The 72,089-nt window shown below is 37.8% G+C and overlaps 1 protein-coding gene across 1 annotated transcript; it reads left to right on the top strand.

Annotated features, from left to right (window-relative positions):
- Positions 1-15,121: 15,121 nt before the first annotated feature.
- On the top strand, positions 15,122-40,809 carry LOC145978276 (uncharacterized). Its single transcript, XM_083110798.1, has 3 exons — positions 15,122-15,260; positions 31,447-31,591; positions 40,514-40,809. The coding sequence occupies exons 1-3, from the start codon at positions 15,258-15,260 to the stop codon at positions 40,675-40,677; spliced, it is 312 nt and encodes a 103-aa protein (XP_082966924.1). The 5' UTR covers positions 15,122-15,257; the 3' UTR covers positions 40,678-40,809.
- The last annotated feature ends 31,280 nt before the right edge of the window (positions 40,810-72,089 follow it).

Raw genomic sequence — 72,089 nt, forward strand, 5'->3', positions numbered from 1 at the left:
GTAGCCTATATGTGCATAAAATGGGTTTAGAACAATGATTCAATTCAATTGAATGCTCGTGCAGACAGACAATCAAAGTATTAAGTCTTCAAGAATTTTAATTTGTTAGTGAGTAAGAGAATGTATTGTATTTCGCACTATTTGTTATATTAGTTATTTTGAACACACTGTTATTATTAGTCTCTAGTACTTGTCAGAAAGAGATAAACACAACTTTGATCACAATCAAGATTATGATATTTGTTTACCAGCCCATTTGCTAAAATTGCGCATCTCTTGTATTCGTAGATCCAGCTTCTAAAATAGCAGTATCTGAGGTCCCCACTTAAATAGTCTGCTCAGGGATCCTTCTGAGTCTCTATACGCCCCTGATTTATACTACATGATTCTAAATGTTAATTAATCTATACTTTTCCAGGGTAAATTCATCATTGTCCTGTATTTCGTCGCTTTCCTAACATCGATCCTGGCTCAAGTAACATACAAAACTTGCGACTCACGGTCAACCCTTCACGCAATAAGCCATGCATGTAGCTACATACCTCAGAGAGCACATGGACGTGAAATAGGTAAAAGAGAAAAGAGCACTTGATCTCACTCTACATTAAATATCTACTTCATTTGAAATATCGATAGTACGTATTGTTACCTTGTTCCTTGACAGTGTTGGGACGTGCACATTTTTTCCTCGAAAATACTTTCCTTGCAACTAGGGCTAAAAACTTGATGACGTGAAAGAAATCTAAATAAAAAAGTGACCTAAAATAATTTCCGCCCTTGAGATGAAAGCTCGATTTTTCATAAATTCCAAGCGACTAGTTGAATAATTTGATAAAGCATCTGTTCTTTGCTGGTTTAAAATATCAAAGCAAACGGAGAACACGAATTAAGTGCGAATGTAGTTTTCGATATCTTTACATCAAGATTTACCTGTGCAAGTTTTTCACCTTCCTTCAGAGGGGGCCTTGCACGATACAATAGTCGGTCAGCTACTGAAAATACAGTTTTGTTTCTTGTGCGTATATATACGTGTATTGATTTGTATATATTTTTATGTTGTGACAAATGTTACTTAAAAAAAATTACATATTAAAGTGGAATCTCAAACCAGGCTTCACGCAAAGTGTTTGAAGTTTGCTTGAAGAAAAGTTAGTTAACTCAATTGATTTCACAAAATACATTGCCAAATGTTTCAGTTAAAAATAATATTGTAGTTTTGCATTGACCATATTTACGATTAAAAGCGTATTTGTTAAAGATCGAGTTAGTGGATTTATATTTGCAAGTTATGCTAGGAAATACATTTAAAGGTCATTAAACACCTGGTATGAAGAAAAACGAATCTTGACAAATGATAAAAATAATGCAATAAAGATGGTACAAAATACTGAAAAATGAACTAAAAATAAAGAAGGCTGGAAAATTTTAAATGAAACTATGTTTTCTGGTTGTAACTGAAGAGAAAAGGACTACTACAGATTTAGCATTGTCTACCAAGCTCAGAGGCTCAGAAAAAGAAATGATTCTTCATCAACTTACTAACCCTACTTTTAAAATTTGTAAAACCCTCCACATAACCTTGCCAGTCCTCTCCAAAGAAATACAAAGTATTTTCCTATATCTGGTTGAAAATGACTTCGTCACTAGTTCCATGCCAGTGTCCACTGGAGTATCATAAACAAGTGGTTTGGGATATCCTCGGATGAAAAAATAATTGGATGCAGGTTGGGTGACCTCGTAGGGCAGTAATGGGACCTCCCAATCCAACCCAGCGAGCAGCAAAAGTAACGTCCAAATTGTTGTGGAGATCCACACTGGTGAGGGGGTGTTCCCTGTCTTGATAATTTGGCTTCTTCGATCTCAAAGTTGCCTATCGCCAAGAGTTTAGAGGTTTGGCTTTTTGCACACTTGTACGGAATCACTCTGTATGTACATGACCAATTAAAAGAATAGGACATACTAAAACATGTAAAATTCATTATGTGCATTGTCTACCATCCATCAATTAATCATTCTACAGGGTGTCTCAAAAAGTCACTTAACACCCTCGGTACAAGGCCACTGCAGCGCGCAACGTGGAAATGGTGATGACCAATTGTTGCCAGGCCAAGAAGGAACCACATTGACGCCACCTGAGCGGTCGGCGGTCATCTTGATGTCCGCCATCTTGAATTCAACTTCAGAATTTTAAATGAGAATGGGGTGATATGATATATCAAATCAGGCTAGAATTTCACGAGAAATGCAATGGTGAAGATTTTTCTTATGTATCTTTAACCAGTAAAAACGTATGACTGAATTCTTGTACCAATTTTCTCCTTTTCGAGGTGTTAGAAAAATGCCTTAAAATTTGTTTAGCGCATCGGTAACACATCTAGATCAAAGTGACATCTAGGGAGAGAAGTTCAAATGCCATTGCACAAGATTTTAATTGGATACATCCATGAAAAGCTGCGCACTATGAATAGTTGTCGCAAACAATTACCAGTGTGACGCTTCCATTAAATGAAAAGTCCTTCACAGTGACAAGGCTAATGTTTATGTTCATAAGGAAGTTTCGATGCTCTTTATCTGATAACCCATTTTCGACAGATCAAAGCTGAATGGTTAGTGCTGGTAAGTTAATGGTGTGGCGTGCTGTGTGGAACACGATTGGTTAGTCAATTTTCCATCAACTGAACCTTAAATGCTTAGGGCTACTTGGATTTGTTAAATAAACAGGTTTTTTCATCCTTGCTTATGGAAGAAGGTACTTTTTACAGAGTTTCTTTTTAAATAGGGAGGAACACCAGAACACTATGGGAACGTTGAGAAGCAGTTGTGACCGCGCGGGTGGCGTCAATGTGGTTCCCCCTTGGCCTGATAACGATTGGTCATCGCCATTTCCATGTTGCGCGCTGCAGTGGCCTTGTACCGGGGGTGTTACGTGAATTTTTGAGCCACCCTCTATAGTAACGATGAAAATTACAAAATTTGTCATTTATACAGGGAATTCCAGATAAAACTATAATGAACAATACAAATAATGCGTACCGGTTTTATGTGACACACCATGTACAATCTGATATAATAGAAATAGTAGAGTAATTAGTTATAACTGAATAATGTTGAGATAGTAGTGTAACTTTTGAATTTAGGGTTTCTCGAACAGATGTAATTACTTCATTTACTTTTCATTTTAGAGCCAAATTCACTCAAGGAATTGAACCCAAATGCCAGAGATGAAGCTGCAGGTCAAGCACTTCGTTGGCAATGCTGTCAATATGGGTGCACACATCTCGAAATGCAACCGTTCTGCTTCTGAAGTGTCCGAGCAAGTGATGGCATTTTAATTAAGTCCTGTTGAATGCAACTTGTAGAAGATGATATTCTTTCAATATATTGTTAATAAATGCACAATGCTTTAAAAAATGGAACTAACTATCTTAACCAGTTTGCTCTAAAATACTGATTGCACACTTCAATACAGAAATCCTCCTGTGTAGAGAACAGTGGTGGCTAGTGCTTTGGAACGTTGGTGCCTGCATTGAAAGACATTATATTACTTAGTGTGTGTGTGGTTGTGTATTCTATGAGCATTTATTCGCCTCATCTTAACCCAATCCTTCACCATAGAGAAACGATAATGGGAAATTACCTTTTATCCCTCTTTAAATCCCACTATGAATATAATGATGTCATTATATACAGACATTTTTTTTTTTTCTAAAAACCTGGGAGCCAGTTGTTTCTCTTTTAGGGAAGGGTCACACTGACCCCTATTTAGCATCACTACTGTCTTCCCAGTGTCTCCACAATATTTTGGAAACTTATTTTATATATGTTAGTCGGCAGGACATTTACTACCACGTGGAAGATGAGGTTTTGACACCCAGGGAGGATGATCAAAGTCGCTATTTTTCCGACATTGTCTCTGCATAAAGTGGCCCCATGGTTCACCCAGCCTCAAATAAATGGGTACCTGGGGGTAAAGTGCAAACATTACGATATGAAAGATTTGCTTATATTATGGTGTTGTAAATTAGCAGCAGAAATTCCTGCAACTTAAAATCTGTCAATAATCAAACTTCTTCACTCACTATAAAAGGCTTCTTGAAGTGATAAAAATAAATCGAAGAACAAGAAACAGCTGTATTCAATAGTTTTCTGGGTCTCGAAGATAAATAGTGACACTTCCATTGCCGTTCAACTCGAAGACACCCCTGGAAACCTAGGGGTTGGAGTGGGAAGAGGGTGACATGTAAAAATAAACGACAAAGACCAATATTAGTGTAGAATCAATAGTTTTCGGGGTCGCTAAGAAGAATAGTGACACTCCCAATGCCTTTCAACTCCAAGTTCATAACCTATCGTCATGGGGGGTGGGGTGAGAGGGGTTGAAAAATAAAATGTAAAAAATGATTTACATTATTGTCGAATCCATATTTTTCAGAGTCGCTAAGCTAATTGGTGACATTCAAGATGACATTTACCTGTAAATAAAATTGGTTACATTGGCAGCCCTATGGGTATGGGTGGGAATAATAATCGAACTGATTGATATTAGTGTGGAATCCATAATTTTCGAGGTCGCTAAGGTGAATAGTGACACTCTCAATGCCGTTAAACTCTAAGACGCCCCTGTCACCCCTACGTATTGGAGTTGGAAGAAAGTGGCACGTACAGCGACGGTTATTACTGTAGAATCCTTAGTTTTCGGGGTCGCTAAGATGAATAGTGACACTCCAATGCCATTCAAATCCAAGACACCCCTCGCACACATACAGGTTGGGGTGGTAATAGGATGACATGTAAAACGACCGATATTAGTGTGGAAACCATAGTTTTCGGGGTCGCTCTGATGAATATTTATTTATTTATTTATTTTACCTAAAGTTTCAGATACAGTTCTGAATAACCATTTTACACTGAAACAGTAACAGGAAGAAAATAACAATAACAACAATAAAATTGAGTACAACAAAGCACTGAAAACAAATCAAAATTATACATACATCGTTAACAGTTGTCTAAAACTTTGTCCTGGCAAGAATATGTCCACATTCGGAGGCAGGTTGTTATATGAGTGAGGAAGCCTGTAGAAAAGAGACCGCTGTAGAAGGGAGAGTCTTGAGGTGGGATTGTGAAAGAGCTTAACTAACGTTGCAAGCTGGCAGTGTGGGGACGCGTAGATGAAATTTGTTAAGCAGAAATTCGCATTTAATTTTACCATTCATGATTTTGTGCTAAAATTTCATGTCTGCTAATTCGCGACGAGTGTGTGGTGGTTGGATATTGAAGACAAACATAATATCTGTTTTGTGAAGGTGCCTCAGAGAAGGTATTCTGTGGCGAGCAATTGCGAGGAAAAAGTTGAGGACAGAATCAATCAATCCGGGAAAGATTTGTTTTTGAAGGCATGGACCAGATAGGAGAGCAGTATTCAAGAATGGGGGAGATAAGGGATTTGTAAAATATACTGATGGATGATTGGTTTTGGATTTCAATGAATCTGTACAGAAGACCGAGAACACGCATTGCTCTTTTAGTAGTGTTCGTAATGTGCTAATTAAAGTTTAGTTTTTCAACGATGATAACTCCGAGTTCTTTTTTCGAGGAAACTTTTTGATTGGATTGTGTTCAAGATAATAAGCAGAATCGAGTTTGATCCTTTTTAGGGAAATGGTGAGGCAGGAGCATTTCTTAGGATTCATTTGAAGTTTCCTCTGCCGACACCACAAAAGTAGTTCTGTAAGAGCTTGCTGTGAGATTAAAGCATCGTGTTCTGAGAAGATTTCTGTGAAGAGTTTACAGTCATCGGCAAACAAAAGTATATTTATAGGGAGAGAGGACAGTCTGTCGGGGAGATCATCCATGTAAAGAAGAAACAAAAGTGGACCCAAGACGCTCCCTTGGGGAACTCCAAACTAAACAGGAAGGAAGATGGAAGAAGTGCCAGGAAGGATAACACGCTGCTCACGTGCACTCAGATAGTCTTGTAGTAAGGATAGAAATTTCCCACGGATGTTAAATCTGGATTGTAATTTATGAAGAAGGTGATGATGATTTATTTTATCGAAGGTTTTTGAAATATCCAGACATGTAACGTCTGGAAGGAAACCATGCTGAGCAGTATTTATAAGGGGAGATGTAAATTTTACCAACCTGCTCTTAATTGTTTTCTCACAGACAATAGAGAGAGGTGACAAAAGAGAGATCGGTCTATACGAATATGTGGAATTTTTGTCTCCATATTTGTAGCTAGGTACAATATTGGCACGTTTGAACAAGTCGGGAAACACACCTGTAGAGAAACACTTATTAAGTAAGAGGCACTGATGATGAGCCAAGGAGTCAGCAGTTTTAGGAAGAGAAATTGTCGCAATTCCATCTGGGGCTAATGACCGGCGCAACGGCAAAGAGGAGGGGAGAGATTTTACTTCCTCAGGGGAGGTTTTAATCGAATAGAGAGTGTGTAAACTGACAGAATTGACTATAGGAAGAGGTTCAGAAATTGTCACTGAGGAGAAATTCTCATGAAAAAACACATTAAGAAGTTGCGCTTCATCATCTCCTACAGTGGTGGTAGAATTCCCAACGGCACACGCGAGTTCTGCTTTCTTGAATTAACTAACGAAAATAACTTATTTGGATCAGTCATACATTCTGATGTAAATTTATTCATGAAAATTGAATATAAAGATGAAAAGAGGGTGAACAAAAAGGAATGGGAACAGTTTCAATTCAGCAAACTGACGCCCTGGTTTATTTAAAGACTCCAGGATAGTAAGCGCATACGCTCGAATGTATGCAGTCAGAGGCGGGTTTACGTCGGAGGTCTTCCCTTTCTTTAGTTGCATTTAATTATAATCTTAAAAAAGAATAGTTTCATGGCGCCCTTACTTTTTGAAAATCTTTCCGCAGCGCCAAAGTCATAATGTACGCACTTGCAACGCTAAATTAGTGTGGTTAGTTTGCTTGTCTTAAGTTTCAAAATAAACACATATTTCAAATTCAAAAACATTTTACATGTATCAAGTACTAAATAAGCACATATTTGGGACAATTAGATCATTTCAGTGAAAATAATGGAATATTTTCGAGGCTCCCCACGGCGCTGTGATGCGCACTTTAGGAACCACTGGTCTAGATATTCGCAATACTCTAATTAACTTACATAGTCACGACACTATTGCAAATATCTAGAGAACAACGAAAGTAAATCACACGAAGACTCACGTGAATGCTCTGGAAGGAATTTATAGCAGATATAATTTCTCAGATATTTTGTTATAGAGTCTAGCTGATCTAAAAAGGTTTTTACTTTTACCTTTGTTGGCGTCGGTAAATGATGCAACCTTAAGTCATTCTTTAAATTATCACCCATTTTTCACCATGACTTAAAGTTATGAAATTTGTCAATAAGTGTTCGGAAATCTATACTTATACCTACTGTATATAGGAGGATGGAGATTTTGTTTAGATTAAAGATTGTGAGGAGATGAGAGAAATCTCGGTTTTATATCAGTCACGAGTCGAATTTCGAGACAAGTTTTGGATGGTCTTTTAAAACTAAAGACGAAAATGATACCAAAGATTTCAAGAATTTTTGAGACCAGATCCATGAGAGCCTCCACCTCCCCTCTCTCTTCCTCTCTCCCTTTCTCTCTTTAAGGAAATCAAGAATTAATTATTATCACTAATTCGTAGTAGGCGTGGAGTCAATGCTGTTCCTGCAAACACACTTTTACGGGCATAATGGAAGTGGGAGTGTTAGGTAAACAAATAGTATTTAAGGAAGGTGTATATGCGGTGGGTCGGATCCGACTTTAAACTGTAGATTCAGTCGCGATTAGCCTAGCTGTCCACAAAGTTGACTTAAAACAACAATTAAATCAATCAATTATGGAAAGCGTTTATTTAACCTGCATTAAATTTTAAAATCATTGTAGGCGCTATAGAACCTTTAGATTCCGCCAATGGTGTGAGCAGGTATGGAGACTTCCAAGTGTACATGCTTCATTGTTGTAGCATAAAACAGTGTTCCCTTTATGTATTATAATCTTGTACCTTCATATATAAATGTATGGATCAACGTGAATATTTTCTCATACAACTATTGTTCTTTATTCATCTTCGCCAACTAATATTTACTTACTTACTTATAGTCTAGGCGCATATGTAACCCGTTGAGTTTTTGAATGAAGGGAATATATGACTACCGGTAATAGGTCGCTAGTGTGGTAGATAATCATGTTCAACTAGATGGTTTGGCCGCAATTGTGGTATATGGCTTGTGTGACGGCATAAATCCAACATTGTTGCACCTTTTTGCACTAACAAAAAAAATCGATCATAACTCCTTTAAGAATGGTTTAAGACAAAGTGTTGCTCATACAGTATTTGTTCAGAATTGAAAACGGAACAAAATCGATTCTTACAGGTTTTTTCGTATCACGCACTGTTATGGAGATATATCCAGTGAAACTATTTTGCGTCCTTTTCTGCAAGGATTCTAAGCGTATTTTACACTATACTTGATATTCTGGAATATAAATGGCAAAAAATACTGCCTGTGATATTTTGTTGATGCCTACTATTGTGGCGTATATCTTGTGTGACGTCATACATCCAAGATGTCGCCTCTGCAGAAATTAAGAAAGATAAACGACTATACCTTCTAATCTCCTTTGGGAGTCATGTTAACCATTTGTAAGTTTGTTGGGTGTTTACACGAAGGGGAGAGATGTGTAAAAAGGTTGCCTTCATTTGGAGGCATGCAATCATGTATTAGTACAGGTGTTTTGATGGAAAATGTATCAGAGATCATACATGACGTCGGAAATACAAGATGGCCTCCATGGAGGTTCTACACATAAAATACTGTCCATATCCTGATTTAGTGCTCGATTATCAGATTTATGAAGATGCATTTTCTGTTAAAAAATAACATTTTGAGTTGGTGTTTTAAGTCCACTTTATGCACAGTAAGGCTAATCGGGATTGGATCTACAGTTCCAAGTGGGATTTGAACCACCATGTGCCTCCACCGGGTATCGAACCCGGGATCGCTTGATAACAAGTTGACGACGCTACCACTGCGCAATCGCGGAGGCCCTGTTAATAGATAACAAGTGAAAGATATTCATTAATATTAATATCATTATCATTACTATTATTATAACTATTATAGTACAGGAGTAATAACACCATCTGGGACTTCCGTATTGTCTCTTGAAATTTAAGCAGTTCACCTGTTATCAAGATTAAGAGTGGCTGTAATCATTTGGGAAAAATCATGTCATCAATACAGTCACTTTAGTCAAATTCCTCGTCACTCTGATCTCAATATCTGTCCTGTAAGCCATTGTTATCACATTTTCTTCATCTGCTCTACAAAGACAGAGTTCAGTACGTCTCATGGAGTGATCACGGCATATTCATGAACATTTCCTCTTTCCGCAACTACATGCCAACTGTAATATTCTCTGGAGCTGTACACACTATCACTATGAGAGGAAAGATCATCTTGTCATCCTCATTTTGTTCTTTTTCTCTCCAACAGCCTAATGCGGTGGTTAGTTTTGGATGTCTCTTTCCTGCTTTTATTTCACTCCAATACTTGGAAGTAACTCCTTCTGGTGAAAGGTGTCAGGCGCACACTATTAATGGTGTCCAGTTTGTGCTTGTTTGGCAAAGAAGTGGGTGTTGAATGTATTTGATGGCGCATAAGATGATGTGCTTCAATCTGTTTCAAACTTTAGTTCTCTTGATATTTGATATTCTTTTTAATATCTGGTAATATAAAATTAAAAACTTATTACGGAAATTAGAGGAACCATAATTTTCCACAAGACTGAGAATCATAAGCACGAGAGACACAATTTTCTGAACTGAATATTTTTTGGGAGTGGGATCAAGAACCGAATCCAGAAGTGGAAGTGAACTGCTTGTTCATTTTACAAACATTTTCTCTTGCGGACTCCAAAATGCACGTAGGCTAAATTACAGACAATCTGCAAGATTCCCTGATTTTTCCTGACATTTCCTGTTTTCCAAGTTTTCTAGACGCATAGCAACACTGTTAAATGTTTAAATGTTTTTCTATGTACGTATTCAATATTCAGTAATTCTAAATTTATTACAATATTCACTTATTGGTATCACAATGACAGGGAGAGGAAATTGGTATGAGAACTGGTATCAATTCAAAGAGGTATGGGATCAGTTTTAATAGACAAACACACACAAATACAGATTGACACAGTGCCTCCCTGATGACAAAGTGTTTGTCATCGCCCAATAATCAAGGGATCTTGGGTTCGATACCTGGTGGAAGCACATAGCTGTGTAGATCTCACTATAAACTGTAGATATAGTTCTCATTAGCTTATCTGCGCAGAAAGTGGACTTAAAATAAATGTCTGCATATAACGCCAACAAACTATCACAATATCCATTGAGAGGGATTAGGATTTACAATTTCCGTTGGTAACGTTTTGCTCATTAAGGTCTGTTCAATCTAAAGAAAACAGAATTTTCTATCCTACATGTATATGAAGTCACGTAGCTGAGATTTGCAGTTGTCACTAGATTTATCTCTTGGTTGGATAACACGTTAAAATAAACAACATATTGAGTTGGTGCAGATGAAATGTCTTCAGAGGTAATATCTTCAACATTAATAACAATAAGTATAGTACATATCCTATCAAAATAGTCCCCCTTGACATAATCATCTGGTGAAGTTGATGTTTCATGTTTCCATTCATTGTTTCATCTTGTCTAAAAAAGACATGTGAATATTTTACGAATTTTATCTTACAACTTTTCATCCTAATCTTCGCGATTAGCCAAAAGTGGCAGAAAAGCGAGTAAAATAGGACAAATATATAAATCAATCATCAACATGATATTTTCTACTATTTCTGATAAAATAACACCAGGTATCCGTGTCAGAGCAGTTTGAGTAAGGTACAACCAAATCAGAATTATACTATTAGTAGGGTTTTCTGAGTACTAGGTTTGATATTTGAGAAGGAATGCATATTGTATGTTTTATATCTTTGCCTCCTCATTCCCTTCAACATAAACCAGTTTATCTCAGTTGCAATAATTATAGTTTTACTAAAAATGCGAAAGTAATTTAGTGTTTTCTTTTAATAATGGAAGTATCATTGACAAGGTGTGTATCCTTTGCTCGTAACGGGGAGTAGTAGGAATTGCTGGCAGGGGAACTAGCCCTCCGATCCCCACCAGTACAATCGTCATTGTCAATAATGTTAAATTTGTAAATTCTGAGCATAAAGTGAGTGAAAATAGGTGGCAAAATAATGGCTTACTTAGGTAGGCATCGTAGTGAAAAACACAAGCTTTAGTCACTAGCAAGAAACTATCTCTACTCAGTCAGCCGCCTCTTCGCTATAATTCGTACTCCTAAAAGTCGAATAGTATTGCAATTTTGTTCTAAACGAAATGTTCATAATTTGAAATCTCATTCACACAAGTCTCGAAATAGGACATTATGTTTCATTCCCTTCTCGACACGTTCCGGTTTAAGTGAGGGAGTGGTTAGCACATCGCGTTATAACGCCAGGGGTCCCGGTGTAGAATGCCGGCCAGGGCATGGGTGTTCTCTGTGAGTGTCCTTTTAATCAGTGTGTGTCATTGATTTCATAATATTATCATCATTCATCTTCATCGTCGCGATTATCCAAACGTGGAAGAAAATCGACTCAAAAATTTAGAAAAGGAAAATAAGAAAATTAAATCTTCTCAATACGTGCCTCTTGGAATCGTCGGACAAGACTTGAAGGATCTGGTCACGATTCTTGAAGTGTGGTCTCGATATTAGCCCAATTCAAACCCAATGAAATTGCCGAGTAGGTTTACTGCATACATACTAGAAAACCAAGATACTCATTACAGATCTCCTTTCTTAAGGACATTACGCAGGGCTTCTTCACTTTCCAATTGGAGGTAACTGTAAATGATTGTGCCCATGGGCGTATTTAAGGGGGGATTCAACGGTCCAAACCCCCTTATGGTTCAATAAAATTACCAGAATACCTGCTCTATCCGCTTGTCATAAACATTTCTTCGCACTTATATTATTCTCCTAAATTCGAGATGTACAGTACGGGATACCTATCGGAAGAACATTACGTAATTTCACACACTATAGATGGGACTGATAGTTTCGGAATTTCTGCGTTAAGAAACTGCATTGGGACTGTCAAATCAGTTATAATTTCTTTCCTTCGAGTTTTCTTAAAGGAATTTGTTTTTTTTAAAAAGGCAGTGCAAGAAAACCAGGGAAACGCCGTAACATTCTCAGTTGTTTGACACAACATGAACAGAAAAGTGACAATACTAAGTAGTGTGACTTGTGGAATTTTATTCACAATTTGTAGAAGCTTTACGGGCCTTACAATCAGTGGCGTGCCCAAGGGGGTTGGTGGAGGTTATTACCCCCTCTTTAGCCCAGTATTCCTAAAACGAAGATGCAAGAATAGATGGCAAAATGAAAGATGACAAATAAAAATGCACACTTAACCCACTCCTCTCGAAAATTCTGAGCATGCCACTGATTACAATATATTAGTAGAAGAGAAATATTTCAGCAAACTCTTCAGTTTCTTCACTGTGTATCCTGTGGGGAGTTTGAAACATCTTCACTTGTTCTAACCAAATAGATTTCATGCAGTGCAATGTAATGTTGAACACCTCAAAAGGTGTACTGTTCGGTACTGTGAACATTACAGTATTATAAAAGATATATTAAAAAAGTGCCCCTTCCCCCCCGAAATCATGCACGTCCCCAGATATTTTCCACTCAGGGACAAGCAAGGTACTTTTCCATGGGTCATATTATTACGATAATAGTGTTGCTCGCTCAAGAAAACACTACTTGAATTTGAAATTATCGCATTCCGCATCCTCATTATAATAATTGGGGACTAAAATTGGTAAACGATGTAAGTGCCAAATTATTCAAACACAGATTTCCACTTTAAACTGTGAAATGTGTCATGCTTTATAATGTGGTAAACGTGAAAAGTGGCTGGTAGCCTAGTTCAAATAGCGTGTAAAGAGGTCACTAGTGTGAACTTTCTTACGGGCTGATGTGCTGAACGATGCGAATTCCCAACACTTTCGCTTTTGGAACTTACAACGTTTACCACTTTTTAGTCCTCAATTGTGTAAATTGCTGTAACTGAAATCAAATTATACGTGTGAAATATATACTTTTAGATTGACATTTGTTTTCTAAGTGGAAAAGAAGTGTAGCCATCCTTGCCTCCCTTCCAGATGTCCATCCTCCTATATTAAACTTTTATCTAGAAATTTACTGTAGAGGATTCTTATTGACGTTATTAAACTCTATAATATTCTCAAAGAAAATGAAGTATATTCAAGCTGATGAAAGTTGATTGCAGCTACGGAGTAAAGGGTGCATTGTGCAGAAATCAATTGGGGGGGGCAAGGAGGGCATACATTTAAGTAAAAGAAGGCAAGGCTAGCAGAATCTAAGAGTTACAGGACAAAAAATACTCAAGAAGTTGTTAGTTTTTACGTCTTTCTTGCATTATTTCTTCCAGACGGCCAAGAGAATCTGCAGTGGGACACAGAGGGGAAATTGCCCCCCCGATTTAAAATTTTATCGAGAATTTGACCTCGGCGCCAAACAATCTAAATGAAAAGAGGTAAAGAGAATGCTATGGCGGTCTATGATTTTTTGTGCCCTATTAAATCAATAGTGTTTTCAGTTTGCTAAAATTTGGATCAGAATTTTTTCTTGGGCACTTCGCTCGCAATTTACTTCTTTTCTCTACTGCATTTTTAATTACGAGAGAGAGAAAAAATAATAAATAAGAACTTCAGACTGTTGCTGCTAAACAGTTTTACTTAAATGCAGGAACAATTGTTCGAAGAAAAAGGTACGCTTATATTTCAGAGACAATTTATATAATTTTTGCTCTTGATTTGTTATGGGGAGGATGAATTGATTATGTAATGTATTTAAATAATTTGCAAAATACACCCACCACACACACACACACACATATATGTATATATATATATAAATATATATATATATATATACACATATATATGCATACACGAGTATATTATTAGATACGCACATACCCTCAATGCAATAAAACTAAAAGAGTGAGATAAAATTAGTTTCTTCTTTCCTGACTGAACTTTCATCAAGTCTCTTGTCCCCGCTAATCACACAGTCTGCACACACCTATGTCAATGATATACTTAGAAAAAAGATTTGTATCTCTGCAAGCAGTGTGAAGAATATGAGAATGGATATGTACATACACACAATATTGTCGGGTCCTGCACCTCCCCACCCCCACAACCCGCGCTCCCCAACCAGCTTCAGGTCAGCAGTGTCCCGAATTTTCACTTATGAAATATAACAAGCCTAATAATAACAAAAGTTTAACCCCCCTTACGTGAACTATATATACGACCACGGTTTTGCCGGAAGTATTTTCCTAATTGCTGAACTGTAAGTTTTCGTGACCTTGTAAATCGGACAAAGAAATGTCTATCGATAAATAAATTGGGTATCATCCTCAGCTCAAGTAGAAGACGCTCACGTGTCTTCGTAAAAATAACGACAGATAACGCTGTTAGTTCCATTTCTAGTACAGAAAATAAAAGAAATCACATAAAATTCGTTATCGCTTCACGGTCAAATAACAAATCTCATCTTCTTAATACAAGCTTAAAAATTAAAATATGAAAAATTTGATATTATTTTTCTCGCTCGAGGAATTTTATTATTTTTGATATAACTGTCTTCAGCGCAACACTTCTATGTTCCATAATTTCAAAAGACCAAGTCCAAATAAAAAGTATCATAAAACTATTGTGTTTTAAATGATAATAATAAGAAACAGATGAAGTTCTTCACTCTGGACCGTGATATTTTTGTCACAGAACGAATATATAATATTATTTTATAAGTGAAAAAATAGTAATACGAACTATGCCAAACAAGGTGCATATCTATCTGGCTTTACGGAATATTATAGCTTCATAATAAAGCATGGACAAAATTTTCTGTATCGCTAGATTTATTACGATGCATTATAATTATTAAAGAAATTTTAAGACGTTGAAAAAATTAGAGGCCTGAATATTCTTGCACTGAATAATTATAATTTGAATTGGGCATTTTTTTAAATATAAAAGCTAAGGGAAAATAGGAGTCTGCAGTTACTTGTCCACAGGTAGTAATCAAGTCTACAGAAATGGTAAGTAGAAATTCTTCTACTGTCAGTGAAAATATTAGAAATATTGAATTGCTTGTAGGTTTGTCCGAGGTGCAGAAATGTTCTAGATCACTTCTGTACTCTGTACCCGACGTTTCGAGGAATAGATTTAGAACGTGTTTATTTAATTCCTGTGTGATGGATAATGTGGATTACGTTAAAGATAGACGATCATTGCTGACTGACATAGGCTTCGAAAGCCACAACGAATAAAGTGAGTTGCTTTCTTAATATGAGATTGTCATAGATTGCAGATGTTGAAGATCACCATGGTCGGTATATGCAACAGATAGTTGTAAATTTTTCACGATTTCTGTGTTCGTTCAATATTCTACAATAAAAATACTTTGATAGGTATACTGGTTGCCCAATTGAAGACAATTGTATTTGTGATTTAACGTTTCGCGATTGTAGCAAATTGCAAAAATTTGGATTTTGTTTGTTTGTTTTGTTAATGTATCTATAGCGGGACTTCATTTTCAGTTACGTAGGGAATTGTTGATATGAAGTATGATATGGAGCAGATTGGAACTTTATGTTTATAATGGGAATTAGAGACAGATAATATAACACAATTACCGGTACTTATTTCAATGAAAGATATTATAGAAAATTACATTTTGGCAAAAGGAATGTTTATTTTAAACTTCTATTCCGGATAATACTTGTTTAGTATATTTTTTGTTAAAATGATGGGTTACGGGAGATGATTCTATTTGAGAGGGGTGTGGTTGTTTGCATTTTATCCCATGGAAATATTTCAAAACTCGAGAAAATATTTTGAAGTTTACTTTCTACCCAGAAATGTACGACATGACAATAGTTTGTGAAATGAAATGAAACCAAATCTCTGCGCAAGTAGAGTCTAAAGAGGTCTCGACCAATAATCACGTGAGAGTGAACGGAATTGCATGGAGGGGAAAATAGACTACCGCTACCAGTATTTTACATCAACGCGTACTGATTCGCTCCGCCCATTCGCTTTCAACCCTTCTCTAACATTAACTGTAACTTTGCTCCAGAGATACCCGAGATAGGGTATAGACATTACTCAAGCCCATAAAGCACGTAAAGTTTTACTTATGAAAAACTCTCACCGGTATGGGTTGATAATAAGATAAAATTCCCTTGCATACAGGACAATGTTTCGTAGGCACATTTAGGAGATCTGTGGGTACACCCACACATTCTCGATCGAGGTCATTTTGGAGGTGATGTGATCAGCACCACACTCCAGCCGAATTTACCTTCCTCCCAGGTATTGATTTGATTTGAGGCTGGGTGAGCCCCAGAGCAAGTTTATGCGGGGACAAGGCGGGGAAAATTACCACATTAAATCGCCGACCTTGAAAATCGAACCGAGCTGTTCTGCGTGGCAGTTAGACGCACTGCGGTGTAGACCATCACGACTCTTCCGATTGATGAAAAATTCAAAAATATTTTCAAACATATTCTTCATATAAATCACAATGTTTATGATTGTGTACAAATTGATAAGTAAGTAAGAAACTAAAAACGTTAAGACTTTTTCCAATTAATTTACTTGCAACATCACATTCACAGTTGAAGTTTGTGGTTGCAAAGTGAGGCAACCGACAGTTATTTCTCCTAAAAGCAAGTGGACAAATTCACACCACTATGTTTAAATGATTAAACTTGACGTAAGGGTTTTATATAAGGGGATTTCATCACATTCACTGAAGGGTGCAAAATGGCCTGATGTACCGACGCACTCAAAAAATTTAAATCAATCAATCTTATTTATACCACATACGAAAGTAGGCTGTGGAAAGGGGGGCAGTGTCCCCGGGCACCCGGGGTAACTTGAGTCCCGAATGTGCTGAAGCCTGTAATGAATTTTCCTGACTTACGTTTTTGTTCCACTGGCCCGTTGCAGGCAGAGACCCAAAGTTGGTGTTCCGTATAGATGTACGTCTTCAGAGATTATGCCACGATTTCCCACTATCCTAAGCAAGGAATACAGGTGGGGTGAATTATGCAAGGTTTAACACAATTAAGCTAATATTAAAACGCTCGCTGGTAAATCTGTGTACATTCATGAAAGAACGCAGCAATTTGCATCTCAAGCCGCAAGCGTACGCAGGATCTTTTTTCGGTGGGGCTGGTATTGTATAAGTGCATATTACATACCTACGTTGGTGAAAAGCTCTCAAATATTTCATAATTACTACTTTTAACCTTCGTTCCAAAAGTTGTTCAAAGACAAAAATGGTAATCTGGAATCATTTTAGGGGGTTAAAATTTAGTAATTCAGTTCTTTACTCCTATCTTTTCAAATTTTGGTTTAAAATTTCAAGAGGATCTGTAGCCCATCAGCATCCCCTGCATACGCCAGTGATTCAAACTTATGAAGTACATTGCGCTATTCATAATTTAAACAGGAAGATCAGACGCTGCCATACTCTTAAAGGGAAGTTTAGAGATATTTTGAAAGTCTTGTGATGATATATATATATATAAAAAATGAAGCACCATTTTGACGAACTCTGGTTCTGACCAAAGTCTTAATAACCGAGAGAGCTAGTTCACAGTATCAATATTTTATCCGATGGTAAACAAAATTTCCTCACAACAAGGCAATTCCTTTAAACGCATGAAAGCAGTTGTAGACACATACAAAGTGATGCAACCTTCTTCTTGTGAAGTTCTACAGACACTGAACTTGAAAGAAATGTAAAAACATTTCAAACTCTTAATTCATTCACAAATATTATCAGCTAGTTCTTTCAAGTACAAGATGATGGACGTGAATTACGTGAAAAGCATGTTGATCTCCTTATGATACAACATAGTTCATTGAGTCCCGTGTTCGATACCCGGTGGAGGAACAAGTGGTTAGGATCCCTCATTAAACTGTAGGTCCAGTCGCGGTTATCCTTAATATGTATAACATGGACTTTAAACCAAAACTCAGACCAAACTAAAGATATAGTTCATTTGCTTCGTTATACTGAAGAATACTCTGCCTCTTTCATGTCCCTTGCTGCCAAAATGTATTTAGTGGGGGAGTCCAAGGGGTCCGGACCCCCGTCCCCCCTCCCCATACACTTACCAAATACTAAAATTAAATAATGAAAAATATATTCGTTTAGTCTTTGTTGTATAATTTCCTCTGAACTTATAGGAAGACAAGGATTATATAAGAATCATACGGCTTTGAAGAACAAAAACGACTTACCAAGTACTAAAATTCGATGGTTAATAATTTCCTCTGAACTTTTTAGAAGGCAAGGATTATATTGGGATCAAACGGCTTTGAATGACATTGCAAAGAAGATTTATGTACACTACTACTCAAAATAATATACATAAAATATTACTACATGTAACATCCTTCATGTAATTCGATAAATATTCAATTATTAATCTATTTGATATTAATTTCATTGCCAGGTCACTTGTTTTTATGTAAATTAATCCGATCTTAACTACAGGTAAGCTACGTAATGAATATGCGCTGTTATATCTCTATTCTTATACAGTCTTTTTACCTATTCGTGTAACAATAATATAATATCAATTTATGTATTGTAATTAGTATTAATTAGATTTAATATAATAATTTTAAATTAAATATTATTCTTATTACTACTATTATACTACTATTATTATTATTATTATTATTATTCCTGAGACACTTGGTTCGGACCCCCCACGAAACATATTTGTAGATACGTGCCTGCTTTCTGCCGCTTTCACATTAGCAAAAGCAGACAGATGGTTTTCTGAATTGAAAATTATATAAACCTATTTAAAAGTTTTGTTATTTAGAGTCACCTTTCTGCCACGTTTGGCTAATTGCGAAGCGATGATGAGAATGAGTGATGATATGATGGGATTGATGAAGGGACATTCACTAAGAACACCCATGTCCAGACCAAAATTTGAATCCGGGATCCCTGGCGTAAGGCGTAGCACGTTGTGCTAACAACTTCGACTATTTGCTCAGTTCCATGAAACAAACGCTTTAGTGGTATGACTTTACTTTCATCTGAAAATCACAGAGCCAAATGATCAATTTTATGAAAGTAATCGAAGCTTGTGCAAGCAAAATGTCACTGTAATCAAGGGGTCCCGGTTCGGTACCCGATGGAGGCACATTGCACAGTGGTTTGGATCCTACCTTAAGGAGTAGGTCCAGTTCCGAGTAGCCTATATGTGCATAAACGGGCTAAAAACAATAATTCAATTCAATTGAATGCTTGTGCAGACAGACAATCAAAGTATTAAATCTTCAAGAATTTTAATCAAGAATCATCTGCTCGAATTCCATTTTCAATACGATTCTCTCTTATTGCAGTAGGTAAACTGTTCATGTTAGTCCCCCCACACCAGTTTAGATAAGTAATCGCCACTTATTTGTGCATACATTTTTAAACAACAAAAACAACATGTAACAAACGCAAGTGAACGAACACCGCAGTATTACGTTCTCATCAATATCATAAGAATTAATGCAACACGTAAAATACAGAGAATCACATGACTCTGTATTAAACTACACATCTTCTTAATCCTTGACTCTAAAGGCACGAAACAAAAACCATTCCATGGAGGGAATCATTGTCTAAGAATTTGGTCTAGTGACTTTAAGACGTAACTCACGTAGTTTCTTACATATTTGCTGTTCTTCGTAAGTGTCCCTTCATCAATTTCATCATGCTGTCCAACTTGTCCAAATTTCTGTTGCCAAGTTCAAAACACAATGTTCATCTAACCCACGTAAAACTTTCTTGTGAACACTTTAATTAATACGTTTAAAATATCAGAATATGCCACGAAAACGTAAGTGGAAAACAGCCTGCTGTTGCCTCGGCTCGGTAAGGTTGGTCAGTTGCAGAAGTATGTCCTTCTTTAATCCACAAGGCTGCATACTTTTTGGCAGGGAAATCTTTGATGACTGGGATCGTTAATGGACACGAATGATTTGTGAATTGGGTTTGTAACACAGTTACGAAATAGTGTACTATATGCTTTCAATTTCGTTTATATGAGGGGGATAAAAACATGCCTGGCAGGGATAAACTATTTTTTTTTATTTTGTCGGTGATAATTGTGTGTGTGTGGGGGGGGGGCTCCGGCATCCCACTCGTTAATTTGCACAGTGACTGAAGTAGTACAGTGACTGAACTAGTGCAGTGACCCTCCATACAAAACTGTCACTGGCGTACGCACAGTGAGGTTGATGGGGCTACAGCCCTCTCCGAAATTTTGAGAAAAATCAACATTTCCGAATAAATGCGGTGAAGAACTCAAGGAAAAAACAAAGTGGCAAGTGAAAACCCCCCGTAAAATGACGCTGATTGCCATTTTTGACAGTGAAATGTTTTAAAATTATGAAATATCTTGTCGAGTATTTCACTCCCTCCAAGTAAAGCAATTCCAGACCCTCCCGAAAAAAAAATCCTCCATACGCCAGTGAAAACTGTCCCTGTTAGTGTAGGTGCTTACGTCATTAGTGACCTGAACTATATTTGGCTCCAAAGTTTATGAATTTCAATTTAAATATAATTGCAAAAAGAAAATATTGTTGCAATTATAGTTAGGAAAGCGACTTGTCCTGGTATGCCAATTGTGAAACCGGGCAGGTGAATCCGACCTACTTGACTGGTGTTATGAATTCTTCTGATCCACTGCTGTTGAAAGAACAGACTACCGAATGGAGCAAATCTAGCACAAAACAGAAAACATATAACAAAATATGCTTACCTCAACGAAATGCAACTCCGGAAGGACGAATGCTTGTAATAGTTCTAGTCATGGTGAGGAGTGAATGAACTTCCACATGGCAATGCAACATGGAGAGTGTGGTAGGACGGAAGTTTAAAAAGCAGTGCTCCTCAGCACTCCGTGGCAGATACAAGCCTCTCTTCAAATTTCCCGAGGGGGTTGGTTCGCCAGTGTTGCATAAGTGTGAATCTTGCAAGATAAAAAAGAGACACGGAATGGAACCAATCAATGTGCAGTTTGGAGTTTGAGTGTATTTTGTGGTTTTTATGGCCAGGAGTTTGAACTAGGAATATGCAAATACGATTTCTATTTATGCAATGGTGAGTACTGTATTATTATTTTTGTATTTTTAATGTTTTAATTTGCATTTTTGTTACTTTTGTGTAATTGCAACAGAGGACGGAATGGTGATTAGATGAACTGGTGATGGGACACTCCAAAAGAAAGAAATATCTCTGTTCAGGTAGGGTCTCGAAGCTCTGTAGGAAGACCTTGAGTGAACCACTAAACACACTCGGGTACAGCAATGGCTTTATTATTTATTATTATTATCATCATCTTCATCATCGGAATGTAATATTAGAAGTGAAATCGCGGTATCTACCGGCGTGGAGGCCGCCTTTATGGCAATGACCCTCTGTTGCCGCGTTTACCTGCCAAGGAACTCGCGGTCAAATTGCCAATCTTCGGGAAGAGCCGACAACGTTAAAATTCCCCCTCCCCAAAGCAGCAATTAGGGAAACAGGATTTTGTCAAAATAACCGTTCTGGGCTGTGATTGCACACTGGTTCCTAGCTTGACTCAGCTAGCAGTAGATGTCCGTAAGGTTGAAGGCAGGCACATTTCCCTCAAGATGGCGCTGCTCGCTCCAAGCACTGCTGAATATTTGTGACGAGCTTCAGCTTTCAGACCGGAGTGACGCCCGACACGGGAGTTTCACACCGAAGTGACAAGCGACAAGGTCCCTTTCAGTCTGTTTAAAAAATAAGAAAAAAGTATTCACTACGCATGCGCGACCAACAGGCCGAGGCGACACGATGAGGAAACGGCTCAGCGAGTTGTGTAAGAAAGAGAACACTGCAATGGTGTTGATAAAAATGTAAATGTTCTGCTTCTTTCCATAACTCCACAATGAAGTTGAACTTTGCATCGAATATATTCAAGCAACGCGTCCAGCAACGGACCCAGAAATAAAATAGTGGGGAATCAGATAAAGGAGTGAAGTATTTTCTGGAGGGGGGCAGTCACAATTAATATATATCCCAAAACACATCACACAAAAATCTGCACATGGGTTTAAAGAGCATTTATTTATCTAGTTTTTAGTATTTGGTAGGGTGGGGAGTGGACAGGTTGACTCACCATCCGCAAGCGCGTGCACACATAGCATACAATCTTCATGTTCCAGCTCACTATATATATATAGTGGAAATGATGTTGATGCAATATTAATGATAGGCGTTTCTAAAAGAAAACAATGCGATATTGGTACATAATCACACGTTAGTACATATTTATCTATATTTCCATAACGAGACCATTTATTAGTTTATATTTATATTCTGGCAAGTAAACATTTGTTTGAATGGGCAAAAAAAAAGTAAGTGTCCCTACATCACTTTCATCAACTCACGTTGCGAGGTCAGTGGCGGATAAAAGACGTTCACTCGGAGGGGGCGGATGTCTATATGACGTCCCCTCCCCAAGTTTTGGCGTCCAACACCCACCTCCCTCTCACACCCACCTATCAACGGTCCTGTCATAAAATGCTGCCACGTTTATTGTGCACACACCACTCATATTAAATTTCGTGAACCACAAAACAGTACCTATGTTACTTCAAATTATATTACCAGAAATACATTTCTCATAAAGCAAAATAAATTTGATATTTAAGTTCAACAGACGTGACTTGAGTTAGAATTTTTCATTTAAGTACACTTTATGTACAGATAGACTAATCGGGACTGAACCTACAGTTGAAAGTATGATCCGTAAAACTAACCCCTATATTTCTCCACCTTGTATCGAAGCCGTGACCCGTTGTTTACAAAGCAACGAACAAAAAGTGATTTCCCCCATACAAAATGCTTTCACTTCAAATCCTCAGGATTCAAACTATTTTTCAAATGTCGCTATAAGTGACACGTATAGGGCTTTCAAACTGTGTATGTATATTATGATATCTATTGACAGAATCACAACTTTGTGACCGAGTGATGATGATATCTTACTCTCCTGTAAACAAAACAGATTCGAAACACTACATCATAGGAAAATTTCGGAGCGAATGCAGAGAAGTTCGTTTAAAATCATACTGAACTAAAGCTTGAGCCAAAGTTAAAACCGAATGGTATTTGTAGGAAAACGGAGCGAATTGTCCCCTCTGGATGCTGTTTCTTCTCTCTTCCCTGTTTGAAAATTATTTAGTGCTTGGAGCATTTCCCTCCAAAACAACTGTTTCAGTTTGAAGTTATATGTTCTTGCAACGCTCTGTGTTAGTTTTGTAATCATCAGTATTTCTATATAATAATTCAATCCGTGAAGGCACATAGTGGTTCGGATCACTTTAAACTGTAGGTTCAGTCCCGATTAGCCTGTCTGTGCACAAAGTGGGCTTTGTTATTTGATTAAACACAAACTCAAGCAACAGATAGCACTATGAACCAATACCGATACCGATGCCGCTACTCTTACCGATTCCAACCGATACCGATATTTGAAAGTTGTAATACAGTAAAACCTCATTAATCCGGACTAATGGGGGGATAAGTTGACCGGTTTAACGAAAGTCCGCATTAATTGAAATAACCTAAAAGAACAGTAGAAAGTGCATTAAAACTCCGTTTATAGCAACAAAACACGTTTATTATGGTGTATTTAAAGGGCATAGGCCTAAATACTAAATACACTATACAGTACATTACAAAGTCTGCGGGAAAGAGAATTTCATCAGTGGTTGACTGCCTTTTATTTGGGAAGTTCTCTTTTTGACTTATCTATAGCCACATTTAAAACCTTGAATTCTGCTTTCATTTTCTTTTTTTTCTTTTTCTTTGCCTTTTGCCTTTTGCCTGTCCGGATTAAGCGATGTCCGGCATATCGTTATTCGGATTAACTAGGTTTTACGGTATTTAAAGTTTGTTCAAAATATTAATCAATATTAGTGTGTAAATATTCTTCTCCAATTGCATGCATCAATTTACCAAGAAATTTATTTTAGAATATTCAAGAATTAAATTAAGGATATGAAAATAGATGTTATGTAATCACAAAATACAGTTTTTCGTGGAAAATTGGCACAGAAGAAAAATAAAGTTTGTTTGAATCTTGCATAATTTCCAGATTTCGCGAAATTATCCCGCAGCATTTTTGTGGACCCCATGAAAGACCAACATGACGAAAAAGTATCGGCTGGTATCGTTAGATGAATTTCAACCGATACTTTTCGATTCCGATACCGATATTTATAGGACACACACAGTATATGAATTACGCAAATTATGTATTAATAACTGAAAAATATGAAATAAGGCATTTCGAAGGAAGACAATCGCACACCCCGCACCCCCAAGATCCTCAAGTTAGGGTTGTCACCCCCGTAACACTTTAACCCCCTCTGTAGATCGATAGTAATGTCTCGCTCCAACCACATAGGAAATATGCAAATGACTGGTGGGTGCAACATATGAAAAATTCCCACAAGAAGAAAATGAAAATGTTCACTGGCCCCTCTCTCCAATCTACTGCGGCCTTAGCAAGTGCCATAAAATACCAAAATGCATTTATGCAAATTTATCAATAACTAAGAAAAGAAAATAAGGCACTTGAGAATTCGATAGTCTCCTGAGTCCCCTACAAGATCCTCCCATTTAACCCGCCCTTGCAAGCTACTAAGATTGGTAGTTGTAGTTCACGTAAATAATTTTCGCCACCAAGTTTCAGCGTCCAGGGCACATGCCACCTGCTGCCCTCCCACCTACGATCTTTCCACAGTGAAATCATATGAAAAAATGAAAAAGTGAGGAGGCTGAAGTAATGGTGGGAATAATCTGGAATGAGAGTCATATTTAATATAGACCGAAATACTATACAAAATGCCCATTTGAGAACAAATAGTATGTATTTGTCTATTATTATTTACTGGTGGGGGGGAAAGAGTCAAGACTGGGATGGTTGTTAGCCCATCATTCCCATCCCCCACAGCTCACCGTTGTTGTCACTGCTTTGCCATGCGTGATGAAAAATACCCTAATATATTTTTAAAATTTGTCCCAACTGTGTAAACATCTGAAAAACAAAATAAGGTTATCACTCACCGCCTCCTATCTTTCGTCGTCTCCTATTTTTGTCACCTCTTATCTTTATTTGCTTTCACCGTTCAGTTTCCATTGTAGTTCCTCCTGCTCCTCCAAAACTACCGCCCTATGGAGCGTCGCAAAATGCCATAATAGTTACTTTATTTCATTTCAACCGTGGAAATTATTTATCAAAATCTGTAAAATGAAATATAAGGTCCTTTTAGGTTCTGTGTCCGCCAGATCCCAAAAGCCAATGTAACATCCACCCAAAAGAAAATGAAGCACCCCTCACCCATGTTCATGTCATAATCCACGTAAAGTATTTAATTAGGACAGTGTTTCCGGATATATATATTTTTAGCTTTAATGAACACTTCACTTGAGTTATTCCTTTTCTACATCTAACATGTCACTATCGCATCAAATACTCTGTAGTGCAAAGTGGAAACTCGATGATCTGTTTTGCGTCTAGTATGAGCAAGGTTTACCATTAATCAGGGGATAAGAGATGAATTGCCACATCAAACTACATGGTATGGATATAAAGATAACTCTTAACATATTTAACGTCATAAGATGAATTATCATTTATAATCTGCTTAAATTTATATGAAATAACAATGTTCGAGTTCTGTTAAGAGCAAATACACTGCATATTTGGAAATACAATAGATAATTATATGAATTTAAGTAAAGACACGTATTGACTTTTACTATTTATTTCTTATTCTCATTTATTGTAACATGTATATGAACAAAATGTACAATTGTTTTCCACTAAGAAAACTTAATATTTTGTAGAAAGAAAATAATTAATAGTAGCCTATTTATTGAACCACAGCTTACACAGTACATTTTTATGACGAAATAAGAAATCTTAAGTTCTCAGACAATCACGTGAATGGTAAGCCATGTTACTCTTTTTGCTCTGTTTTTTGATTACTCATTGAAAAAGAATATCAGAAGTAGAACGCTTGTATCGTTTTCAAATTAATGTTTATTTACAAGACAAATATATGCTAAAACAAACTTTAGTATGAAGATATTAAAGGAAGTTTTTGTTTCTGAATACTGGACCTTGCAAATTTATCATTTATCTATTATTTCATCATTTGGAATTTGTGCAAGAATGTCACTCCCACTACACAAAACAAGCAAACTTGACAATCATGAATCCCCCAAACTGGAACGCAACCTACTTTTAAAAACCTATAATCGAATATCACCCCAAGACCGTGGATTCATTACCTCCCCAAAATCGTTCATCATATCCCCCCCGATAGTTTTAATTCTTGTTTGTTTGAATACAATACCATGTTAAAATGTCCATATATTTTTAATAGTTCAGTATTCGAAATTATGGAAAGCTGGCACATTGATTGGTTATGGGTAATAAGTAAAATTATATAAATATGCCTTTAAACAGTGCGAATGGAGAATAGATTTATGAGATTTATATAACACACAATTTGAGTATTTAGCAGAAATTGTTACACAACTTAAGATAGAAAATTCAACCTGGGCAAACCAAATAACATGCTGCAGCCGTGTGACCGATTCAATTATTGTTTCATGGGACATTACAGAACCTTGGCTATTAATTCCTTCCCAAGCTAATTGCGAGAATTTAATACGGTTCCTCCTTCAAAGAATTCGCTCCCTCTGCTTGGGATAAATATAATTATTTTAGTAATTCATAGCAATAATTACGTGTATTCTATCTTCAGTGCAAATGCCACTTGTTATAGTAAAATTGTCCTGCGACAAGGTGTTAGAAATGCGAAGAAATTTGATATTATTTTTTTTCTGTTTTATCGGGTAACGTGCAAGGTGTTACTGTACAATATGTAGTACACTTAGTACAATTATTACAGCATAAAGGAAATTAATACTACAATAATACGACAAATAGAAGTGCATCATCCAAATGATGCACCTGCTTTAAATTGAGCAGAATACTAACATTATAAGCAATATATTGTAAGAAGTGATGTTATGAATCAACACCGAGAAAGTAGTTCATGTCTTGTATTGCAGTATATATATATAGTATATATATATATATATAGTATAAAACTTTACTAAATTCGAAACACGCATTATCGTAATACAATATTGCGAGCGAACCGAGAAAGAAAATTTTTGTATCCATTTCTTTGAAGTCTTTCAAGAAAATTAATTCAATGGGATGTCAATACTTTCTTATAACCCTGCGATACTTACTCTTCCCTAGCTCCTCCTTTCGCACGTTCGGCGCCAAAAACGTGTGGAAACCATACCGCTAAATATAATCCCGTAATTATAATATTCGAACTTTCCCCCACTACAGAAATCCATCGACAATCTAAGATTTAATTAACACTTTAGCTCCCCCCCTTAAATTTAATACTCACCAAAATTTCCGTGCCAATTTAGACTTATTGTTTATGTTGAAGAGTGGATGTTGCCTTCTCCAAAACAAATAATTCTCAGTCACCAGAATTTTCGCAACAGTTTAGAGTCTAGACAATAGTAATATACAAAAATTGGATACCCCCTCAATTTGACGCTCAATCCCCCCTAACTAAAATACCCTCTGTAATCTAAGACTTAACACTGATATTCAAGAAATGTATATTGCCCCCCCCCAAACGTTTAAGTCTCAATCCCCCCAGAATCTACGTGTCAATAGGTAAGAGTTGGATATCCCCTTATTATCCTTTACAATTCCCTTGGAAGTCCAGAAATTGCTATTATAAAGCAGCAATGGTAACTTGTGTCCAATGCTATATTGTTCACGTCAAATTTTCATCATAACCCCCCCCCCTCCCAATTGGCTGTACGCAACGGGCGTCCACAAACTCACCTGTGAGTACCCCTGCCCCTAAGTACTTTCTTTTCTTCATCTAATGGATTAAATATGGTGCATTTAAGGTGTAACATTTTTATATATATTTTAGAAATGTATAAAAATGTTGAATTGAATGTTATTTGAAAGGGAACAGACGCCCCCAAAAAATCTCGATGGCGGAGTCTGCGCCGTAGTCCCCCTCGTGGGCACCCCTGACGCACATTGTATAGTTTGTCAACATGTCTAGTCGGTACTACTGGTTGTTTTGTTATAAATAGTGAAATAATTCGGATAATTCGTGTTACAATGCGAAACAGAACGGAGAAAATGGATAAAATATTTGTGGGATTATACAGGTTTGATGCTGAAAAAACTGGGTGAAACAAAAACCACGGTTCAATTTCTGACGTTCGTCTTCTTGGAAACCATGCCCCATCTGAAAATGAAGATCAACACTTTCCTACAGCACTAAGGAATATTTGGTTTCCACTTTCTGGTGATACTGGCAAAGAGAAACTGATAAACTAAACTATCAACCCTCCACCATTACGTTACTCGGTAGAGAGACACGAAAAAAATTTCAAGCAGCCATCAATTGAATATTTACTCATTTGGTGATCCATCCTGAATGAAAAAATGTTTCATTTCAATGGATTTGGATTTGAAGGAACAGTAAAAGACGTAACGACAGCATTTCTTCTCTCACACATCTGAGTGGCTGCAGTTTTTTTTTTTTTGTTTTTTTTTCCTTCGTGAGAAAGGTGTCTCGTTTGCTGCCTAAGCTATTTGATGTTAGCGACCTCTGAATTCCTTGGGAAATTGTTGAGATGCCTAGCTATAATATGAGAGTGGTAAAATTACTGGGAAATCCTTCGTGCAGATGAAGAAATGAAAGTTTGAAAAAACTGTGGCCTGTGGGATTGGTCAGTTCACTTCTGGAACTAAAACATTGTGAGGTTTGCCGTATTCTCATATTTTTATTTGTTGAGTTTGTGCTTAAGTCCGATTTTTGCACAGAAAGGGTAATCGGGACTGGATCTAGAATTTAAAGTGCGATATGAACCACTATGTACCTGTACCGGGTATCGTACCCGGGACTCGTTGATTACAAAGGTACGCCGTTAACACGTATGTACTCTCATTTCAAAAACACGTTTGCATTAATAGGGATTATCTTCGCACTTGTTAGTGGTTCCATTTGTGATATAAATTTAAATACATGTTTCAAAAATATGCCTTCAAAAGTTATTTCGAAAATAAAAAATGGAAATTTAACTGTGATATTTCTGAAGGTCAGGGTATTTTTTGAGGGTGGGACACTCAAGCCTATAACATTGCTTAGTTACGAGTAGTTATATACACGTGTATGTCAAGGACATTTTTAGAGATGGTGTGCTCAAAACTACAAAGAAATAACAGCATTTCCTACTAAATAAATTTAGCCGACCTGACTGAGTTTTTCGCAAGTGTCTCTACCGTAGGCAAATACTGGGAAGGCACCTTGTACAGTACACACAACACTGACTTTTTCATATCACTTTCTTGTCCTTTTCTTCCATCATCCTCCACCCTTCCCGTCTCTGTTAACGTAATAACACAAATAAGTGGCAATATGTAAACTAAACAAAATCATGCTTTCTGCATTGTTGTTGTCTAAAAATAAAGTTTATGTCAATAGGATCCGAGCACTTCGAGTTCTGTCGGTCTTGGGGCTTCAACATGGTGCCAATCAGAGTTCGTTCCTGCCACGTATGAATCGGAACTTTGTCAGCGTCATTAGGCTCTTCAGCCTGAGTGGCAACAGACATGTTGCACCGGAAAATAACCATCTTAAATGCGATGAAACCTGTAAAACATCCACAGATATTTATTCTGGGGTGGTCCCTCTGATAAAACATCAATATTCTTAAAATTCTTCGAACGGACTCCGTAAAGCATTGTAATACTTCCAAAACTGAACCTGCTCTGAAACACAAGAAAAGTGCCTCATTAAGAAATCAATGTGCCTTTGTTAAGTTGTTAGGTTTAGTATGGCACAATATTTTCAATAATACCAGTATAATAAACCAATAAAATTTGTTAGATGACAACGACTCCTTACCACAAGGAGAATATAATTATTCCTTAGATGTTTACTTGTTTAAAAGCTTTGATCCTTTGAAAGGTTTGTTAAGGAGTTGAGACAGTTAAATCTACTTTATGCACAGTAAGGCTAATCGGGACTAGACCTACTGTTTAAAGTGGGATCCGAACCGCTATGTGCCTCCACCGGGTATCGAACCCAGGACCCCTTATTTACAAGGCAACGACGCTACCACTGCGCCATCGCGGAGGCATCGTTTGCTAAGGAGGATTCTCAAAATCGGTCTTCACGAAATCGAGAAAGATAATGGGCGATTCGAAATCGTACAGTTTGTGAAGATAATTACTTCTAACACGTTGCGTGTTTTAGGTTGTCTCAATAGTATAGTAGAATAGTTATTTGCTGCGAATAATACTACTTGCCCTGAGATATGATAATCTACATAGGCATCACGCCAGCATTATACGTACTTATTTTAGCGTGTATTGCATTCTGATTCGGGACCACTTGTAACTTTTTGCATATATGCGATTTACCGCCACACAAGCGGTCATTCTTCAATCTGGTCACAAACTACTCGAGCTGGAAGCATTGTTTTGACGCGACGGCGATACCCAACCCTGCCTGTTGATGACCTGCAAGGGGTGGAAAGGCCGCTCCCTCAAAATTTCGAGAAACATCGAAGTGCTCGGTTCCTACACTGACATCCACATTTTCGCACTCTTGAGTTAACTATGACGGTGCAGACTAAAGCAGGATGCAGGATAGAAGGAATTAGACGAAGGTTACGTTGAATGTACCCTCCCGACATTAACCAAGAAAGACTGAGGTAAAACAAAAGATAAAAATGTATCTTTCAATATCTGCGCACCCATGAAGCCTCTGCATATGATCTTCTAACGGTTAATCAGCATTGCTATATGATAGCATGCAATGTTGATTGGGCATTATCTATTGTCTAGTGCTTTAAACTTTGAACTCTCTCGAAATATAGTGTTAGAATAAGTATAGTTTAGAGCACTAGGGCTCGATAATGCATAATGTCCAATTAATTAAGCTTGCTTATGTAGAACCATTGCCACTAATATTCAGAACTAATAGCTAGTCTATATGTTCTAGAATTTTGAAAAAATGTGTTAGTACATATAATATTAATTTTATAAATTGCTGTCTCAATTTTTTTCTTCTGTTTCCTTGTTTCAGAAGAAACTTGTTCTACTGGTGTTATGTGTGGCGCTCCTGAAACCAAGCATATCTCTAACGAAGACCTGTACGGCGAGAGAATTCCGAGAGGCCGTCAAGGCTGCATGCAGTTCCGCAGGGCCTAAAGTTGATATAAATGAAATAGGTAAAAACCTATCTAGATTAGATATATACTACAACTTTGATCTAGGGCATATTACCTTTCTTTCCTCACCCTGGTCAATTAAACTTCCTACAAAAAGAAAGCTAAATGTCTTTTCAAATGCAATTTTATCCTCCATTCAGCTCTTTATGTCCTCTATGTTCCAAAATAGTGATACACTATTTTATATTATCCACCTGAAGCATAGGGTTTGCAATAAACTTGCCTATGTAAACTGAAAAGGCAATTCGTTGTGTAAATATTAACAGTCATATTTGTCGGCCATATTGAATATCTCAAATTAGCTGTGTCTTGCGTTCTTGCCATTTTGTCAGCTTTCTTGATCACGGAGCTCTCAAAATACATAGGATTTTATTTTAGTTATTCTTATCTCAGTCCACATGATTAATATTTGGGGGGATGGAAATATTTTCAAAGTATTCATTTTAAAGTTAAATATGAATGTTATGGCATTATAACTGATTCTACGAACGCGCAACTGTAGACAACACGATACATTGGATGCCCATGACGGCCGTTGACAACCATATGTCCGCCACTATTCTGGCTGCTTAGAGGGAGCTCAAATGCATAGGATTTGATACTAAATATGCTTATCTTGGTCCACCTAATACATTACTTTCGTCCATGTTCATTTATAGTGAAAAAATTATATATTAATAGGGCAGTTTAAGTTTTAATCGGTTCCATCGAATGCGGCGTTGTCAAAAATGTAGAAAGCGACATGTTGCACTCTCTCAATGTCCGTTAAAAAATTATAGGAATGTAAATTCAATATAAACCCTGTGAAGTCGAAGGTTTGATGGGATCTTTTCGTAATCCGTGCAATTTTGAATGTTTAGAGGGACTCCAAATACATAGGATTTAAAACTAAATATGTTTATCTTAGTTCACTTGATACATTATGTTTCCTAAGTATATTAAGTCCAATTTAACATGTTATGACGAACTGTCATAAGGTATTCTGGAAACTTGAGTTTCGTGTGTGTGTTGCTGGGGTAAAGTTGCCCAACTCAGGTCCTAAGACGATGAACTCGTCTAGTGCAGAGAATTCACGATAGGTGGAATGCCTATGCAATATGAAAACTTTGTTGCTTTAATACTTACGCGAAGAATCGCTAGATGGCTCTGACCGTTGTGCGCATTTGAATTGTAAATTCCTTTGTTTGAGGTCCGATTTTCTCGCGGTTTCCTTATGCACAAGGACATTTTGATGTGTCGGTCACTGCACGCATGGGCAATTCGCAGTTATGGCGCAAAATAATAAAATATACAGCGTTTTGGTCTAGATGCCATTGGTTAATTAACAGCAAAAAGTTTATCTTAATAAGCATTACAATGGGTTCTTTAACGCATGCACATATTTGATAACGTGTGAGTTCTAAATCATGTAAATTGTTGTTTGGTAAAGACAATTGTGCTCTGCGAAAGAGAATGGTAGTTATCGATAGGGGTGCGTGGTGATCGAAACGGGACTTCCGGGAGAAAAAAATGGAGTGAACAGAGTTATGTCACGACAGTGGAGGAAAGGAGAATGGTTTCAGTGCTTTCGGGAGGAATCTGACATCTGCAGTTAGGATAAAACGGCAGATGATAGCATGAAGTGAAAAGCACAACGCAGAAAAAAGCGTTGAAAATGAATCGAGCTCTCGGTTACGAGAGAGTTAAGGAGTGGACTCGTGCGTGCTGGATTCTTCGTTCCCGACACACCAGGTGAGGAAATTAAATTATCTTAAGTGACTTTGAGAGGAAGAAAATTCTCGAAAATCGTGTTTACTACGTTTAAGCAAAGTGTGTTTAAGAGATAGCTATCTCGCGTGTGTTGGATCTTACGGGAAACGGTACTAGTACACGCCACAGACCATGCGTTTTTTACAAAATGGCCATCGACGCCATGTCTGAAAAGGGCTCTGTGCACACGTAAAACGATCTATTTTCGTGCAAGAAACGCATAGCACTTGCCAAAATAAACGAGGAGCATGGTCCAAGATTGGTTCTATGTCAAATTAGGAAGTAATTAGGACTTTTGTAATTCCTTATATAGCATTAAAGGTGCACGCTAAATGACTATGATGGGTAATTTTTCGATCACGTATCGACAGTTATTTCACGTCTCTTAACTTAATGAGGACAGATTGTTGATGCTTTCATACGCTGGAAATATGTGTTAAATTCAATTCAATAAATAAGTTTACTGTTTCTTGTGTTCATATTTACGTACTACAGCATTTTCTTCCATTTGTATTTGGTTGTTTGTGAAAATGTTTAAATGAATAATTCTTCTCTTTCAGAAGGGGGAATTTCGCATGTGTAAATTGGGTTAATGCTGTTGTTATGGAAAGTGGTTATTGTTAGTTGTAAATGATTTGAAATCCTGTTTGAAATCTGAAAGTATAAAATTTCAATCTCCAGCGATCTGCATGCGTCACCAGCGTTACCAGGCAAAGTTTATCAATACAAATAATTCGAACTAATGACATTTTGAACGTTTCAGGATCGTTGAGACTCAGTTATTGAGTCGTTGTTGTCTGGTCTAAATTAATAAATTGAACGAATGTCATGTAGCCCGTCGCAAGATTACGGGACTCAAGTGCAGAGGGGCTGCGTTATTGAATTTTTTGTTGGGTTTCAAGTAGGTTAATCTTTAGTTGGTTAATTGCTGTTGTTAAAGCTAATATTAATAATGGCAACGGAGCAGGAACCGGTTACATTAGATTCCTTGTTCGCCTTTATTAAACAGAGTGAGGAAAGGAATAAGGAATGCACTGAGTCACTCAAAACAGAACTCGCAGCTCATACAAGTAAGGTAGTGGGTAAACTGCAGTCTGATCTAGAGGGCACCAGTAAATGCATATTAGAGCTGCAGCAAGATGTTATTAAAACATGTGAGGGTCTGCACGATCTCACGTTTTCAGTATCACAATACAGGGCTGAGTTGGTAGAAAAAATGCATGAGTCTTTGACGAAGGAGTTTGATTTGTCAGGGAGTAAAGTTGAACTGATGAATGGTGGTGTAACTTCTTCTGCGGTTACCAATTGCATGTGTACTTCACATTCGGTCGAACATGACCACTGCACAGGCACTCTGACTTCCTGGTCGGAAAGTTATGCACAGAGTACCAGCGAACTGAACCGAAACAGAACGTTAGAGCAAAAACACCACAAGGGTAATAAAGGAAAATATTTGATAAGCGAGGAGTGGTCTTTTGGGGTGTCGGGTAACAGAGACGAGTCTTTCCCTGTCGGCTTCTGCACAAAAGATGCATCTTTCCCAAAACCGAGCTTGCAAATTCCTTTGCTGGGTGTTGGTTGTAAACAAAGTGGTTCTCTAGGTTCATCTTCGTTGAGTAAGCGTGTCCACACGGTGCAAGTTGATACAGGGTGTCCGGAAAGTAAGGTGGATTCTCAGTGTCTACACTCAAATTCAGTATCATCTCAGAACAAATCTATCCTGTCTGTTGTGTCTGTTGGGGAAAATAGTATTGACTCACCTTTAGTGTCCATAGTTCAAGATCATTCGGTACACAACGTAGCCACACCAGTAGTTGGTTATCCATTGCAGACTGGTGTGAGGAATTCAGTAATCGAACCCAGAAGTTGCATTAGGTGTGGTCCTATGCGTGTTCTTATGCCCAAAAGAATTGCCAGTATGGCATGTGTCGTTTCTTTCATGAAATTAGGCACTGGTTATTCAGTCAGGTATGGGAGGCGCATCAGAGTTAAAATGAAGTCACCTACTGACTCACTTCCCAAGAAAACTTTGGTAGTAAGTCGAACTGTTGCTGGAGGAAGAGTGTCCCTCCATCCAAGCCATATTAGGAAGAGAAGAACAAAAAGGTCTCCTCGGAAAAGTACCAATACAAAAGTTTGGGGGAAAATTTTGAGTATTTGTCTTCTCTTGGCTTTGTCTCTTTGGTACAGGGTTAGAATGATCTGGCATCGCACTCATGTCAGAAGAAAATGGCATGGGATGCATATGGTTGAGTATGATTGCTCAAAGATGAAGCCTGTTGAGATCATCGGCGCGATCATCACTCTTTAATCAGTGAAAGTAACTTCGCTTTGTAAAAAATGTAAATATTAAAGATAATATATTTAATTTGACGGATTTAATAACGAATGTGTCTTTGGGTAGTTTAAAATAAATTTTTGAATATAATTGTCATTTGAATACTAACTTGTGTTTATTTTGAAACGTCAGTTCAGTTGGGGTCTAGTGTCAAGTTTATAGCTCAGGAAAAATATCTGATGGACAGTCTGTTGCGGAAAATTTGAAATGGGAGCATTTAACAAGTCAGGCAGTCTCACTATCATTTTGGAGCCAACAGCTTTTAAGTGGGCAGTATCATTTTGAATTTGTTGTTACATGTGCATGCAAGTTTCATTGTAAAATTTTGTGCGAATTTCTCGGGTAGAATCGTGTTGATTGGCGTTCTAAAGAAACACAAGGGAACATCAGGGACACTAGATGTTGTATTTGTTCGTCCTGGGGAAAATACGTCTCCACACATAGAAAATGTGAGAACGATAGGGTGTCGAGGGGACATTTGCCATTAGTGTCGGCTTAGTCCTGACAGAAGTTCGTCTGGAGTCTGTATTTTGGAGAGTTTAAGTAACGACATTCAATAGGTTTGATTTCTCTGTATACATGACAGGGTGATGGTAGGGGGTATCTGAGATATGCCACCCGATGGTAACCAGTATTAAAGAGGAAACAAATTAATTTCAATTAATCTTGCATAGCAGCGTGAAATTATAAGACATATAAAACGTATCTTTGGTTTGCTTAAGGCGAGTATCCTCGTTCGGTTCCAGGATTAATAACAAAAATGGTAGTGGTACATTTGGTGGCAGTGATTGCGCGCCATGTATTTACGGAGCTGTTGTCGTCATCTGTTTGATTTAGCTTCTGGTTATAGTGAATTCTCCTTGCACAGTCGCAATTAAGGTTGCTGAGTTGTCCACACATCGAATTGTGTTTGTAAGAGAAACATATTTCTGGCTATCTGACACACCAAATTTTGAGTTTTATGGGATCTATTTTGAATATAGATATTGTGTATTAGTAAGTTTAACATGTTAAAGGGTTCTGGGATGTTTCAACTAGTTAGCGAAGTATATTCCCAATTATGCCATGGTGGCATACCCGGTGGTTAATAGCAATGCTAATACCATTGTGAATAAATTGTCAAAAGTGTACTTTGTTCATTTGGGAATTCCTCAGAGGATAGTTTCTGATAATGGACCACAATTTAAGTCGAAAATTTTTCAGAATGCAATGAAAACATGGGGGGTACAACTTGTTTACACTCCGGTGTACCATCCGAGCTCAAATTGGGTAGAGCGCTATCATTCGGAGTTGAACCGTTTGATGAGAATACTCTGTAATTCCAATCATAACAAATGGCCGGAAAGAGTACCTGAAGCTCTGCGCCTTCTGAATGGTTCAATTTCGTCACAAACAGGATATTCTCCAATGGAGTTGAGATTAAACATGACAAAGAGTTTGACCGATATACCGACTCTGGGGGTCGATGCTAACAATGTCACTTGGAATGACAAGCTAGTTATGGCGAATTTGTCTAGCCTCAGTAAAAGGCAAAATAAATTGAAGCAACAAAATGCTAAGATGGATGTGAAACCTGTAGTGGGAGAGGGTATGCTAGTCTTCGTTAAGAATCAGATCTTAAGTGGCACCGGAGATAAGGTGATAAGGAAATATTGTGACCTCTTTGTCGGCCCTTATCTTTGTGTTAAGAACAGTAAAGATTCCACGCTTTCATTGATAGATTGTGTGACAGGAGAAAAATTGGATCACCAGTCGATAGAAAATTGTAAAGTTTGGAAATGTTCAGAGGACAAGGTAAAAATGTGGGTGAAGAGATTACTAGATTTGAATTTGGAAGGTGTGGATGAAATGTTACAGACGATGGGGTTTAGCTGTGAATCAGACGTTGTAGTTAAGGACAGTGTAAATAAAGATGGGGTAGGGGAAGTGCAAGGTTAAATTTTCTCGTATGGGTAAAGTGAGATTGAGCCTGCGGCGGGCGAGTTGACCAAGTAGGTGAAATTTCTGCGGCGTACTAGCATGCGAGATGAGCCTGAAATCTTCCTGATTGCTCCAAAATAAGGTGAAACATTTACAATAGTTATTTGCTCAGATAGAATGAATCCAGAAGCAAAATAAAAAGTTGTTTAGGTAGTTCCATGGGGGCTATGTTTAGTTTGCGGGTGAGGGCAGGTATGATGTGGTAAAGGTCAAGTTAGGTTATGCTTGCGGCGGGCTAATAGTCAAGTAAGTATAATGTTGCGGCGGGCCTAGGCATTTATTTGTTTCCTGCTCCAACCAAAAATATACAAGCCACTATGTTCTGCAAGACGCCAAAACACATGCGGGGTTCCTTCTTTCTGGAGAATGATGGAGTCACCAGAGTTGGTGATCCGGGATGTTTCATATTGTAAACAATAAAGTAATATGTCTGTATATATTAAATATGTATATTAGTGAATATGTAGAATATGAATGTTTATTTGATGTAAGTCTAACTTTAGTATTGCATCAAAAGTATTGTGTGAGGGTTCAGCCCTATGTTGGGCGCCATTTATGACGAACTGTCATAAGGTATTCTGGAAACTTGAGTTTCGTGTGTGTGTTGCTGGGGTAAAGTTGCCCAACTCAGGTCCTAAGACGATGAACTCGTCTAGTGCAGAGAATTCACGATAGGTGGAATGCCTATGCAATATGAAAACTTTGTTGCTTTAATACTTACGCGAAGAATCGCTAGATGGCTCTGACCGTTGTGCGCATTTGAATTGTAAATTCCTTTGTTTGAGGTCCGATTTTCTCGCGGTTTCCTTATGCACAAGGACATTTTGATGTGTCGGTCACTGCACGCATGGGCAATTCGCAGTTATGGCGCAAAATAATAAAATATACAGCGTTTTGGTCTAGATGCCATTGGTTAATTAACAGCAAAAAGTTTATCTTAATAAGCATTACAATGGGTTCTTTAACGCATGCACATATTTGATAACGTGTGAGTTCTAAATCATGTAAATTGTTGTTTGGTAAAGACAATTGTGCTCTGCGAAAGAGAATGGTAGTTATCGATAGGGGTGCGTGGTGATCGAAACGGGACTTCCGGGAGAAAAAAATGGAGTGAACAGAGTTATGTCACGACAGTGGAGGAAAGGAGAATGGTTTCAGTGCTTTCGGGAGGAATCTGACATCTGCAGTTAGGATAAAACGGCAGATAATAGCATGAAGTGAAAAGCACAACGCAGAAAAAAGCGTTGAAAATGAATCGAGCTCTCGGTTACGAGAGAGTTAAGGAGTGGACTCGTGCGTGCTGGATTCTTCGTTCCCGACACACCAGGTGAGGAAATTAAATTATCTTAAGTGACTTTGAGAGGAAGAAAATTCTCGAAAATCGTGTTTACTACGTTTAAGCAAAGTGTGTTTAAGAGATAGCTATCTCGCGTGTGTTGGATCTTACGGGAAACGGTACTAGTACACGCCACAGACCATGCGTTATTTACAAAATGGCCATCGACGCCATGTCTGAAAAGGGCTCTGTGCACACGTAAAACGATCTATTTTCGTGCAAGAAACGCATAGCACTTGCCAAAATAAACGAGGAGCATGGTCCAAGATTGGTTCTATGTCAAATTAGGAAGTAATTAGGACTTTTGTAATTCCTTATATAGCATTAAAGGTGCACGCTAAATGACTATGATGGGTAATTTTTCGATCACGTATCGACAGTTATTTCACGTCTCTTAACTTAATGAGGACAGATTGTTGATGCTTTCATACGCTGGAAATATGTGTTAAATTCAATTCAATAAATAAGTTTACTGTTTCTTGTGTTCATATTTACGTACTACAGCATTTTCTTCCATTTGTATTTGGTTGTTTGTGAAAATGTTTAAATGAATAATTCTTCTCTTTCAGAAGGGGGAATTTCGCATGTGTAAATTGGGTTAATGCTGTTGTTATGGAAAGTGGTTATTGTTAGTTGTAAATGATTTGAAATCCTGTTTGAAATCTGAAAGTATAAAATTTCAATCTCCAGCGATCTGCATGCGTCACCAGCGTTACCAGGCAAAGTTTATCAATACAAATAATTCGAACTAATGACATTTTGAACGTTTCAGGATCGTTGAGACTCAGTTATTGAGTCGTTGTTGTCTGGTCTAAATTAATAAATTGAACGAATGTCATGTAGCCCGTCGCAATGTACTTACTTTTCACACAAGCTTTCACCACATCATGTAGCTTCATCAGGAGATAAGACAAGAATAGTCAAGTTAAAACATGGGAAAGGTAAGGTAAGTTGGAGCTGAGGGTAAAGTAAGATGAAGCCATATAATGTGACGAAAGCTTGAGTAAAAAGTAAGTACATGTTAAATTAGACTTAATCTACTTAGGAAAATGATGGCATGTGGTGTAGCTACGGTGTAAACTATGCTTATCCAATATTATCTTTAGACCATTTCTTGGAAGACATATTTTTAATATTAATATTCAGTATAAGTTTAAGTAGGACCTTTTCGTAAATCCCGCGTGTGTACTTATCCCTGGTGATATATAACTTTAACGCTATATATTATGCATTGATGTTGACTCAATATCAAGACTTTGGGGTTACCTACCGAGGATCGAAATCCGCACCTTTCGCACTTGCGTTGAGACAATTAACCATTTTTCTGTTTCGTATTTATCACTTTACTTTGCTCACGTCAGTATGACAAATAAAACAGCCATGACCTAGAATTTGAATCATTATTCGGTTATTAATGTAACATATTTGCTGTTATTGCTGGCCACTCTCCATTTGATTTTAGTTCACATTGTTGTTTCCATATTTGGAAATGTAATTAGTTTTTTTTCCTTTTTTCTAGTGAAAGTATTTCCTGTGTGGGATCCCTTGCGGCCATTTCTCGAAATGGAGCAGAAATTGAAACAAGTCAAAAAAACAAATCCCCCTACAAACGCTGCCCAACTCTTCCACAGATGCTGTGTCGACGGATGCTCCCACGCGGACCTCGTTGGAGCCTGCTTATGAATATCTTCGTATCAACATACTCACACATTTACAAACAACTCAATTTTCTACCAAATATCGTCTACAATGCATCAATGTATTTAACACTTGACAATAAATTTTCAATCTAATGGTTGTGAGAATATGAAGAAATTATGCTATTTCTACTGAATTCAAGCTTCACAGGAAGAAGCACCTTGTCCCAGACATTTTTAATTTACTTTCTTTCTAAGAAATGAAAAATGCATGCAAAAAGTTTCAAAACACCGTCCAATCTATTTTGTTTCACAGTTTCACATAATAGTTAATTTTATCATAATTGAGACATAGGTATATAATTTCCCCTGGACTCTTTCTCACACAATTACACCAAGTGATTTCTTTTAAAGAGCACTTTTTTGGTAATAAAATAATTGTTATACACCAAAAAGCAACATCGATACACGTACAGTCACCATCAATAAAAATGCACAAATGCTCGCTTCCCTGCAACTTTGTTGCCCAACTCTAGGGCGATAAGTGGATTTCAATAGCAAATTTTCAATGGTAACTTCTACAACAACCGCAGATTTAGGCAACACACATAGCGCCTTGCAGGGAAGAGATTATTTCAGGATCTAGGCGTCCTCTTCTTATTGCCGGTGACTGTACGTAAGTTCCAGAATTCATAACTCCAGATGTAATTTTTTCCAACAGATTAAAGTGCACACCAATGGCGTAGGCAGGATTTTTACTGGGGGGAGGGAATTGGAATTGGATATTATGTAGCTGCGTTCTAGGAGGGGGATGGGATACACTACAAAACAGTTCATAATTACCATTTCCAACCTTAGTTTTAAAAGTGGTTCAAAGGCAAAAATGATAATCGGGGGTTATATTTAGAAGAGGAGGTGCATTTACCACTCTGATTTTCACGAGTTCTTCACAACTGCCATTTGAACTCTATTTTCTAAAAAATTCGGGAGAAGGTGTAGCCCCATCAGCCCCACGGCGTATGCCAGTGGTGCTTACTAACGAATATCTATTTGATGTTAGAGTTGTTAAATTATATATATATAAAGGTATATATATAAATAAGAAATAAATTACGAACATGTATTTCGTTAAATTGGTGTTGACCTAATCTCATCACAAATGAAAACAATGGTGCTAAATATCTATAGAGGGGAAAAAATTACTTCGAATGAAAAATTCGATTATTCGAAGTTCAAGATAATGTATTTGTCGAACCAACATGTGTCTCCACCGGGTGTCGAACACGAGACTCCCTCATTGCAAGACGACGACTATACCATCGCCCTGTACAGATCTAGAGATGACACCGAGACGAAACGAAACTTGGCACAGTCTCATCTACAGCAGTGTTGCCACATGAAGGAAAATTTCATTTTTGCAGGGAAATTCGGACCGAATTTAAACTAAAAAGGGAATTCCATGAAAGATACAAAAATTACATGGAAATATGAAACCATCAGGCTCAATATTGGAACAGATTATATGTATTAAAGATTATACTAGTTCCATTTTCATATTCATAATCCTTTGCTGTTAGTTCTTCAGTATAAGCCTAGTGTCTACTTACATATTTATAAAATATTTTCGTCTTTTTCCTACGTATTCGGTTAAAAAGACGATGAGGATGAATGAATGGGTGAAGGAACAAACACAATTGTATATTCATGCCTGGCTTTCTAGACGTCTGGTGCGGTAGCGATAACTAGGCTATTAGCAAGTACTAGTACGTGATGAATTTGTAAAACATTTTGATTCTAATATGTACGAACATGGGCCAATGAAAATATTGCTGACACTACTACTACTGATACTACTAACTACTATTATCATTATTGTGCGAGTTCTTTGTATGAAGGGAAAAATTGGACGAACAGGCGAAATTTTGACCTTTGCAAAGGGGAAATTTTGTCTGCAACACAACACAACACAGATCTAGAGTTGTAAATGTTTGTCTTTATCGGTGTCGTCTTGTCGCGACACCCGAGACACGAATGATACACAGAATTATAAAAAATACTTATTAAAACACACATATCACATATTAATCTGGGTACTAATGCTGAACGTATGCAATGGGTTTGTGGCTGATCTTGACAGCTGAGAGCGTGTACATTTCATATTTGCTTAATGACATCATGACATCAATGATCGTAGTCAGTATGACGCTTAATATATATTTCACATAAACATTTTGCAGTTACTTCCTCAAAACACCCAAATGTCAAACCCCCTTCCACGCTGTGCAGCTGGACTGAATTTTGAAGACTAACGAGGCTCTGCCGTCTTGACTCGCAGTCAGTGCCGTCTTTGCAATTAGCCAAAAGAGAAAGTGGAAGAAAAGCGAAGTAGAATGAAGCAAATAAATTAATCAATATCTATTTTCTAAAATTTCTGATAAAATAACACCGGGTATCCGTGTCGGAGCAGTTTGCATAAGGTAAAACAAAATCAGTCTCCTACTACTGTAGTAGCTTTGATATTTGAGAAGGAATACATATTTTATATTTTTATATGTTTGCCTCCTCAATCCCTTCAATTTGTCATCCCTTCTCACACTCCTATGGCATGATAACATAGACCAGATTTTCTCAGTTGGAATAATTTTAGTTTTACTGAAAAATGCGAAAGTAATGAAGTGTTTTCTCTTACTTATGGAAGTCGCCTTGACAAGGTTTGTCTGCTCTGCTCGTAAAGGGGTGTAGTAGGAGTTGCTGGCAGGGACACTAGCCCTTCTACCCCCGCCAGTGCAATTGACATTGTCAATAATGTTGAATTGGTAACCTCTGAGAATGAAGTGAGTGAAAATAGGTGGCATCAAATGGCTTATTTAGCTAGACATCGCAATGAAAAAACAAGTTTTAGTCTCTAAAAACAAACTATCTATACTCAGTCAGCCGCCTTTTCGGTATGTCTCCAATAATAATCATACCATCATGTGAAAAAAAAAGGGGGGTCCGGTTCATATTTCGCATCCCTGACGTTCCGGTATAATTTAAGGCAACGGGACAATAGAGCATACCTCCGAATGTATGAGAGTGGAGGAGGGCATTTTTCCGGGATTGTCCCGTTTGAAAAAGTGTCTACAATAAGACGAACAGCAAAACAATTTTGATCTAAACGAAATAATCATGATTTGAATCTCATTCACCGAAGTCTCGAAAGAGGACATTAAGTCTCATTCGCATCTCGATGCCGGCATCCGTGGCGGAGTGGTTAGTACCGTGGCGTAGCGTTTCGTCCGAATTCCAGGAACAGGCAGCTTACGGTTGCCTGACATAAACATTAGCCTTCTCACTGTGAAGGACTTTTAATTCAATGGAAGCGTCACACTGGTAATTGTTTGCGACAACCATTCATAGTGCGCAGCTTTTCATGGATGTATCCAATTAAAATCTTGTGCAATGGCGTTTGAACTTCTCTCCCTAGATGTCACTTTGATCTAGATGTGTTACCGATGCGCTAAACAAATTTTAAGGCATTTTTCTAACACCTTGAAAAGGAGAAAATTGGTACAAGAATTCAGTCATAAGTTTTTACTGGTTAAAGATACATAAAAAAATTCTTCACCATTGCATTTCTCGTGACATTCTAGCCTGATTTGATATATCATATCACCCCCTTCCCATTTAATATTCTGAAGTTGAATTCAAGATGGCTGACATCAAGATGGCCGCCGACCACGCGGGTGGCGTCAATGTGGTTCCCACTTGGCCTGATAATGATTGGTCATCACCATTTCCATGTTGCGCGCTGCAGTGGCCTTGTACCGGGGGTGTTAAGTGACTTTTTGAGCCACCCTGAATATTCAGCTCCATACTTACAATCTTAGCATCTGAATGTTCTGCTTCTTTCTTCAAGTACATAATCAAATATTTCACTCGGGGGCGTGGTTTACCCACGACTGAGTTCAATCGGTGGTTCCATCCTTCAACCGCGTTATTTGTCATGTGTCTCCTTTGGTGGCAGTTCCACATGTCAATTGGAACATGTGGATTTTCCAACCACTGGTCTACAAAGTAGTCGAAAAATTCAGTCAATTCTTCATTTTGTTCTGGCTGACTATGGATATGAATCCATCCTTCCTCCACTTCCGTTGCCTTTAAGAATGCTAAGGCAGCACACATCCTGATGGAGTTCCGAACTTCCTGACTGGATTTGTACACTGGGTGTTCACACCCAGCCTAAATTAAGAGAATTTCAGAAAATCAATCGTTGATCACAATCATAAAGAAGAAAACGCTAAATGTGAGTGACGATGATTAATTGAACATACAAAAAGGTTAAAAAATTGTAGAGTACAAGGAAGGAATAATAAAATAAAGTAAAACATGAAATGTGAATATAATAATGTATGTTTTATGAAGAATACGAGCCTGGGACCTTGTATTGTGCTAGCTCCTCCGCCAGAGAGCCCAGGGAAAATCCATTATTTACGAAACATAAGTCAATTTTCATTTATTTCGATTCAGTGGCGGCGATTAAGTTCCGGAACCGGGGGTGCAAGAAGCCAAAACTGGGGGGGGGGGCAAAGACAGTATATTTCCCTCTGTATACAAAGGTTTAGCATAGTGCGAGGGAAAAAGTGTAAGGCAACTGCCCCCTCGCCCCACTAATCGCCGCCACTGTTTCGATTTATGGTTTCCGCTTAACACCCCACTCGCCCGTCATTACCCAGGAAAAAAACAAGGAAAAATTACTAAGGTAAACAGTTTGAACTATTGAAATGCCTTCTTCTGTCCTCATTTAGTGTTGGAAATTATTGTACCTACTCCTAAGAATTAATCCCGCCACCAATTCAACTAACCATGATACCAACGAATTATTATTATTATTATTTCAATTTCAATAGCTATTTGTAATTTCATGATGTGAATTGCAATTTGCGACACTTAAAATTATTGTCTTAAGTTACCTGTAGGAGTTTATAACAATTGCAATTTCTTTTCAATAAAAATACAATGGATATTTATGCATACTCGCATACATGTGTACCAAGATAAATATTATTTTCCACTAGCAGTGTCTTCGACTTCTTTCTTTTTGACTCGTCTACATTATCTAAAGGTTTAAGCAACATATTTAAAGTGTCGATGTAAGTGCAAATCTGATCATTTTGGTGATATAGTGTTTGACAACAAAACCTTCTGCCATGCAACTGCAAGGCTTCGTGTGCGCGACAACTCTTTGCAATAAAGTTTTTGAGGAAGTTTTCTGCCTTAATTTTTGGCGAAATGGATGGCGAAAAGCATCGAAGATTTTAGGAATTACTATAACAATGCATGCAAACGTACTTGCATTATAATATATTAATAACTGCTTACTTTTCCCCAATACAGAAGCTAAACGAAACTAAAAATACCTTAAATACTCGTACCTCGACCGCTATCGGCATTCTCCGAACAGTTGCTGCCATCTGTTGAGTGTTCTTTCGGAAGGGCACGTGCTCCGATGTCCAGTTTTCCCCCTTGCTTTTTTTCGGCTTCTTCCGTCGAGCTAGATAAAACACGGGAAGAATACAGCAGAGGTAGTTCACTGCGCCAGATGTGCCCCGGGCTCTCGCAGCCTAACCTGGTGAGCTTCTCTATGTATATATATACATACACGAGTATAATATAAAAGATACGCACATACCCTCAATGCAATAAAATAAAAGAGTGAGATAAAATTAGTTTTTTCTTTCCTGACTGAACTTTCATCAACTGTCTTTTGTCCCCACTAATCTTGCGCGTTAGTGTACGTACGAGCAAATCGGATGAGTCGTAGCCTTTTACGGTGTATATTTTTTACATTTTTCGTACGTGAGTGTACGTGTGTCCGAACGAGTCGTAGCCTTTTACGAGCTATTTTTGCGCGTTAGTGTACGTACTAGCAAATTGGACGAGTTGTAGCCTTATACGAGCTATATTTGCGCGTTAGTCTATGTATGAGCAAATCGGACGAGCTGTAGCCTTTCACAAGCTTTTTTGCGCGTTAGTGTACGTACTAGCAAATCGGGTGAGCCGTAGCCTTTTACGGTTTATGTTAACCTCACTAGCAGTATTGCCAACTCATCGTAGCCTTTTACGGTGTATATTTTTGTATTATTTTAGGTGTATATTTTTGTATTCTTTTACGATGTATGTTAACCTCATTAGCAGTGTTGCCAACTCGTCGTAGCCTTTTACGTTGCATATTTTTAAGAGGTCGTAGATTTTTACGGTGTATGTTAACTTCACTAGCAGTGTTGTCAACTTGGCAGCCGTCGAATCGAGCCCCGTAACCCCAGGTCACGTGACCGGAAATGGACGAGCAAATCGGGCGAGTCGTTCCCTTTTACGAGGTGCTTTTTTTACGCTTTCAAGCCGCCGAATCGAGCCCCGTAGCCCCAGGTCACGTGACCGAAAGTGAACGAGAAAAATGGGTGTGTCCTTCCCTTTTACGCCCTTATTTTTTTATAATCTATTACGATCTAAACTAACATAACTCTTTTTTAGAAAAAAATTCCCAGCTAGTCGAGTAGAACCCTTGCTTATCCGTACGAGCCGAAGACTTTTACGCTCTTATTATTATTATTATTCTTTAGTTTTTGCGCATGCGTGTACGTGTGCCTCGAAGCCTTTCATGAGCCTCTGAATTCCACGCCCCGCCGGTCCAGGCACTACCTTCCTGTTAGTGCCTTCGTGGTTGTTTCCCCTTTAGAGTAAAGGGGCCACATACCTTCATGTTTTCCACAACACAAAAAAGCGCGAGAAAATAAAATTCAAGATTGGCCTCTAGCGAGGCCCAGGGGCACTTTTCGCTATCCGGTTCTTTTCTTTCATTATTAACCAAGAAAATGATAACTGAGTGCACAGAAGTAAAGGATTTTAATGTTGTTTGCTTTGCAGGAAATGCTTTTACTGCGTTATCAATAAGCTAAATATGTGAGGCGAACCGTCGCTCTTCAGGCAGGAGAATCGGTAGCTAATCGCACTAGTGAATCCAAAGTTTTTTGCTATCTAAGATGAATATTGACACTCTTGATGCTGTTTATATTTAATTTTAGTCCTATAGTCAGGAGGGTGGGAAAAAAGGTGAAATGTAAAGATAATATCCTCAATGCACATAGAGAGATTCATTTCCAGCTTCTTTGTTTACATAGCAAAGTAAAAACTTGACTATTATATGATTTATAACAAAATTCCTTTAGTCTGTCTTCCATTACTGGATATTATGCAAGAAAAGAAACACGATGACGATAGGATTTTGTAAAATTGATGGTAGACTTTGACGGAATTCAACAGGGAGAGTTTGCTGCGAGGATTGAAAGGGGAAGGGAACTCTCGATTCGGGATGCTGTACAACTCGATGACCGTTCTCGATTTCAAATTATCGAGGTTGGTGTTCAATGTGTTGATATTATTTCGAAGTTCATCCTGGACATCGTCTAGTTTGTTCTGCACGGGTCCCAGATGTTCGGTGATGTAGGTGATGATGTTGTTGTACGAAGGAATGATCTTGACATCTTGATCATGATCTTGAGCGCCTTGAGCTGCTCGTTCAGATCGCGAAGCTGAGTACTGAAACTCGTCAAGGCCGATTCTTGACTTTTTCCACGCTCCCGATTTGAAGTTTGACATTGGTAACAATCTGCTGCAGGCTTTCTACGAGTCTCAACTTTAAATTTTGCGTTGCGAGATCGTGTACTTGGTTTCTGATTTCGGCAAACAGAGCATGCAGCTGATCGATGTGTTGGTTGGTGGGCAGGGCAGCGATGTTTCCTCGAATTTGAGCAATTTCCTCTTGGATGTTTTTTATGTCCTCGGATTTGAGTATTCGGTTCACGGTTCGCTTGACACCCTTCAATTCCTGCGATGTTGGTAAAGTGGCCACGGAACCCTGTAGTGAGGCCAAGACATTCTTCACGGCTTCGAACTCTGTGGCGTCGGCCACGGTACTCAGGGCATCCTGGAGTCGCGTCATGTCATCCTGCGTGGACGTGGATTGCTGGAGGATTTCCAACTTGCTCTGTATATCATCGATCAGATGGTGGAAGTGGGAAAGTTCAGTTTGGATGTTCAGGCTTTCCAGCCTGGCAATCTGCTGCTGTACTATGCTTAGGGTATCGGTGATACCAGGCAATTTCGATTCCAACGCTTCCTGAATATTCGCGAGGTCGGTTTTCATGGTTGCCAAAGTGTCTTCGATGTATGCCACGGTGCCTTAGATCTTCCAGAAATCCTCGTATGTTTCGAGCTGGAGCTTTATATTGGTCACTGACTTCCCTATGACTTTCATTTCCTCATACGACGGAAGGTTGTTGATTGACTCTTCGACGATTTGAAGTTTTTCCCTGATGGTTTTCACCGACTTCTCCAATTCAGCGGATGATTTCAGTGAAACAAAACTATCTCTAAAGCTCCCGATTTCGTTTCGTAAGTCTGATACCGCCTGTTTGATCAGGAGAATGCCTTCAGCTGACGAGTTCGTTTCCAGTTGAATCTTGATACCTGCGATGATGCTTTCAAGCTCGCTCAATCTAGCTTGAATGTTCGCATTCTGTTCCTCAAATTTGGTTTTCAGCTGAAGGACGTCTCCAGATTTCTGAAGCTTGAACAGTTCGTCTCGAAGGTAGGTAATCGCTTCCTGAATGTCCGTCAAACTTTCCAAAGATGCTAAATCGGCATACTTGGCGACCAGGGAAACGAGTTCCGCTTCGATTTTGAGGATAGAATCCACTAGCGTTGTCTGTAGACTCGTGATTTCATCTTGTAGACTCGAGGAAAGAGTATTCTGGAGAGTCAATAAGTCGCTACGAAGTTTCTTCACTCGCTGGTCGAGTTTTAGAATTTGAGTGTTGTCGGGCGGCTCGACGTCAGTGCCGCTGCCTCTGGAGTGCCCAAATATATTGTTTGGCATCTCGATGCGCCTCACTGTTTATTTAGGTAATCTATCACTTTTACCAATGTACTGTTTACCAATGACTTTCCCCCCCAAATAAATATACCTGAAATTTGGCTTTCTGTATTCCAGAAAATGGACCCATTGCAAGAGCCATCACTTCATCTTCTGTCTACAAGACGAAAGAGCCCAGAGTCATATGTCCATATTGTAGCATTCTCCAAACCAAATCCAATTTCAACCGGCACAAAGCAAGATGTCAACAGCGCCTTCGAAACCTGAGAAAAACTCCCAACGAAAGCAAGCTTTGCGAAAAATGTGGAAAAATCATAGCATCGTCAAATTTGGCCAAACATCAAAAACTTATTCGTGTGCAAAAACACAAGCTTCCCGACGACGATGCCAGCCAAGCACCGTCTGTTCAAAAGAAAATGAAACTCCCGGAGCCTGTATGTGACGGGGATACCGAACCCATTTTACCTAAGAGAACTAACTCCCAGAGGTGATTGAAAACAAAAAAGCAGTTTTGAACATCAAGAACAACGATACACAATGTTTCAAATGGTGCATTCTTGGCCATTTGCATCCAGCGAAAAAAAAACCGTGCTGTGTGTCGAGCTATAAGCGGTATTCAGAAGAATTGAATCTATAGTTTCGGGACATCGAGTTTCCTGTCGAGCTTCACGAAATTGCAAAATTCGAGAAGGCTTACAACGAGAAGATTGCAGTCCCAATCGCCGTCAACGTTTATGGATATCGTCACGATACCAAAAAGGTGAAAGAGTTGCAAATAGATCCGCTTCGGATCAGCGACATTGACGAAGAAGGTAAAGAAGTTAAAATGATAGACTTGCTGCTAATAAAAAAATGAGGAAAATCATCATTATTGCATCATCAGTGATCTATCAAGACTGGTCCGAAGTGGAATAACAAAACATCAACATCACATCGAAATATGCCACAGATGCCTAATATTCTTCGGTGGGCATGGTTCAGATCGGCCAAAGACAAGCTGAAAGAGCACCTGAAGGATTACAGACGACAAAAAGCTGCAAGGTTCGTGTTCCCGGAAGGTTTCCACAAGTTCAAAAACCACAAGGTCCTGCTGGAAGCCCCGGTGATGATTGTTGCCGACTTCGAAGCTTTCCTGAAACCGATGGCTATTTGCGATCCCGATCCAGCAAAGTCCTCAACTACAGTGTATCAGGAACATGAACCCTGCAGCTATGCTTATTACGTCCACTGGAACGAAGGAGCAGATGCGAAGAGTAAAGGTCCCTTTATTTACCAGGAACCCGAGGCAGGTAAACAATTTCTCCAATCTCTTGTGAGAGAAGTAAAAAAAAATGCAGGAAAGTTCTCCTCACGGAGAAGATGTTGCCTCTCACGAACATCGAGAGAGAGAAACATGAATCATCAACACACTGCGAAAATTGCAATGACAAATTTACTGATATGTCCGATAGAATAGTAATGAAAACATGCCATCATGATCACATAACAGGACACGACATTGGGACGTATTGAGGGAAATGCAACTTAAAAACGCAAACAGCGAAGTTCGTGCCGATATTTATGCATGGTCTCAGTAATTACGACGTACATCATTTTGTTAAGGAACTTGGATACGATAAACATCGTATCGAAGTGATTGCTGAGACCGATGAAAAATATATGACTGTCAGCAAGTGGGTGAATGTACCACCCGATTACCACCTTGTGAATGGTAAAACAAAAATTCCCTGCCGAGATGACTGTTCCATGTGTGCCGAGGGTAAATTTCCCAAACAAGACCAAGTTGAGATGCGATTCTTGGACTCCTACCGCTTCCTCCAGGCAAGCTTGGAAAAGTGCGTCGCCAAATTGGACAGGTTGGAAGTCACCAGAGAACACTTTAAAAATGTGCCATTGGATCTTATTCGTAGGAAAGGCGTGTATCCCTACGAGTACGTCGACTGCAAGACCAAGTTCGACGAAACAACACTGCCGCCGAAAGAGGCTTTCGATTCCACCTTGACGGAAACAGTTTTATCCGACGAAGACTACGAGCACGCCAAGCTCATGGGGATGGTTTTCTGAATTGAAAATTATAAAAACATATTTAAAAGTTTTGCTATATTTGTAAAATGATGAGAAATTCAAAAACATATTCTGAAAAATTATTTTCAAAAATTACATTGAAAAATCATTTGAAAGAAGTGTTTTTTTTAAAAATTAGATAACATTTTTATTTCTTTAAATTATTAATTAAATACAATACTTAGTTGCTCTATATAATGATAATAGGGGTAATAGAACAGAAGTCATACCTATAATCTTCGGCGTGTGATACTGATAGCCTATCACCGAACCACTTTACAATATTAAAATAAAATGAAGTTTCTTTCTCGGAAATTACTGGCAGTGCACGTTAGAAGCTTGCCATACCAATATCTACCCTACCACTAAAAGAAACCACGTCACAGCCTCAATTTTCGAAGCTGTAGCCTCTCCATGTAAAGCGATTGCGTCTTAAATATATTAGATTTCGATTATAACACCATTAAGCCTTGTTTCCATGATTATGAAAAACTAAATATGCTGACCAAGGAAGTAATTTATTTTATTAAAAACATAAACTAAATGTAACGTTTCAACCTTCTAGCAAGGTCTTCATCAGACTCTGTATCAAGTACAAAAGTAACAAGATACACAAAAAGGGCATTATATATACACAAATGAAAGAATATGAAAAAGAAGGCAAAATAAATAGCCTATGGAAACATCTGGAAAAGAATGGCTATGAGAAGCAGGATAGACTGGACATAAACAGAAGAAGTAAGAAAACGGGCAGGGGAGGATTGGAAGAGAAACAGAAAGAGGAGAGAAGGTTTGGAATAAGGAGTATGGGGAAGACCACAGAAAAAATATGCAAAGTGCTTAGGAAAGAGGGAATTAAAACTTACAGGAAGGGAGGGAGAAGCATCTTAGGAATAGCGAAGAATGCAAGCAAGAAAGAGGAGAACAGAGAAGAGGAAGAGGAAGGGATTATCTACGAAGTGAAATGTAAAGAATGTCAGAGTGTCAGAGGCTGAAAGACAGGATGAAACAACATATGGATGATGTACGACTTAAGAGAGAGAGAAATGCTATATTTAAACACACGAGAGAAACAGGACATGACATACAGTGGGATGAGGCTAAGCAGATAGGAAGAGAGAAGAGAATACTAGTGAGAAAATGGAAGGAAGCCAAAGAAATAGAGAAGAAAGGTGAAGAAGACATAATGAACTGGATTGGGGACTGAAGTTAAACAAAGAATGGAAGAAGGTGTTAGAAAGAGTGGAAAGGACAAGAGAGAAAGAGGAGAGGAGAAGGGAGAAAAATAAAGGAAAGAGAGCGTGAGATAAAAAAGTCCAACCACATTCTATATCAAAGTAATTATGTTTAGCCTTTTAGGTGAAAGTACAGTTGGCAAGTGAAAGCCACCTGCTAGAAAGTTCCTGACAACTTTCTAATAGTCTGGAGGGAGTAATGTTTGTGTATATATAATGCCCTTTTTGTGTATGTTGTTACTTTTGTACTTGATACAGAGTCTGATGAAGACCTTGCTAGAAGGTTGCAACGTTACGTTTAGTTTATGTTTTTAATAAAATAAATTACTGCCTTGGTCAGCATATTTAGTTTTTCATTAGATTTCGCTTAAATATTTTGGACATTCATACACCTTTATTTCATTAGCTACAGTGAAGCGTTTGGATGTGTTGTTTATAAAGAGACGGGTGGGGATTATATTTCTAATTTACATTGAACGAATTGGTCTTAACTTATAATCATGCCGTATGAAGTATCGAACTCGTGAGCTAGTGGTTATCGCACTGGGTGTCACTCTAACGTGAGATACGAACCAGTATGTGTCTCCACATGTTATCCTGCACTGAACTTAAACAAACAGCTCCCCGCCTCCATTTCTAAAACAAATTTACATGAAATATGGTATTTATAAAATAATAATTATTGATATGATTGCTTTTATTACTGAACGTCAAATAAAACCTTCTCTACAATCACCTCTTCGTCCTCTCTCTCCCAATATCTTTCTGTTCCTCTCTTTTCCCCCTTCCCCACCCCCACACACATGTATCAAAATAAATATAACATTAAATACCCCCAAAATACAATTTATTTTCTACTTTCCGTCACCCCATTCACCCTCCCACAACCCCTCATTATTATTGGCGTTCGCCAGACCATAGTGGTAATGTATGGACGTCTTGTAATCAGTGTGTCCTTTTCCGAGTTCCATTCAGGTCGCATAATGTTTCAGATTCCAATTTAAATGTATCCAGAGTCGTGATTAGCCTATGTGTGCAAAAAGCGATGTTAAAACGAACTCCTGACCTCAATAATGCAATTTGTGTATTTTTTTCAGCTGTGGTTCCCTCTTTCCGCGAAAAATTACGAAATAACCTAATCACTAACTCAACAAATAAAAATGCATCTCTAAATTAATTAATGAAAACTGTTATTACACCCAAACCACTATTTTATCGTAAATGTAAATGAAATGTCATCTCACGTAGTGAAAACAATATGAAAATTGTTCTAATGAGTGATATATGACTAGCCAAAAGTGACAGAAAAGCGAGTAAAATAAGACAAATATATAAATCAATCATCAACATGATATTTTCTACTATTTCTGATAAAATAATATCAGGTATCCGTGTCAGAGCAGTTTGAGTAAGGTACAACCAAATCAGAATGATACTATTAGTAGGGTTTTCTGAGTACTAAGTTTGATATTTGAGAAGGAATGCATATTGTATGTTTTATATCTTTGCCTCCTCATTCCCTTCCACATAGACCAGCTTATCTCAGTTGCAATAATTATAGTTTTACTAATAATGCGAAAGTAATTTAGTGTTTTCTTCTAATAATGGAAGTATCATTGACAAGGTGTGTATGCTTTGCTCGTAACGGGGAGTAGTAGGAAATGCTGGCAGAGGAACTAGCCCTCCGATCCCCACCAGTACAATCGTCATTGTCAATAATGTTAAATTTGTAAATTCTGAGCATAAAGTGAGTGAAAATAGGTGGCAAAATAATGGCTTACTTAGGTAGGCATCGCAGTGAAAAACACAAGCTTTAGTCACTAGCAACAAACTATCTTTTCTCGGTCAGCCGCCTCTTCGGTATAATTCGTACTCCTATAAGTCGAATAGTATTGCAATTTTGTTCTAAACGAAATGTTCATAATTTGAAATCTCATTCACACAAGTCTCGAAATAGGACATTATATTTCATTCCCTTCTCGATACGTTCCGGTTTAAGTGAGGGAGTGGTTAGCACATCGCGTTATAACGCCAGGGGTCCCGGTGTAGAATGTCGGCCAGGGCATGGGTGTTCTCTGTGAGTGTCCTTTTAATCAGTGCGTGTCATTGATTTCATAATATTATCATCATTCATCTTCATCGTCGCGATTATCCAAACGTGGAAGAAAAGCGACGCAAAAATTTTAAAAAGGAAAATAAGAAAATTAAATCTTCTCAATTCGTGCCTCTTGGAATCGTCGGACAAGTCTTGAAGGATCTGGTCACGATTCTTGAAGTGTGGTCTCGATATTAGCCCAATTCAAACCCAATGAAACTGCCGAGTAGGTTTACTGCATACATACTAGAAAACCAAGATACCCATTGCAGATCTCCTTTCTTAAGGACATTACGCAGGGCTTCTTCACTTTCCAATTGGAGGTAACTGTAAATGATTGTGCCCATGGGCGTATTTAAGGGGGGATTCAACTGTCCAAACCCCCTTATGGTTCAATAAAATTACGAGATTACCTGCTCTATCCGCTTCTCATAAACATTTCTTCGGACTTATATTATTCTCCTAAATTCGAGATGTACAGTACGGGATACCTATGGGAAGAACATTACGTAATTTCACACACTATAAATGGGACTGATAGTTTCGGAATTTCTGCGTTAAGAAACTGCATTGGGACTGTCAAATCAGTTATAATTTCTTTCCTTCGAGTTTTCTTAAAGGAATTTGTTTTTTTAAAAAAGGCAGTGCAAGAAAACCAGGGAAACGCCGTAACATTCTCAGCTGTTTGACACAACATGAACAGAAAAGTGACAATACTAAGTAGTGTGACTTGTGGAATTTAATTCACAATTTGTAGAAACTTTACGGACCTTACAATCAGTGGCGTGCCCAAGGGGGGTTGGTGGAGGTTATTACCCCCCCCCCTTTAGCCCAGTATTCCTAAAACGAAGATGCAAGAATAGATGGCAAAATGAAAGATGACCACCAAAAATGCACACTTAACCCACTCCTCTCGAAAATTCTGAGCATGCCACTGATTACAATATATTAGTAGAAGAGAAATATTTCAGCAAACTCTTCAGTTTCTTCACTGTGTATCCTGTGGGGAGTTTGAAACATCTTCACTTGTTCTAACCAAATAGATTTCATGCAGTGCAAGATAATGTTGAACACCTCAAAAGGTGTACTGTTCGGTACTGTGAACATTACAGTATTATAAAAGAGATATTAAAAAAGTGCCCCTTCCCCCCCGAAATCATGCACGTCCCCAGAGATTTTCCACGCAGGGACAAGCAAGGTACTTTTCCATGGGTCATATTATTACGATAATAGTGTTGCTCGCTCAAGAAAACACTACTTGAATTTGAAATTATCGCATTCCGCATCCCCATTATAATAATTGGGGACTAAAATTGGTAAACGATGTAAGTGCCAAATTATTCAAACACAGATTTCCACTTTAAACTGTGAAATGTGTCATGCTTTATAATGTGGTAAACGTGAAAAGTGGCTGGTAGCCTAGTTCAAATAGCGTGTAAAGAGGTCACTAGTGTGAACGTTCTTACGGACTGATGTGCTGAACGATGCGAATTCCCAACACTTTCGCTTTTGGCATTTACAACGTTTACCACTTTTAGTCCTCAATTAATGTAAATTGCTGTAACTCCCTTCCAGATGTCCATCCTCCTATATTAAACTTTTATCTAGAAATTTACTATAGAGGATTCTTATTGCCGTTATTAAACACTATAATATTCTCAAAGAAAATGAAGTACATTCAAGCTGACGAAAGTTGAATGCAGCTACGGAGTAAAGGGTGCATTGTGCAGAAATCAATGGAGGGGGGGGCAAGGAGGGCATACATTTAAGTAAAAGAAGGCAAGGCTAGCAGAATCTAAGAGTTACAGGACAAAAAATACTCAAGAAGTTGTTAGTTTTTACGTCTTTCTTGCATTATTTCTTCCAGACGGCCAAGAGAATCTGCAGTGGGGCACAGAGGGGTAATTGCCCCCCCGATTTAAAATTTTATCGAGAATTTGCCTTCGGCGCCAAACAATCTAAATGAAAAAAAGTAAAGAGAATGCTATGACGGTCTATGATTTTTTGTGCACTATTAAATCAATAGTGTTTTCAGTTTCCTAAATTTTGGATCAGAATTCTTTCTTGGGCACTTCGCTCGCAATTTACTTCTTTTCTCTACTGCATTGTAAATTACGAGAGAGAGACTGTTGCTGCTAAACAGTTTTACTTAAATGCAGGAACAATGGTTCGAAGAAAAAGGTACGCTTATATTTCAGAGACAATTTATATAAGTTTTGCTCTTGATTTGTTATGGGGAGGATGAATTGATTATGTAATGTATTTAAGTAATTTGAAAAATATATACGCACACACACACACACACACACACACACACACACACACACACACACACACACACACACACATATATATATATATATATATATATATATATATATATATATATATATATACACATATATATACATACACGAGTATATTATTAGATACGCACATACCCTCAATGCAATAAAACTAAAAGAGTGAGATAAAATTAGTTTCTTCTTTCCTGACTGAACTTTCATCAAGTCTCTTGTCCTCGCTAATCACACAGTCTGCACACACCTATGTCAATGATATACTTAGAAAAAAGATTTGTATCTCTGCAAGCAGTGTGAAGAATATGAGAATGGATATGTACATACACACAATATTGTCGGGTCCAGCACAACCCCACCCCCACCCCCCACAACCCGCGCTCCCCAACCAGCTTCAGGTCAGCAGTGTCCCGAATTTTCACTTATGAAATATAACAAGCCTAATAATACCAAAAGTTCAACCCCCCTTACGTGAACTATATATACGACCATGGTTTTGCCGGAAGTATTTTCCTAAGTGCTGAACTGGGAGTTTTCGTGACCTTGTAAATTGGACAAAGAAATGTTTATCGATAAATAAATTGGGTATCATGCTCAGTTCAAGTAGAAGACGCTCACGTGTCTTCGTAAAAATAACGACAGATAACGCTGTTAGTTCCATTTCTAGTATAGAAAATAAAAGAAATCACATAAAATTCGTTATCGTTTCACGGTCAAATAACAAATCTTATCTTCTTAATACAATGATCCATACCTCAAGCTGGTTGCCCAATTGAAGACAACTGTATTTGTGATTTAACGTTTCGCGATTGTAGCAAATTGCAAAAATTTGGATTTTTTTTTTAATGTATCTATAGCGGGATTTCATTTTCAGTTACGTAGGAGATTGTTGATATGAAGTATGATATGGAGCAGATTGGAACTTTATGTTTATAATGGGAATTAGAGACAGATAATATAACACAATTACCGGTACTTATTTCAATGAAAGATATTATAGAAAATTACATTTTGGCAAAAGGAATGTTTATTTTAAACTTCTATTCCGGATAATACATGTTTAGCATATTCTTTGTTAAAATGATGGGTTACGGGAGATGATTTTTTTTGAGAGGGGTGTGGTTGTTTGCATTTTATCCCATGGAAATATTTTAAAACTCGAGAAAATATTTTGAAGTTTACTTTCTATCCAGAAATGTACGAAATGGCAATAGTTTGTGAAATGAAATGAAACCAAATCTCTGCGCAAGTAGAGTCTCGAGAGGTCTCGACCAATAATCACGTGAGAGTGAACGGAATTGCATGGAGGGGAAAATAGACTACCGCTACCAGTATTTTACATCAACGTGTACTGATTCGCTCCGCCCATTCGCTTTCAACCCTTCTCTAACATTAACTGTAACTTTGCTCCAGAGATACCCGAGATAGGGTATAGACATTACTCAAGCCCATAAAGCACGTAAAGTTTTACTTATGAAAAACTCTCACCGGTATGGGTTGATAATAAGATAAAATTCCCTTGCATACAGGACAATGTTTCGTAGGCACATATAGAAGATCTGTGGGTACGCCCCACACATTCTCGATCGAGGTCATTTTGGAGGTGATGTGATCAGCACCACACTCCAGCCGAATTTACCTTCCTCCCAGGTATTGATTTGATTTGAGGCTGGGTGAGCCCCAGAGCAAGTTTATGCGGGGACAAGGCGGGGAAAATTACCACATTAAATCGCCGACCTTGAAAATCGAACCGAGCTGTTCTGCGGTGTAGACCATCACGGCTCTTCCGATTGATTAAAAATTCTAAAATATTTTCAAACATATTCTTCATGTAAATCACAATGTTTATCATTGTGTACAAATTGATAAGTAAGTAAGAAACTAAAAACGTTAAGACTTTTTCCAATTAATTTACTTGCAACATCACATTCACAGTTGAAGTTTGTGGTTGCAAAGTGAGGCAACCGACAGTTATTTCTCCTAAAAGCAAGTGGACAAATTCACACCACTATGTTTAAATGTTTAAATTTGACGTAAGGGTTTTATATAAGGGGATTTCATCACTTTCACTGAAGGGTGCAAAATGGCCTGATGTACCGACGCACTCAAAAAATTTAAATCAATCAATCTTATTTATACCACATACGAAAGTAGGCTGTGGGAAGGGGGGGCAGTGTCCCGGGGCACCCGGGGTAACTTGAGTCCCGAATGTGCTGAAGCCTGTAATGAATTTTCCTGACTTACGTTTTTGTTCCACTGGCCCGTTGCAGGCAGAAACCCAAAGTTGGTGTTCCGTATAGATGTACGTCTTCAGAGATTATGCCACGATTTCCCACTATCCTAAGCAAGGAATACAGGTGGGGTGAATTATGCAAGGTTTAACACAATTAAGCTAATATTAAAACGCTCGCTGGTAAATCTGTGTACATTCATGAAAGAACGCAGCAACTTGCATCTCAAGCCGCAAGCGTACGCAGGATCTTTTTTCGGTGGGGCTGGTATTGTATAAGTGCATATTACATACCTACGTTGGTGAAAAGCTGTCAAATATTTCATAATTACTACTTTTAACCTTCGTTCTAAAAGTTGTTCAAAGACAAAAATGGTAATCTGGAGTCATTTTAGGGGGTTAAAATTTAGTAATTCAGTTCTTTACTCCTATCTTTTTAAATTTTGGTTTAAAATTTCAAGAGGATCTGTAGCCCATCAGCATCCCCTGCATACGCCAGTGACTCAAACTTATGAAGTACATTGCGATATTCATAATTTAAACAGGAAGATCAGACGATGCCATACTCTTAAAGAGAAGTTTAGAGATATTTTGAAAGTCTTGTCATGATAAATATATATATATATATATATATATATATATATATATATAAAAATGAAGCACCAATTTGACGAACTCTGGTTCTGACCAAAGTCTTAATAACCGAGAGAGCTAGTTCACAGTATCAATATTTTATCCGATGGTAAACAAAATTTCCTCACAACAGAGCAATTCCTTTAAACGCATGAAATCAGTTGTAGACACATACAAAGTGATGCAACCTTCTTCTTGTGAAGTTCTACAGACACTGAACTTGAAAGAAATGTAAAAACATTTCAAACTCTTAATTCATTCACAAATATTATCAGCTAGTTCTTTCAAGTACAAGATGATGGACGTGAATTACGTGAAAAGCATGTTGATCTCCTTATGATACAACATAGTTCATTGAGTCCCGTGTTCGATACCCGGTGGAGGAACAAGTGGTTAGGATCCCTCATTAAACTGTAGGTCCAGTCGCGGTTATCCTTAATATGTCTAACATGGACTTTAAGCCAAAACTGAAACCAAACTAAAGATATAGTTCATTTGCTTCGTTATACTGAAGAATACTCTGCCTCTTTCATGTCCCTTGCTGCCAAAATGTATTTAGTGGGGGAGTCCAAGGGGTCCGGACCCCCGTCCCCCCTCCCCATAGACTTACCAAATACTAAAATTAAATAATGAAAAATATATTCGTTTAGTCTTTGTTGTATAATTTCCTCTGAACTTATAGGAAGACAAGGATTACATAAGAATCATACGGCTTTGAAGAACAAAAAGGACTTACCAAGTACTAAAATTCGATGGTTATTAATTTCCTCTGAACTTTTTAGAAGGCAAGGATTATATTGGGATCACACGGCTTTGAATGACATTGCAAAGACGATTTATGTACACTACTACTCAAAATAATATACATAAAATATTAACCAGAATATTTTATGTAAATTATTCCGATCTTAACTACAGGTAAGCTACGTAATGAATATGCGCTGTTATATCTCTATTCTTATACAGACTTTTTACCTATTCGTGTAACAATAATATAATATCAATTCATGTATTGTAATTAGTATTAATTTGATTTAATATAATAATTTTAAATTAAATATTATTTTTATTACTATTATTATTATTATTATTATTATTATTCCTGAGACACTTGGTTTGGACCCCCCACGAAACATATTTGTAGATACGTGCCTGCTTTCTGCCGCTTTCACATTAGCAAAAGCAGACAGATGGTTTTCTGAATTGAAAATTATATAAACCTATTTAAAAGTTTTGTTATTTAGAGTCACCTTTCTGCCACGTTTGGCTAATTGCGAAGCGAAGATGAGAATGAGTGATGATATGATGGGATTGATGAAAGGACATTCACTAAGAACACCCATGCAGAGACCAAAATTTGAATCCGGGATCCCTGGCGTAAGGCGTAGCACGTTGTGCAAACAACTTCGACTATTTGCTCAGTTCCATGAAACAAACGCTTTAGTGGTATGACTTTACTTTCATCTGAAAATCACAGAGCCAAATGATCAATTTTATGAAAGTAATCGAAGCTTGTGCAAGCAAAATGTGACTGTAATCAAGGGGTCCCGGTTCGGTACCCGATGGAGGCACATTGCACAGTGGTTTGGATCCTACCTTAAAGAGTAGGTCAAGTTCCGAGTAGCCTATATGTGCATAAAATGGGTTTAGAACAATGATTCAATTCAATTGAATGCTCGTGCAGACAGACAATCAAAGTATTAAGTCTTCAAGAATTTTAATTTGTTAGTGAGTAAGAGAATGTATTGTATTTCGCACTATTTGTTATATTAGTTATTTTGAACACACTGTTATTATTAGTCTCTAGTACTTGTCAGAAAGAGATAAACACAACTTTGATCACAATCAAGATTATGATATTTGTTTACCAGCCCATTTGCTAAAATTGCGCATCTCTTGTATTCGTAGATCCAGCTTCTAAAATAGCAGTATCTGAGGTCCCCACTTAAATAGTCTGCTCAGGGATCCTTATGAGTCTCTATACGCCCCTGATTTATACTACATGATTCTAAATTTTAATTAATCTATACTTTTCCAGGGTAAATTCATCATTGTCCTGTATTTCGTCGCTTTCCTAACATCGATCCTGGCTCAAATAACATACAAAACTTGCGACTCACGGTCAACCCTTCGCGCAATACAGCATGCATGCAGCAACCTACCTATGAGAGCACATGGACGTGAAATAGGTAAGAGAGAAAAGAGCACTTGATCTCACTCTACATTAAATATCTACTTCATTTGAAATATCGATAGTATTGTTACCTTGTTCCTTGACAGTGTTGGGACGTGCACATTTTTTCCTCGAAAATACTTTCCTTGCAACTAGGGCTAAAAACTTGATGACGTGAAAGAAATCTAAATAAAAAAGTGACCTAAAATAATTTCCGCCCTTGAGATGAAAGCTCGATTTTTCATAAATTCCAAGCGACTAGTTGAATAATTTGATAAAGCATCTGTTCTTTGCTGGTTTAAAATATCAAAGCAAACGGAGAACACGAATTAAGTGCGAATGTAGTTTTCGATATCTTTACATCAAGATTTACCTGTGCAAGTTTTTCACCTTCCTTCAGAGGGGGCCTTGCACGATACAATAGTCGGTCAGCTACTGAAAATACAGTTTTGTTTCTTGTGCGTATATATACGTGTATTGATTTGTATATATTTTTATGTTGTGACAAATGTTACTTAAAAAAAATTACATATTAAAGTGGAATCTCAAACCAGGCTTCACGCAAAGTGTTTGAAGTTTGCTTGAAGAAAAGTTAGTTAACTCAATTGATTTCACAAAACACATTGCCAAATGTTTCAGTTAAAAATAATATTGTAGTTTTGCATTGACCATATTTACGATTAAAAGCGTATTTGTTAAAGATCGAGTTAGTGGATTTATATTTGCAAGTTATGCTAGGAAATACATTTAAAGGTTATTAAACACCTGGTATGAAGAAAAACGAATCTTGACAAATGATAAAAATAATGCAATAAAGATGGTACAAAATACTGAAAAATGAACTAAAAATAAAGAAGGCTGGAAAATTTTAAATGAAACTATGTTTTCTGGTTGTAACTGAAGAGAAAAGGACTACTACAGATTTAGCATTGTCTACCAAGCTCAGAGGCTCAGAAAAAGAAATGATTCTTCATCAACTTACTAACCCTACTTTTAAAATTTGTAAAACCCTCCACATAACCTTGCCAGTCCTCTCCAAAGAAATACAAAGTATTTTCCTATATCTGGTTGAAAATGACTTCGTCACTAGTTCCATGCCAGTGTCCACTGGAGTATCATAAACAAGTGGTTTGGGATATCCTCGGATGAAAAAATAATTGGATGCAGGTTGGGTGACCTCGTAGGGCAGTAATGGGACCTCCCAATCCAACCCAGCGAGCAGCAAAAGTAACGTCCAAATTGTTGTGGAGATCCACACTGGTGAGGGGGTGTTCCCTGTCTTGATAATTTGGCTTCTTCGATCTCAAAGTTGCCTATCGCCAAGAGTTTAGAGGTTTGGCTTTTTGCACACTTGTACGGAATCACTCTGTATGTACGTGACCAATTAAAAGAATAGGACATACTAAAACATGTAAAATTCATTATGTGCATTGTCTACCATCCATCAATTAATCATTCTACAGGGTGTCTCAAAAAGTCACTTAACACCCTCGGTACAAGGCCACTGCAGCGCGCAACGTGGAAATGGTGATGACCAATTGTTGCCAGGCCAAGAAGGAACCACATTGACGCCACCTGAGCGGTCGGCGGTCATCTTGATGTCCGCCATCTTGAATTCAACTTCAGAATTTTAAATGAGAATGGGGTGATATGATATATCAAATCAGGCTAGAATTTCACGAGAAATGCAATGGTGAAGATTTTTTTTATGTATCTTTAACCAGTAAAAACTTATGACTGAATTCTTGTACCAATTTTCTCCTTTTCGAGGTGTTAGAAAAATGCCTTAAAAATTGTTTAGCGCATCGGTAACACATCTAGATCAAAGTGACATCTAGGGAGAGAAGTTCAAATGCCATTGCACAAGATTTTAATTGGATACATCCATGAAAAGCTGCGCACTATGAATAGTTGTCGCAAACAATTACCAGTGTGACGCTTCCATTAAATGAAAAGTCCTTCACAGTGACAAGGCTAATGTTTATGTTCATAAGGAAGTTTCGATGCTCTTTATCTGATAACCCATTTTCGACAGACCAAAGCTGAATGGTTAGTGCTGGTAAGTTAATGGTGTGGCGTGCTGTGTGGAACACGATTGGTTAGTCAATTTTCCATCAACTGAACCTTAAATGCTTAGGGCTACTTGGATTTGTTAAATAAACAGGTTTTTTCATCCTTGCTTATGGAAGAAGGTACTTTTTACAGAGTTTCTTTTTAAATAGGGAGGAACACCAGAACACTATGGGAACGTTGTGAAGCAGTTGTGACCGCGCGGGTGGCGTCAATGTGGTTCCCCCTTGGCCTCATAACGATTGGTCATCGCCATTTCCATGTTGCGCGCTGCAGTGGCCTTGTACCGGGGGTGTTACGTGAATTTTTGAGCCACCCTCTATAGTAACGATGAAAATTACAAAATTTGTCATTTATACAGGGAATTCCAGATAAAACTATAATGAACAATACAAATAATGCGTACCGGTTTTATGTGACACACCATGTACAATCTGATATAATAGAAATAGTAGAGTAATTAGTTATAACTGAATAATGTTGAGATAGTAGTGTAACTTTTGAATTTAGGGTTTCTCGAACAGATGTAATTACTTCATTTACTTTTCTTTTTAGAGCCAAATTCACTCAAGGAATTGAACCCAAATGCCAGAGATGAAGCTGCAGGTCAAGCACTTCGTTGGCAATGCTGTCAATATGGGTGCACACATCTCGAAATGCAACCGTTCTGCTTCTGAAGTGTCCGAGCAAGTGATGGCATTTTAATTAAGTCCTGTTGAATGCAACTTGTAGAAGATGATATTCTTTCAATATATTGTTAATAAATGCACAATGCTTTAAAAAATGGAACTAACTATCTTAACCAGTTTGCTCTAAAATACTGATTGCACACTTCAATACAGAAATCCTCCTGTGTAGAGAACAGTGGTGGCTAGTGCTTTGGAACGTTGGTGCCTGCATTGAAAGACATTATATTACTTAGTGTGTGTGTGGTTGTGTATTCTATGAGCATTTATTCGCCTCATCTTAACCCAATCCTTCACCATAGAGAAACGATAATGGGAAATTACCTTTTATCCCTCTTTAAATCCCACTATGAATATAATGATGTCATTATATACAGACATTTTTTTTTTTCTAAAAACCTGGGAGCCAGTTGTTTCTCTTTTAGGGAAGGGTCACACTGACCCCTATTTAGCATCACTACTGTCTTCCCAGTGTCTCCACAATATTTTGGAAACTTATTTTATATATGTTAGTCGGCAGGACATTTACTACCACGTGGAAGATGAGGTTTTGACACCCAGGGAGGATGATCAAAGTCGCTATTTTTCCGACATTGTCTCTGCATAAAGTGGCCCTATGGTTCACCCAGCCTCAAATAAATGGGTACCTGGGGGTAAAGTGCAAACATTACGATATGAAAGATTTGCTTATATTATGGTGTTGTAAATTAGCAGCAGAAATTCCTGCAACTTAAAATCTGTCAATAATCAAACTTCTTCACTCACTATAAAAGGCTTCTTGAAGTGATAAAAATAAATCGAAGAACAAGAAACAGCTGTATTCAATAGTTTTCTGGGTCTCGAAGATAAATAGTGACACTTCCATTGCCGTTCAACTCGAAGACACCCCTGGAAACCTAGGGGTTGGAGTGGGAAGAGGGTGACATGTAAAAATAAACGACAAAGACCAATATTAGTGTAGAATCAATAGTTTTCGGGGTCGCTAAGAAGAATAGTGACACTCCCAATGCCTTTCAACTCCAAGTTCATAACCTATCGTCATGGGGGGTGGGGTGAGAGGGGTTGAAAAATAAAATGTAAAAAATGATTTACATTATTGTCGAATCCATATTTTTCAGAGTCGCTAAGCTAATTGGTGACATTCAAGATGACATTTACCTGTAAATAAAATTGGTTACATTGGCAGCCCTATGGGTATGGGTGGGAATAATAATCGAACTGATTGATATTAGTGTGGAATCCATAATTTTCGAGGTCGCTAAGGTGAATAGTGACACTCTCAATGCCGTTAAACTCTAAGACGCCCCTGTCACCCCTACGTATTGGAGTTGGAAGAAAGTGGCACGTACAGCGACGGTTATTACTGTAGAATCCTTAGTTTTCGGGGTCGCTAAGATGAATAGTGACACTCTAATGCCATTCAAATCCAAGACACCCCTCGCACACATACAGGTTGGGGTGGTAATAGGTTGACATGTAAAACGACCGATATTAGTGTGGAAACCATAGTTTTCGGGGTCGCTCTGATGAATATTTATTTATTTATTTATTTTACCTAAAGTTTCAGATACAGTTCTGAATAACCATTTTACACTGAAACAGTAACAGGAAGAAAATAACAATAACAACAATAAAATTGAGTACAACAAAGCACTGAAAACAAATCAAAATTATACATACATCGTTAACAGTTGTCTAAAACTTTGTTCTGGCAAGAATATGTCCACATTCGGAGGCAGGTTGTTATATGAGTGAGGAAGCCTGTAGAAAAGAGACCGCTGTAGAAGGGAGAGTCTTGAGGTGGGATTGTGAAAGAGCTTAACTAACGTTGCAAGCTGGCAGTGTGGGGACGCGTAGATGAAATTTGTTAAGCAGAAATTCGCATTTAATTTTACCATTCATGATTTTGTGCTAAAATTTCATGTCTGCTAATTCGCGACGAGTGTGTGGTGGTTGTATATTAAGACAAACATAATATCTGTTTTGTGAAGGTGCCTCAGAGAAGGTATTCTGTGGCGAGCAATTGCGAGGAAAAAGTTGAGGACAGAATCAATCAATCCGGGAAAGATTTGTTTTTGAAGGCATGGACCAGATAGGAGAGCAGTATTCAAGAATGGGGGAGATAAGGGATTTGTAAAATATACTGATGGATGATTGGTTTTGGATTTCAATGAATCTGTACAGAAGACCGAGAACACGCATTGCTCTTTTAGTAGTGTTCGTAATGTGCTAATTAAAGTTTAGTTTTTCAACGATGATAACTCCGAGTTCTTTTTTCGAGGAAACTTTTTGATTGGATTGTGTTCAAGATAATAAGCAGAATCGAGTTTGATCCTTTTTAGGGAAATGGTGAGGCAGGAGCATTTCTTAGGATTCATTTGAAGTTTCCTCTGCCGACACCACAAAAGTAGTTCTGTAAGAGCTTGCTGTGAGATTAAAGCATCGTGTTCTGAGAAGATTTCTGTGAAGAGTTTACAGTCATCGGCAAACAAAAGTATATTTATAGGGAGAGAGGACAGTCTGTCGGGGAGATCATCCATGTAAAGAAGAAACAAAAGTGGACCCAAGACGCTCCCTTGGGGAACTCCAAACTAAACAGGAAGGAAGATGGAAGAAGTGCCAGGAAGGATAACACGCTGCTCACGTGCACTCAGATAGTCTTGTAGTAAGGATAGAAATTTCCCACGGATGTTAAATCTGGATTGTAATTTATGAAGAAGGTGATGATGATTTATTTTATCGAAGGTTTTTGAAATATCCAGACATGTAACGTCTGGAAGGAAACCATGCTGAGCAGTATTTATAAGGGGAGATGTAAATTTTACCAACCTGCTCTTAATTGTTTTCTCACAGACAATAGAGAGAGGTGACAAAAGAGAGATCGGTCTATACGAATATGTGGAATTTTTGTCTCCATATTTGTAGCTAGGTACAATATTGGCACGTTTGAACAAGTCGGGAAACACACCTGTAGAGAAACACTTATTAAGTAAGAGGCACTGATGATGAGCCAAGGAGTCAGCAGTTTTAGGAAGAGAAATTGTCGCAATTCCATCTGGGGCTAATGACCGGCGCAACGGCAAAGAGGAGGGGAGAGATTTTACTTCCTCAGGGGAGGTTTTAATCGAATAGAGAGTGTGTAAACTGACAGAATTGACTATAGGAAGAGGTTCAGAAATTGTCACTGAGGAGAAATTCTCATGAAAAAACACATTAAGAAGTTGCGCTTCATCATCTCCTACAGTGGTGGTAGAATTCCCAACGGCACACGCGAGTTCTGCTTTCTTGAATTAACTAACGAAAATAACTTATTTGGATCAGTCATACATTCTGATGTAAATTTATTCATGAAAATTGAATATAAAGATGAAAAGAGGGTGAACAAAAAGGAATGGGAACAGTTTCAATTCAGCAAACTGACGCCCTGGTTTATTTAAAGACTCCAGGATAGTAAGCGCATACGCTCGAATGTATGCAGTCAGAGGCGGGTTTACGTCGGAGGTCTTCCCTTTCTCTCCTTGCATTTAATTATAATCTTAAAAAAGAATAGTTTCATGGCGCCCTTACTGTTTGAAAATCTTTCCGCAGCGCCAAAGTCATAATGTACGCACTTGCAACGCTAAATTAGTGTGGTTAGTTTGCTTGTCTTAAGTTTCAAAATAAACACATATTTCAAATTCAGAAACATTTTACATGTATCAAGTACTAAATAAGCACATATTTGGGACAATTAGATCATTTCAGTGAAAATAATGGAATATTTTCGAGGCTCCCCACGGCGCTGTGATGCGCACTTTAGGAACCACTGGTCTAGATATTCGCAATACTCTAATTAGCTTACATATTCACGACACTATTGCAAATATCTAGAGAACAACGAAAGTAAATCACACGAAGACTCACGTGAATGCTCTGGAAGGAATTTATAGCAGATATAATTTCTCAGATATTTTGTTATAGAGTCTAGCTGATCCAAAAAGGTTTTTACTTTTACCTTTGTTGGCGTCGGTAAATGGTGCAACCTTAAGTCATTCTTTAAATTATCACCCATTTTTCACCATGACTTAAAGTTATGAAATTTGTCAATAAGTGTTCGGAAATCTATACTTATACCTACTGTATATAGGAGGATGGAGATTTTGTTTAGATTAAAGATTGTGAGGAGATGAGAGAAATCTCGGTTTTATATCAGTCACGAGTCGAATTTCGAGACAAGTTTTGGATGGTCTTTTAAAACTAAAGACGAAAATGATACCAAAGATTTCAAGAATTTTTGAGACCAGATCCATGAGAGCCTCCACCTCCCCTCTCTCTTCCTCTCTCCCTTTCTCTCTTTAAGGAAATCAAGAATTAATTATTATCACTAATTCGTAGTAGGCGTGGAGTCAATGCTGTTCCTGCAAACACACTTTTACGGGCATAATGGAAGTGGAAGTGTTAGGTAAGCAAATAGTATTTAAGGAAGGTGTATATGCGGTGGGTCGGATCCGACTTTAAACTGTAGATTCAGTCGCGATTAGCCTAGCTGTCCACAAAGTTGACTTAAAACAACAATTAAATCAATCAATTATGGAAAGCGTTTATTTAACCTGCATTAAATTTTAAAATCATTGTAGGCGCTATAGAACCTTTAGATTCCGCCAATGGTGTGAGCAGGTATGGAGACTTCCAAGTGTACATGCTTTATTGTTGTAGCATAAAACAGTGTTCCCTTTATGTATTATAATCTTGTACCTTCATATATAAATGTATGGATCAACGTGAATATTTTCTCATACAACTATTGTTCTCTATTCATCTTCGCCAACTAATATTTACTTACTTACTTATAGTCTAGGCGCATATGTAACCCGTTGAGTTTTTGAATGAAGGGAATATATGACTACCGGTAATACGTCGCTAGTGTGGTAGATAATCATGTTCAACTAGATGGTTTGGCCGCAATTGTGGTATATGGCTTGTGTGACGGCATAAATCCAACATTGTTGCACCTTTTTGCACTAACAAATAAAATCGATCATAACTTCTTTAAGAATGGTTTTAGACAAAGTATTGCTCATACAGTATTTGTTCAGAATTGAAAACGGAACAAAATCGATTCTTACAGGTTTTTTCGTATCACGCACTGTTATGGAGATATATCCAGTGAAACTATTTTGCGTCCTTTTCTGCAAGGATTCTAAGCGTATTTTACACTATACTTGATATTCTGGAATATAAATGGCAAAAAATACTGCCTGTGATATTTTGTTGATGCCTACTATTGTGGCGTATATCTTGTGTGACGTCATACATCCAAGATGGCTGCCTCTGCAGAAATTAAGAAAGATAAACGACTATACCTTCTAATCTCCTTTGGGAGTCATGTTAACCATTTGTAAGTTTGTTGGGTGTTTACACGAAGGGGAGAGATGTGTAAAAAGGTTGCCTTCATTTGGAGGCATGCAATCATGTATTAGTACAGGTGTTTTGATGGAAAATGTATCAGAGATCATACATGACGTCGGAAATACAAGATGGCCTCCATGGAGGTTCTACACATAAAATACTGTCCATATCCTGATTTAGTGCTCGATTATCAGATTTATGAAGATGCATTTTCTGTTAAAAAATAACATTTTGAGTTGGTGTTTTAAGTCCACTTTATGCACAGTAAGGCTAATCGGGATTGGATCTACAGTTCCAAGTGGGATTTGAACCACCATGTGCCTCCACCGGGTATCGAACCCGGGACCGCTTGATAACAAGTTGACGACGCTACCACTGCGCAATCGCGGAGGCCCTGTTAATAGATAACAAGTGAAAGATATTCATTAATATTAATATCATTATCATTACTATTATTATAACTATTATAGTACAGGAGTAATAACACCATCTGGGACTTCCGTATTGTCTCTTGAAATTTAAGCAGTTCACCTGTTATCAAGATTAAGAGTGGCTGTAATCATTTGGGAAAAATCATGTCATCAATACAGTCACTTTAGTCAAATTCCTCGTCACTCTGATCTCAATATCTGTCCTGTAAGCCATTGTTATCACATTTTCTTCATCTGCTCTACAAAGACAGAGTTCAGTACGTCTCATGGAGTGATCACGGCATATTCATGAACATTTCCTCTTTCCGCAACTACATGCCAACTGTAATATTCTCTGGAGCTGTACACACTATCACTATGAGAGGAAAGATCATCTTGTCATCCTCATTTTGTTCTTTTTCTCTCCAACAGCCTAATGCGGTGGTTAGTTTTGGATGTCTCTTTCCTGCTTTTATTTCACTCCAATACTTGGAAGTAACTCCTTCTGGTGAAAGGTGTCAGGCGCACACTATTAATGGTGTCCAGTTTGTGCTTGTTTGGCAAAGAAGTGGGTGTTGAATGTATTTGATGGCGCATAAGATGATGTGCTTCAATCTGTTTCAAACTTTAGTTCTCTTGATATTTGATATTCTTTTTAATATCTGGTAATATAAAATTAAAAACTTATTACGGAAATTAGAGGAACCATAATTTTCCACAAGACTGAGAATCATAAGCACGAGAGACACAATTTTCTGAACTGAATATTTTTTGGGAGTGGGATCAAGAACCGAATCCAGAAGTGGAAGTGAACTGCTTGTTCATTTTACAAACATTTTCTCTTGCGGACTCCAAAATGCACGTAGGCTAAATTACAGACAATCTGCAAGATTCCCTGATTTTTCCTGACATTTCCTGTTTTCCAAGTTTTCTAGACGCATAGCAACACTGTTAAATGTTTAAATGTTTTTCTATGTACGTATTCAATATTCAGTAATTCTAAATTTATTACAATATTCACTTATTGGTATCACAATGACAGGGAGAGGAAATTGGTATGAGAACTGGTATCAATTCAAAGAGGTATGGGATCAGTTTTAATACATCAGTTTCATTCCATTCTCGACACGTTCCGGTTTAAGTGAGGGAGTGGTTAGCACATCGCGTTATAACGCCAGGGGTCCCGGTGTAGAATGCCGGCCAGGGCATGGGTGTTCTCTGTGAGTGTCCTTTTAATCAGTGTGTGTCATTGATTTCATA

This window comes from Lepisma saccharinum, chromosome 1 (assembly GCF_977018435.1).
Source record: "Lepisma saccharinum chromosome 1, izLepSacc3.1, whole genome shotgun sequence".
Lineage (NCBI taxonomy): Eukaryota > Metazoa > Arthropoda > Insecta > Zygentoma > Lepismatidae > Lepisma > Lepisma saccharinum.

Coding starts and splice junctions, on each gene's coding strand:
- LOC145978276 (XM_083110798.1), top strand. Junction 31,592..40,513: donor AGTTGATATAAATGAAATAG/GTAAAAACCTAT, acceptor CCTTTTTTCTAG/TGAAAGTATTTCCTGTGTGG.